General features: G+C 47.1%; 3 protein-coding genes across 3 annotated transcripts; 2 read left to right on the top strand and 1 right to left on the bottom strand.

Annotated features, from left to right (window-relative positions):
* The first annotated feature begins 36,304 nt into the window (after positions 1 to 36,304).
* Positions 36,305 to 60,993, top strand: LOC100679812. The gene is made up of 4 exons (XM_008217391.4): positions 36,305 to 36,868; positions 56,160 to 56,473; positions 57,537 to 57,797; positions 58,323 to 60,993. Exons 1-4 carry the CDS (start codon positions 36,814 to 36,816, stop codon positions 58,773 to 58,775), a joined length of 1,083 nt encoding a protein of 360 aa, XP_008215613.1. The 5' UTR covers positions 36,305 to 36,813; the 3' UTR covers positions 58,776 to 60,993.
* On the bottom strand, positions 50,029 to 50,928 carry LOC100114933. The gene is made up of 2 exons (XM_001608142.6): positions 50,582 to 50,928; positions 50,029 to 50,421 (listed from the first exon to the last, which is right to left on the bottom strand). The coding sequence occupies exons 1-2, from the start codon at positions 50,828 to 50,830 to the stop codon at positions 50,152 to 50,154; spliced, it is 519 nt and encodes a 172-aa protein (XP_001608192.1). The 5' UTR covers positions 50,831 to 50,928; the 3' UTR covers positions 50,029 to 50,151.
* Positions 60,994 to 66,772: 5,779 nt separating the features above from the next.
* Positions 66,773 to 71,309, top strand: LOC103317883. Its single transcript, XM_008217851.4, has 2 exons — positions 66,773 to 67,418; positions 69,778 to 71,309. The coding sequence occupies exons 1-2, from the start codon at positions 67,044 to 67,046 to the stop codon at positions 70,102 to 70,104; spliced, it is 702 nt and encodes a 233-aa protein (XP_008216073.1). The 5' UTR covers positions 66,773 to 67,043; the 3' UTR covers positions 70,105 to 71,309.
* Positions 71,310 to 72,089: the final 780 nt, after the last annotated feature.

Genomic DNA, 72,089 nt, shown 5'->3' with positions numbered 1-72,089 from the left:
AGCTGCGACGATCCTGTCCGTGTGATATATATATATATATATATATATATATATATATATAGCCGACCACCTCGCGAGTCGCGAAACGTCGATAGATTCGGCTCGCTCGACTTGCTTCTTTTATGCTGTTATTCTGCGGCTGCTTAATTTATCGGGGTGAGAAAGTTCACAATGCGATCCCGTGAGATATGCAACTATTATCGTTAATAAATTTCTATGCGATGTGCGAAATTAATGAATGGAGCTCGTTTGAACAAAAAGTCGTACACACCGATCGTATGATTCATCGCGAGCGCGTCACACGATACCCGAGCTGATATAATCTTGATGGTCTCGAGTTAGAAATGCAAATGAATCAAAAATTCGACGATCATGTCTCATGAATTTTCTTACGTTTCAGCTGAACATCAGCTTATTCGCGGCTAGTCAAAATAAAAATTGCATTGAATTTTCGCTGAGCTGCGAGTGCGCAGGCTCGTACTCAAAACAGGTGGTGGATGCTCTTATATAGAAAGGATGAATCAGCTCGATTTTTTTTTCTCCGATCCGAAAAAAGAACGATATGCAGTTTGCTTTTGAAATATAAACACGCACATCCCGAGCAGCGCGTTACGGAATCCGAGCTGGCTTCTCTCTGCGACAGCGATGATTACAATGATCGTCGAGCGCTAATTTCTGATATCGAAAAAAATCCATCGAGCGACGGATCTCTCTATCAATCTTCTTGTCTAATTAGTAGCGGATGGGCGTGAACTGCAGTGACAAGTTAATAAGCCCTCCTGCCGGCTTTCGTCCGGTTTATCGGTCAGATCTGAAGCCGTTTATCGATTACCTCATCGTTTGCCGCTCGGTATATGTAAAGTCGCGACGCTCGGCGAGTAATTTTTCAAAGTTCGGCCGAAAATTTCGATTAACCGCCAGGGCGAGATTCGGCGATAAAGCTCAAATTGCATCGCTCGTACGTGCGGTCGAATCGACGAGTAAAAAAAAATCGGAGAAACTTCAGCTCTCGGCGGAACTATAAAACTACGCGAAAACTCTCGGCGATGAAGAACCGCAGAGTGAAAGTCGCAAGAAAGAAAGCCCTCTACCACCTCGGCGTAATTACACAATGCGATCGGACAGCCATCATTTCCAGCGAACAGCTCTCTTTCCTCGTTACAGCGCTGATGTCGTCTCGTCGGCGAGCTTCCCCTAAGATCTAGCTCTCGCGCTGCTGCACGCTAGGCTGGCTTTACGCGCTTTCCGAGAATATGACTTATTTTTTGCTACACATCTCTATTTATGCTTTTTTGCGCTGCCTTTCTCATTTCGCCCGCCGCGCGCGACCCGCCTCCTCGATCCCGCGAGAGCAGTGTCTCTGCAGAGGGAGAGCGAGAGAATCGTGTCTCCTGGACCGCAAGAGCTTCCGGTCGCTCCACCTACCGCCGAGTGAGACACTTTTTAATGGCCGCACGCGGCCATTCGACGAATCTCTCTCTCTCTCTCTCTCTCTCTCTCTCTCTCTCTCTCGGCGAGAGAAGAGGGTATAATGAACTCGCCTGCAGTGTAGACAGATACATACGGATGCCGGGAGGGATTTCGGAAAGGTGCAGGCATCGGTTAATTGGCCGGCGATAAAAAGTGGCAAAAATGTCTTAATTTCGGCTGCGCGGCCTTTCTGAAACAAAGTATTCTGGCGAGTCTCTCCGACAAAGGTAAAAATCCGCTTCTCGAGAGCAGCTTCGCTCTTTCTGTTTGATCCCGATCGCGTATGCGCGAGCGCAGAAAGAAAACGTAATTTTCTTGCGCTTGTCGCTGGTGGTGCGGTGGCGATGAGCGCGCGATACACTCGGAGGAGGCGCGCGACCACCTGCATCGCGCGCGGGCACTGGTTCAGCGACTCGACGAGAGCTTCAGCTCGCTCCTCATCCTCTCGCTCTCTCGTTTCGAGGGCTCTGCCACCGATGTTTTGTTGGCTGCTGCTCCTTTTCTTCGCCGCCGCTGCTGCTGCTGCTCAATCACGATGCAAAGAGATAGCTGCCCGCCTGGAATTTCTAATCATCCGAAAGAGAGTTGCGCTGCAAAAAGACCGATAAGATGCAAGAATGCAAGAAGGAGCTTCAAAAATTACAGAAACGTTTATTTTCAAATCTTTTGTCAATTTCGATTCGTAACGGATACTTTGCGATGTCTTATTGCGATGTCTTATGTAGTATAGTGTGACCTAGCGAAGCTAGGTGGCGCAGTAGCACTTTACCGTATCCCTGGTAGCTTTTGTTTACGCCTAGTGTATATATATAGCAGTGCCTTACCTGTGCCAAAGCTGCTTCTTGTAAGCTTCCTTAAGAGCCACTCATGCTGTGAATTGCCTTACCGTTCTCAAATAACAATTTGATACTTCTTCTTTTGTCGTATGTCTGTTTTCGATCAGATGCAGATGCAAACATTCTAGCCGTATGGACCCGCTGATTGGTATTCACGTGGACTCACGCGCTCCTAAACAATCTCGCAGATTTATCGGTCGCAAAGTATTCGGGGTCCAGCTGGTCTCGGCCGTCGATAATCGAAAGTGATCGACGATCATCTCGAGAGTATACATACACACTTCTCTCCCCTTCTTCGTTTCCTCCCGAAAGCCCGCGCGGCTCGTCGTTAAGACAATAACGCGCCTTAATGATCCTCGCGACTGCGCTGCACTGGAGCAATTAGCCGAGTATCCACGGCGCGATGCAAAAAACGCAAAAGCTCGAGCGCGGAATCGAAAACTACAATAAGGGTTGTCCCCTTCTGAGAGCGATTTCGAATTCAGCGGCGAGTCGAACCGAGGATCCGAAAAAAGGGTGAAAGGGGGACAACAAACGCACACGCATACGCGCACACACACACGCGCGAGGAATGCAGGATGGGTGGAATTGTGTGCAGTCACGACTGAAAATGACGTCATGCCGCTTATGGTAGTAGCGTATCGTCGCGCGCTCGCGAGTGTGGGCAGACCAGTGGAGGTCTCTCTGTCTCTCTCTCTCTCTCTCTCTCTCTCTCTCTCTCTCTCTCTCTCTCTCTCGCTCTTACACGTGCACACATTCATGCACACACGCCGCACCGAGAGACGGAGAGAAGATAAAGAAAGAGCGGATACTTCCTTTTGCTCCTCTCCTTTCCCTCCACGCCGCGGCTTCGGCTAATGAGCGAAAAATCGATCGTCGCCCCGGTTTTTTGCGATTAGACCAGCCACGGCTCTCTGCACGCGTTATTACAAGTAACGTACGATACACGCGTACCTATATGACTTTCGCAAGCCTTTGTCCTTATAGCTGCGGGTCTGATGAATAAGCATTTCTCGCAATGGTTCGCGCGCGCGCGCGCGGGTATTTAGAATGGATAACTTACGAATTCTCGACGATTCTTCTCTTTTTATGCCATTCTTCCGTCCCGTCGATTGTGCGCATCCAGCGATGCACAATATACCCACGGCCGCTGCTCGCTTGAGGGCTTATTAATAACTCCAAGGAATTTCGCGTGTAACCCTTTCCGAATTTACCGGATTTTTCGCCGGCCCAGCCAACACCTCGCGTCTCGCGCATATAAATACAAGCGAAGATGCGTATCTGGCTGCATCAATCGTGACTCAGGCTCTCCTAGACCAACTCCTCGCATCCCTCATCCCCGCGCGCGAGCGCAAACGCCGGAATTCCTGCGTATACCAGTTCTTGGGCAAAAAGACCGGTGCATAAGTCACGTGCAGCTGCGCGGGGACGATCGGAAATTCCTCGCTCGGGACCATCAGTCATTACCGAAATCCCGCGGAATCCCGGCGAAAAAAGAGGCGGCGATATTGAGATGTTTGCGACTCAGTGGAGCTTTTGCTGCTGGAGGTAATTAGAGCTTTGGCCAGCCCCGTGGAATGCCGCGTTAGGAGATGCCTGGAATATAGAGTTAAACCTCGAAATGAGGAACTCGACTCGCCGAGCGACGATTCATCACTCGAAGCCAACGCGGAAACGGCGCGAAGCGTACTTTTCGAGTGAAACGTGAAAAGGGAAAAAATCACAGAGACAGCGGCGTCGAGAGAGACACTCGCGAGTGTATGGAGTATGTACACAACGAACTCTCGGCGGCTATAAGGTGTACCTTGGGAAACGAGCCACGAGGCGATTTTCTTACCTTCAAGTACAAGCATAGGATGAACGTGATCGCCGAGAGTTGACACTGATTGTGAAAGAGAGTCGCTTCGCTTTGTTCTATTTGTTCAAGAATTGTTTCATCGGCGTGGAAAAATCTTTCACCTTCCTCTCCTCGTGCAAACACGCGCGCGTTTGACATTTTTCTCCTCCTATACGTACGCGACGCTTTCTCGTTTGCCTTGCCTATAATTTATTTACGCTTCGTCCTCAGCCGCGCTGCGGCAACTACACGATCGAGGCGCTTGACGAAAGCGGCGTTCGAATTTCACGATTTCCAGCTAAGGCGAAACTATCAATGAACCTCTCTAATCTCCGCAGGAAGCTCAGCAGTTCTGCATCCGCCCGATAAAGTCTGCCCGTTCAAAACAATCTCGCTTCAGCGAGTGCATCCCTTCGCAGTCGTCAGCTCTCGAGGAGTATGAGAGCACACAAATCTCGCGTTCGCGTAGGCGGTGCGAGGCGCGCGATCGCCTTTCTCTTATTCCCCTCGCCGATAAAAGGGCATGCAAAGGAGGACGCGGTAAGCCGAGAGCCGCGAGAGATAAGGGGAACTACTACTACTGCTACGACTAACTACTGCTCGCAGGTGTCTCGATGCTTAGTCACGGAATCCGATGCTGCAGCGGCCAAGTTGCTGCTGCAGCAGCATCGATGACATAATCCTCGGCTCGAAAACTCGATCGCGGAGGCCTTGGTTCTCGTGCGCGGGGAATGTGTCTGCGAGTTGACGCGTTTGACAGTTTTAGTATTGGAAAATGCAAGCGTGCGCGCGCGCGCGCAAAATGGACATTGAGCTTAATTAGGATGGATGGGTGCGTAACGCGAGCTGGGATTGGTAATGTGTTGGAGTCTATTGGTAGTCTGATTATGCTCACTCTTACTTTTTTCCTCTCGATCTGAATTATCGACGATGCACGATAGCAGGGTGATTGAGTTATTTTGATTTATGAGAGATAAGCTGCTATTCCCTTAAGGGGATAACGAGGGGAGTGAGTCGTAGATGGTCGTGCGCGCGGCTATTTCTGATGCAGTTAGAGCTTCATTAGGCTTTTAGTTCGATTTTTTTTCATCCTCAGATTATTCTTCGATGACTAGTTTCTTTCGTCATACACAAGCAGTCCTCGGCTATTCACAGCTTCGTTTTTGAATAATAGTCTCCGCGCTTCGAAAATGGACAGAATCGAAATTACCGTATCTATTGAGTTCACACGGCCATCGAATTGGCATCGACCCGGGACTCGGGACAAATTGACGGCACTACCATGCAAAATTCAGCGTTTTTTCCTTCTCCCGGGACGTATTCAAGAGTCGGCGCGCGCCCGTTAATGATATTCCCCGCGGCCATTGGCATTGCAATTAATTTAGAAAGGCTGCAGCGGCGATCGCCTTTTTTGCGAGTCCCGCGACATTCCAGCGATTCAGGCCTTATCGCATTCGATGGAGTAACGCAGCACGAGCTGTACGAGAGACTGCTGTTATTTGTTTTCGTCGGGGAATCGATTATCAACGCCATTTAGGGAGAGTAGATCGCGAGATGCTATGAAGGAATGTTCTCCGTCGTGGACCAACAAAGCCGTACCTCTCGCGTATGCAAAAACGCGCCGCTTCTCAGCTGCTCTTCACTCCATTTCATATCTAAACGGCATCAACGCAGCCGCGCAGAGCAAACCGCCCTCAACAGTATCAGTGTCGGTGGTAGCACCCCGACGCAAAGCGAAATCCGAGTAGGTCCCCCAAAAAATCCTTGCGCCATTCGATTAAGATGTGGATCTCTCTCGGCGAGTTCCCCGCTGTTACACTTCCCTCGTCGCGCGCAGATCCTTAACGGACGCATCCTCTCCGCGTTTTGTATAATTTATGCGCGAAAAGCTCAGCGGGGCGTCCGCCGTTGGTTCTGCATAATCAGTTGCGCTAATTAATTGGCCGATTAGGATCGCGAGGGTAATCCGAGGCTTTTTCGGCGATGATAAAGTCGCTCTCGCTCCGGAGAAGGTCGTCTGCTCTCGCGTTTATTTCGAGCCGCCACAGTTTCCAGCAAACTCGTGCTACAACATAGTCTCGTAAGAATCATCCCTCGGAAGAGCCTGACCCACATCGCCGCACGCGTACCACTTTCTCTCGGAAGTGGCTCGATCAATTAACATTGACACCGCAGCTCGTATAACCCAAGAAAATCAAACAGCACCTCTGCACCAGATTCTCGGTAGCGGGTATCTCCAGCGCGCTGCCGAGAGGTGTCCGAAAATACACTTTCGCGGGAAGGAGGAACTACGGAAATAATGCGTTCGCGGCACTGCTCTCTGAGTCATCGAGACGTTTTCGCGCGCGAGCGGCCACTGACCAACACGCACTTTTTACGTCGTATAGCAAGTGAGTGTGATTCAGCTGGCGGTGATATTGTTTCGGGATCGAAGAGGATCGATAGGCACGAGCGGCGTCATTCGAAGACCGCGCGCATGGACCCCCTGCGGTGCTTCCAATTTTCGCTTGTCGCGGCTTAGGTCAGGCGCTAATTTTGTATCTGGCGCCGCGGAGCTTTTTTCTCAGAGCTTTTACGCACGTGCGCCGTTTCGCATGGAAATGGTCAGGTATGTATCGTCGTGGTCGAGCGATTTTCGATGAATTGTAAATGATTAAAAAAAAAAAAAATGTGAAACATTTCAACGCTGCATAAAGATTTTTATTAAGTAAGAAAAAACACGACAATTTTTTTCACTCTGAAATATTTCAATATTTACACGTGTATATCTGAAGTCAACATCTCGCGCGTTTACAAGGAGGGTAACAAATGGGTTCCGAGTCAGGAAAAGCATAAAATTTACAATTCACTCACTTCCGTCTTATTCGCATCCATATTAAATGCAGCCCGGATCGAATATTCTAATTAATCGGCGTAAAAACTCGTTTCCCCCGTATATCAGCGCTGAGAAGAAACCAGTTTTTCAGAGCGGACTGTATAAGTCACCGGTCACTAAATTTTTCACCAAACTAGATAAACGCCCAATACTGAGGACCAAAGCGCGCAATAAATATGCAACCGATTAAATAATTTCAAACTTTTTACACTTTGCATGACGTCACTCCTGTTATGCCTGATGTCCTCCTCTTAACAAATAAAACACAAGCACGACACAAATAAGCGTTTAATTTTAAACCGCATAGCCGAGCCATATGCAAACAAGAAAAAAGATCCGAACGTACAAGCGCATCTCGTATTTTTCCCCGTCATCAGCGTAACCGCGCGCGCGGTGTCCCCTATGCAGAAACGTCAGCTCGGATCTTCACTTCCTCGAAGCGTGAAGTCACCCGGGCGGTCCTCGTCGTCTTGTATCTATCAATATTCTACTTATAACTTACCATTTTCTTCTCGTCACGCGTCGCTCGCATCATATTTTCCCGAGGCGTATCGCGATCTATCGGGGGACCTAATGGACGCGCGATGTATGCGGCGATCAGCCGAGGCACGTATGGGACCGACGGCTGAGGCTCGAGGCGCTGTTTTTGTTTTTGAGGTGCTTCGATGGGTTAATAGCTTTGTGAAGTTTGGGGAGATTATTAGAAGAAATAATCGGCGATTCTCCAATCGAAATCTTCATGCACTCAAAAGTCTTCCAGTGACAACGTGCACTTACTTTTGCATACAATAAAAATTGCACCAATTGAAATATCAATACGGACACATGAGCACGGCCGTAAAACGAAGACAGCGCACATCCGGTACGGGATAAAGATTTAAAATTTCGCATATAATACCTACACACGCGGTACAAACTGCGCTTCGAGCAAAACGCCAATATCAATAACCGTACACTACTTTCAGCTCTTCGGCTCGCATTAATTTCAAGCGAAGGGATTCGCTCGCCTCTCTCGCGGCCGCGCAGCTTTGTAATTTAGCAAGTACCTACGTGACAGGTAGAGAGCATCGCTGGGCGGATTTTCATTCATAAGTCAACGTCACCCTTCCCGGCACGTATGCGTGCATGCGATATTGCACAATTGCGTGCGCGTCGTCTCTCGCTCTTCTCTTCTTTCGAAAGACGTCGTATTCCCGTAAACTTTGAACCTGATTCGAAAGAAAGTTTTCGCTCGAGCGAGATGTAAGTGTATCTGATTCGGCCGATCTTTTTCAGGACAGAACAATCACTTGGGTTTTTCAGGAGTGCCTCGCCGCTGTCTCCACCTCGTTCTCACATATATGCACTGCGCAGTTGTTTATTCAGTGTGCCGCGCGCGGTGCCTTTCTTTTCGTATCCTCGTCCTACCACCTTTTCGTCTTTTTAGCTTCTCATTGTTGCGCCGACTCAATTTTTCTGCCTGATTGTCTTCTTTTTGCGCTCGCATGCAAATATCGCAAGCTTGCATCAAACGCATCCGATTTAGGCGCGTATACATACGAATGATAATAATCGCAGATGGAAACTGCATCGAGCGAATCTCAAACGTACAAACTGCGCGCCGCGGCAGCAGCGTATAATTACGCGATGTACCAACAAAAAAATCGCCCTCCCCGCCGTCCTTGAGTAAACACGCAGAGGATCGCACGTCAAAATTCTTGACAAATTGCGCTTCGTTATTATAACATTACCTCTCTCGCGCCGCAACTCGCTCATTCAGAGAGACCCAGCGTGCTCTCAGGGCCTCAGCCGCACGAGGGCGTGGTGCTGAGAGACGGGAGGCTCGTTAAGGTTTTTCGCATCTGCGGCGAAAGCTTTATCGAGTTTGATTCGTCGGCGACGAATTTAGATTTTTTCGCTGCTACTTCAGCTCCTTCAAACTACAATAGGAGATGTTTACGCAGTAGTTTCAATTTTCGCGAGGAGTCTATTTTTCGCAGTCAAAATCGGCATTTAATGAGCGATGTAAACGCCGCGCTGGCAGCCTCTGACGTGTGCCTCCACTGACGTATTCGTACTTGCGTAACTATATCGTACACGTGTACGTATAGTCGATGCGTCTTGATTTAGGCTGAGACAGCGAGAGAGAGAGAGAGAGAGAGAGAGAGAGAGAGAGAGAGAGAGAGAGAGAGAGAGCTTTCACGCGTGCGCCTCGATCAAAACATGCGTGAGTCAGACGGATTTTCGATTGGCGCGTGTCGAAACGCCATCGCATGTATAGTCTCGAGACGATCGCCGAGATCATATGCCGGAGATTGTAAATTTTGGAGATATTGAAAATCGCGCTGCAGTCGCTCGCTCGAGGAAGGTTCATGGGAGGCCGTTGAGCTTGGCTTCGCTCGGCTTTTATTTTCTGGGTGTGTCAAGGGCCCAATGCGAATTTTTTTTTCTTATCACAATATCGATATTTATTTATGCCACGCGTGTGCGCTTTCGTTTCGTCACCCGAATTAATTATAGCGAAAGGTATCGCGCTATAAAACCCCGGCGTGAATAATGAGCCCGAAAAATATTAAATCAATTACACCTCACGAGTCGGCCACAAATTAATCAAGCCATACGGCGCGCGACGACCACCTCGAAGCCGCGCTGACATTGACGTCAGTCAAAAAAGGGCACCGATAAACAACGAGGAAGTGCAGACTCGCGGTGCCTTCCCGCTCATTTGTCGCTCGGAAGTGTTAATGGCCCGGAGTAAAAAGCCGAGCGTGTGCAGCGACACACAATGCGCTGCACACGAGTGGGCGCCGTCGCCGCCGGCGGAGATATGGGCCAGAGCAAGAGTAACCGGGATATAATATGCGCCCCCTTGTCGCATTGCGTGCGCGCGTGCAGCGTAGGCTCTGCGATATTTCGCCCAGGAAGTGAAGGGTTCCGTTGTGCCTGCAGACGAGGACGAGCGTTTCTATTATCGTTTTTCCGATACCGCGATCTTATGGAAAAATCGATTTTTTAAGTAGATGCAGGCTGGGATTGCTCAGACACACGCGGCCAAAATTTATAGGCCTTATGCATGATCTTGTAAAGTCGGTCGTAAATTCTCGCGCGAGAAAAACCCCGTGAAGAACCTCGATTAAGCGAAACAAAGTTGCAGCAACATTGTATCTCTCTCGGGGACGAGAGAATAAAAAAGGTATCAGCCTTTTTTACGAGCTTCTCGCCAAAAATGCATAAACGAGCTGCACAGCTTCTTCCGCGTGATCGATCTCCGCGTAACGCGTCTGTGTGTGTCTGTGTGTGTGTACGAGTTTCTCTTCCTCTCTCGACTCGCTCACTCTCACTTTCCGTCGCCTCTAACGTGCGTGTGCGAACCTTCGCGTCGGTCTTTTAAGGAGGGACTACACCCACGTCGTGCACGTATACGTCATACACACATACGCGCGCGAATTTTTCGTTATGCGTCCGCGCGAGACAGTTGTTAATAAAATTTTTGTGGAATTATTTTATCGAAGCGAGCGATAAAGAGGAAATATATAATCGGTATCGTGTCGATAATGCGCAGCTTGTAAAGTTCGAAAAATCATTACGTACGTTCGTCGTGCGCGATACTGCGGGGTTTTGTGATTGCGAGAGCAGTTGGCGGCTTCGTATTTTATATATTACGCCGCGACGACGGCCGGCAATCAGTGCGGCTAATTAGCCGAGCTGAAAAGTAAACAGTGTATAAGAGAAAGCCGCTGTCAGTAGCTCGTTTTGTGGGATTTTATATTATTAGGAAAAAGAAGTGCCTCGCTGATGAGGGCGATATAGTGCAGCTTCCTGATAATTACAATCCGCGTGCGAGGGTGATTAAGATTGCCGCGTCGATCGAAATAGTCGTCGTCATTTCGAAACGCTTCGTAAGTTTTGACTTTTACTTCGTGTACTTTGAGCGAAATTGCCTTTTCTCAAATTGCATATCCGCGGCACGTGTGCGCAGATCTCGATCTAATGATACTCATTTGGCTGAATTTTTGTCGATCCCCACACGGCTAATATCCTCGAGATAGCATCTGCGTAATGAATATGATCAACCCAACGCGTTTCCCAACTTCAAACGTTCAACAGACCAATAGATGCAGCACTGGTCGATGACACCTCGCGAGCCCTTGTCATCGATTTATAAATCAGTCGGGTAACGAGCAGTCGTGGGAGGGAGTACGTGTACGGCAGCCGATCGACATCTTCATGGCGTCCTTGAGGCGTCGCGACTCGCGCGAGGACACGTATGATGCATACGGCAACCAATAGAGCACGATCGAGGCGTGCGATTGGAAAAAGAATGGATTTAATGAAAATTTATGTCGCGAGAGATGCGGGAGGTGGAGCCTAGGCCGGTCTATCGGGAGGATACGAAGCTTGTTTACAGGGTTATTTGGGCGTTTTTGTCGTACAGGCTGCAGAGTGTGATGTGTGTAATGGCTGTATGGGATCGTTTCGTACAAATTTGTAAAAGTATCGCATCGAGTACTTTCTAGTTAAACTAGTTCTACGGCAAACTGGCAATCGTTGCGTGGCGTTTGGTAGTTTGCTGAAAGCTACGCCAATGGTGCGTTATTTGCATTTACAAAATATTCACTTACAGCTGCTACAAAGTCGTTCTTATTATTGGAAAACACTAAGATACAAGGATGATGTAAAGAAGCAGGAGAAAAACCGCAGCGATGTTTACCGTTTCGGCGTGTCTTTAGCTGGAAAAAGTCGTGTAAACGATGATGGAGTATATAAAATTAGAAGTAGTCGTGCGCGAGAGGAGCGTGAGAGTTCGTAAAACTGGAATCGCTCGCTTGGCCGCGATGAGTTTATGAGTGGGCAGTTATAACCAGTGAGAAAAGCTCATTAATTTCACCGCGGAAGTGACTCGCGATGACTCGATCCAGCAGAAAATGGAACGTTGCCTCTGCTCTCGCGCCTCCGATTTCGAATATTCGGTTTCGGAAGAACAAAGTGCGCATAATTTTTCACCGCCGCGTGTAAATGCGAGCGAGAGGAGCTAACGGTATACTTACACCGGAAAATTGTCCTCTCCTCGCTATAATGCGTTATTAACATTGAATGTCCCCTGCTTATACAGTCGATTTTTTTTTCAAAACGAGACGAAGCGTGCGTTGGTGCGTTTATTCATAGCACGTTTTGCGCAATTAAAACGAAGCAGGTTTTCGGTTGTCACGCGCGCACAAACGTAAAGTTAAATAAACGTCAGGATTCTGCTTTTATCATTATAAATGAGAGTAATTATCGACTGCTTTAACATCAACACTTAATGACAATAAATTTTTGAATCACACGGAAGTCGGAGAGTGGCTTTGCGGGGAAAAAATTAAATTAAATTATAAGGAAAGGCGCGAAGTTAATGAGCCTGCTGTAGGTTTTCAAGTGCTTCCAGGTGCGGAATATGAATTTATAAATCGCGTCGAGCTTTTTTTTTCAGTATGTATTGAAAACGAATTCGCGATCTACTATATATTTTTTCACAAATAATACACGAGAAGCCATGTCGCGCCATCGAAAGAAACGAAAAACTGTGTCAGTCCGGCAATAAGAAGCGAAATTTAATAAAACAATAACAAAAAGAAAAAAGCTCAGAACTCAGTCCGCTGCATCTCGCACAATTTATCAGCTCATTCGAGTCGACATCGCCTTGGTGGCCCAGTTCCGGCCGGCGAAAAAATCGCAAACTCCTCCTTCGATACACAATGCACATATAAGCGCGAGCACACGTCGTATTATAATCACCGCGTCGAGTTCGCATCAGAGCTGCAACGGTAAAAATTGCCAGAGACGACGTCGGCAGTGTCGCCCGAGTGTCTCGCGCCGAACGATCCGCGCGAACCGGCTGGCCTTCTCCGAGGAGAGAGAGAGAGAGAGAGAGAGAGAGAGAGAGAGAGAGAGAGAGAGAGAGAGAGAGAGAGAGAAAGAGGCTGCAGATGTGTGCGAACGGCTTTTGCATGAGTGCGATCGTAAAGGTGCGGACTGCTGCGGGTTATGGAACCAGACTATGGGCGACGGGTGAGTCGCGAGCTTGCTTTCTTGGAAGATTCCGAGAATACAGGCTTCCCGAATGCGAAGGTTTTGGTCGGCGGTAAACAATTACTATCATTTTCCATTATGATGCATTCTTGGCGATATTGAGCTAGAAAAAAAGACAATGAGCAATACATACGCTTTCGCATCAGTCGTCGCAATAATTACCCAAAGCTCAAAAATAACTCGTTGAGAAAACAATTTTCCGGTGACAGGACGACAACAGCCCGCAAAAACGAGCAAAGTGAGCCACTCCCTTCATTTGTCATTCCCCATATCTCTCGGGTTCGAAAATGACTAATTGAGTATCAATTGCGTCGGGGCAAAATAAAAACCAATGAAAATTCAATCGCGAGCGAAACAGAGACATTGGGAAAAACCGGACGAGCCTCGAGGAACCGAGAGCGATTAATAACGAGCTACGCAGGAGAGAAAGACTCGGCCGCGACGACGAGGATAGTCGTTTTAGAGCGATTAGCACACTCGTTTTATTCAAGTAGCCTCTAGTGCAAATTGGTCACGTACGAGCTTTTAATGGCGTCCGCTGGGACGCGGTATGCGATGACCGTACAGCGCACTTTCGCTTTTTTCATCAGATGCTCGCGTCGCGAAGCGTAGGTAAATTCGCAACACCGAGTGCCCAGATTTTGACTGTAAACTCGAAGAAAACTAACAGCCAGTCATAACGGTAAAGTTTAACGAACGTTCCGATACGCAAAAACGAAAAGCAGCATCGATCCTCTCGGCTCGAGCTCATCCCTAATCCTAATTGGTCCTGCGCGGGGATTTTAATAACGTCCGCGGGGACGCCGGAAAAATTCCGGAGCGCGCGAGCGACCGTCTTGGATTTTTCTCGGAAAGCGTAACTCTTCAGCGCGCGCTTCTCTTCGCTTTTTTCGCGAAGGCACGCGGAAATCCGAGCCTATTAGCGCAGTGTCTCGTCGTAGCTTTTCTTTTGGCTCGCCTTTGGTATCATGCGTGAGATCGTGCGCTTTTTTAATCGTGAACATTTTCCGCGTCTCACCAAATCCATCACGTCGGTCTCGCTCCACACTTAAATCAGAGCAAACACTGAGAGCAGGCTTTGTTACGCGAGCAATTAGTCAGCGCGGCAAACTCCCTCCAGCTCGTGTCACCACACGACAACACATCCAACCCTCTGCGCCAAAAATACGCAACTACAGCAGCAGCAGCAGCAGCAGCAAGACAAAGACGAAGAAGAAGCAGCGGCAGCAGTACCTGCAGCTCTCTCGGCGAAATTAAAAAGAAAAGCAGCCATAAAGATGAATTATGGTGATGACGTCCCTCTGCGGTGTGTCTGTGTGTGTGTGTGTGTGTGTGTGTGTGTGTGTCTGTGTGCGCAGGACCAGCGCAGGACAGAGAGCTGGGAGAGAAAAAAAGGAGAGCTAGAGACCGTGAGAGAGTGTCGCGCGCGTGGGCGGCTCGCTTCTCTTTTGTGCAGATGCGTCGAACGGTCCGGATCTCCGTCTTTTTTCTCTCTCTCTCTCTCTCTCTCTCTCTCTCTTCTGCAGCGCGAGCCGATTTCGTTATGTCGCGCTCGCTCGCGGTATTGTTTTGCAGGAAGAAAGGATCGTTAATTACGAAATCCCGCGAGGTTTATGTCCGTCCCTGGTTTACGATAGCCGTGTCTGACTAATTTCGACAAATTCGCGATCGAGTGACGCACGAGCGAAGAGGGTGTACGCGACCCTTTTTCTGTATATCCTTGTAAATTTCGGATGTGGACTTGCGCACGGCGATGATTCTGCAGTCTATACAAGACAAGCGCGTGTAGGCAGTGTCGCATAGCCCGAGCCTCTCGTCATCGACCCTTTCAGTGTCTCGCGCACTGGCGGTTTCTCTTTCTCTCGCGATTGTCCGTTCGATCGAAATATCTCTCGTTTTATTGTGCACACCACCGAATTTCGCTTTATTCGATGATGCATGGGAGGCGAAATTCGAAAAAGCTAACGGCGAGGGAGTCAACGAACCCGAAAAAAGATCCATCTTGCCGAAGAGCTGCACTGAATTTCTTTTTTCCTTTATTTTCGAGTCACCACATGCGGCGGCAGTAAATCCGCGACAAGAATGGTTTCGCGGGCGGGACGCTCACTGCGCAGGTACCGCGACTAATGGCACTGATTTCGCTGCAGACGGTCGTTCGCCCCCCTTTGTCAGGACGACACATCCCGATTTCCGGAAGTTTACGAAAATGGATGCGCGACTCGTTGTTTATTGCCGTGGATAGAAGGTACAGTTGCGGCTGTCGGCTTTTCGCGGATTACTGCTTTGTTTCGAAGAGAATTTTCTTTTTTTATAATTATTTTAAATGCATTAAAAATTTATAGAAATATTCCAATAAAAGTTAGGCAAGCAACGTCGTCGTGCCGTCGTCGAATCAAAACTTGGGATAAAACTCACATAAGTTACGTCAGCCCACACGGACGGTATAATAATTGTTCCAACGCATGCATATGCCTTTATACGTATACACTATACATTTACAGTAATGTATCTTTAAAGCCCGGCCAATTACGCCTATAAAATAATTAGCTCTCGCTAAAGCCTATTATACCGATCCGGCGCGTTTTCCGGCATGCCGCGGCACAGTATACGTCTCAACTGAATTATTATCGCACCGATGCCCAGGGCACAACGCGATTACGCGCCACCGCGTGTATACTTACACGTGGCGCGGACTAGACGCGGAGGGAGAACGAAAGCGAACTTATGTTTCTAGCTTCCTTTTGCTCTCGCTGTCTGCTCGTAATTTTGAGGCAATTTCTCGCATAATCTTATCGGCGAGTCGCATCGGATCTCGAGTTATGCTCGCGTCGGTGAAAGGAATGATGAATATTTGCTTTGTCATAAGGTATTATTTTATATTCAAGTTGCGTGTACGCGCCGTGAAACAACCGCTAGCACTTGGACTTGGACTTGCGACGGTAGGTGGCTCATAGGCATTTTTTCGTTTCCCTCGTCACAATCTGTGAACCGAATGCGTAAATACTGGTGTTTACTGATCAAGCAAAAACTTTAGTTTTTGGCCTCATGAGCCGTTCATGCTATGTCCGCAAGAAAAAATGCGTAAAGTGATTGTTTTTGCACGTTGAACGCAATTATATTCGCATAACTCTTCCCCTTCTAAATTCCTTAGAAAAAAAAATCGATCGTCACCTTTTACGGTATCTAATAATCACGAGATACTATATATACACAGGCTCCCTTGCAAGCCCGCACTTAAATCAATCGAGAGCGAAATTGTTATTACAGTATAACCAGAGCAATAATATGCACGCGCGGACGCCCATGCGGCGATAAAACTCGCGCAGTGTACTTTCTATATACATAGGATTACGCGCGTCTCTAATGAGTCTCTCCCGGGCTGACTAGGAAAGTGCTTTGTGCAGCGCGCGGATAATAATCCAATTTCTGCGAGTTCGATTCTTGCATTTTTACGTAATTTGCCCATCGGCGACGCTCTGCTCACCGAGAAAATTAGAAACGCTCGCTCGCGCACGCTCTTGGCTATTATTATGTTTACGCGCGCCGCTTTTAATGTGTATCATTCGAGGATTACGTCGTCGCTCGCCGACTATTACATATTGCAAACACGGCTGTACACACACACACATACACACTTTATCGTCCGCTTGGTAACAGGAGACAGACCCCCAAAAAAAAATTTTCCGTTCGCTGATTGTAGATACTATCTATCTATTCGCGCACATCTCCGTGAGACAATCCCACGAAAAAGCTTCCCCGTGGGCCGATTAAAAGTCTCGCGCAGATACACACAGACATACACACAGGTTGTGGAGTAGGCGACAATCAGATAGCCGGAATTTTCCAACGTCGATATCAATCCAGTTTTGGCCAGCGAGTCTGACGTCAGCTGATCCTACTGTAAGCTCGGAGCTCGCGTGATCGGCTCCCCGCGCTTGCGATCGCGTGGGAGAGCACTGAGCTTTTTCACCGCCGAAACACGTGATCAAGCCGTAGCTCTCTTGTGTGTGCTGTTCTCCCGACGGGGGTGAACGTACCTCTATAGCTGTACAGCAGTGATTATGAATTTTAATCAAAACTGGAGTCTGTCCTGAACAGACTGACTTTCGCGCTCGTATATGGATGTTTGCTCTAGCTTGTCAAATGAGATTTTTAAGCGTGCGATAAGCTTTCTCGGATGCTTCACTTTATTCAATTGTTTGTTCTAATTTTATCGCGACTTTTTTTTTACACGTGCGATATTACTTCATTTTTTCACTCGCTTTTCGTTGTTTGAAATAATTTCGAAAACTATGTGCTCGGCCTTGTACAGCTTTGGTGAACTTATGTACTTGCCCTTGATCGCGCGATAGTCCGGGTATCTTCCTCCGCGTAAACTCGCGACTTTATGCAGGTCTGACCTTGATTAGGATTTCCATCCCGAGGTCCGGCTGTATTCCTTAATCGCGATTAACGGGAGGTAAATAACGCCGTGAACGACTTTCGATAATGCTGGCGTTTTTGCAATGCTCGACCGGTAATCCAGCGGCTCTTCGTTGCAGCCACCCACGGGTTACACACGAAGGATCCCGTTTTTCTCGCTCTTCATGTCGCCGGTGTAGAGATGAGAAATCCGGTTCGAATGTCATTGTTCGACTATAACAATGTATGTTAAAATTGATATCATTCCATTATAGTCTCTTCATCATTTATTTTTAGACGATTCCGTTCTAGCTGTAACCGATGACAATGCGTACCGCTAGACCACTCGAAAAGCGTAGGAGTCTGCCCAAGAAAGTAAAATCCGAATCTGAAGGTCGCGAAGAAGAGAACTCAAGGATATATTACAATGCGATCCGTAATCCTCTTGACGTCACAGGCTCGCGCAGTATCGATTTTTGACCCCAAATTCACTCGGCGGCGAGTCACCCGCGTATAACTGTCCCAGTGCCTTTTTCGTCGAGATTCAAAACGTATAGTAATGATCTAGAAATACACGGGAGACACTGCTACCTGTGTGATTCATGAAGTCGTCGTCGCGATTAGGTATATATAATGCGCTTCTGGAGTCGTAGTCTATAATATGAATGGAGAGTGGCTCCAGTGGGTGGGTCCGAGCGTTTCGTTGCGCAATAGATAGTGCAAGAATCTTAATGCATATTAGTGTGGGACCGTTATACACGGAGATGAATAATAACGTTTGGTTTCTTCGGAGCTGATCTGCTTAGTGTTATAGTGCAGCTCATTGTCTGATACGAGATGCTAATGCCGTGAAACGCAATCAATCTCCCAACGCGTAATCCGACGTAAGAATGGGCTAAATTCGTATGGATAAGGCCGTGAACTCACAAAAATCAACGAATAAAATTCGAACGATCAATCACTTTTCAGTATTTTTTTAATAGATCGAATTTACCCCGTGCGGTTATACAGCTAGCTTACGCAACGGAACGTTGCATCCTGCAACGGAAGTCGGAGTACACAGCCCTCTAGCACGCGACAAACGATCTAGAGGAGCGATACTGCTCTCCATGCTCCCATTGTTCCGGTGCAGGGATTCGCGCGATGACGATCGCTTATAATACGGATGACGTTTCGCGTGCCACCTATCACGCGGGCCCATCGCGTAATAAAGCAAGCCGGAGACGTGATTAATTGCCCGCAAATGGATCGGCGCAGGAGAATTTAATTACGCGTAGACGAGTCAAGGATGTTATCGGCCAGCGGCTGCTTTTCCAGATTGCGCTGATTTTTTTCGCGTGGGCTGCAGCATCGGTTTCGAAACGTTACGCAAGACCTCGCGGGCGATAAAGCGACAAAGTGAGCACAGGCGTCAGTGATCTAGAAAGAGAGCAAGAGAGAGAATAAAACCCTTTGCTGCGCTGCGCAGGCCTACCGAAAATTGCCCGGCGAAATTCACAAAGCCTCGTTAGCAGATTCGCAGCGCGCGATAATCTTCCCTCGCGCCGTCTTCTTACACACACGCACACACACCTTCCTCTCAATTTCACCCGCGACGAAAAGAGATCCGCAGCCGCAAGGCATCTCTCTCTCTCTCTCTCTCTCTCTCTCTCTCTCTCTCTCTCTCCCTCTCTCTTGCCGCGCGGCTTTATTTAAATAAACCGCATTAATATTTAATACCGCGAGAGTGTTTAAGTGGGAGGTACGGGCGCGCTCTCTTTGGAGCCCCGCGAGCCCTATGTAATTACCGGCGACCCACACTTGCTGCTCTCGCCGTGTGTGGAAAGAGAGAGAGAGAGAGAGAGAGAGAGAGAGAGAGAGAGAGAGAGGGATACGAGATGTGCTTAAACGAGACTCGACACGAGACGAGATTTTTGTGCGAGTTGGCCCGAAATCCTGAAATTCCTGGGCTGCGCTGTGAATATTTTTCGGGGGCTAAGCGTATGAGTGTAGGCAGTGACGAGGCTGTACTTTATGCGTTAGATGGATCGTGTGATAGTCTTGTGTGTTTAAATTAGGTCTGTTCGATGCGCGTGGGTGCGTATCAGTGCGAGTGTAACAGTCGGGAAAATAATCAAAATTTTAGATTCGAATCTTCCATAAAAAAATAAAATCACAATCGACGTCGCGAGCGATCCCGCAGCAACGAGTGTACACGACGTATTACGCTCCGCGCTCTAGACACGGACGAATCACCCGGTCGTGTGCTCGAGACAGCGCGCGAGCTCGAGTAATTTTTCAGCGCTCTCACGCGCGATTTATCACGCTGCGGAGACTTGATTTCTCAGCCACCTCGATTTTCCACCGTTGAATGCCAATTCGACAACGAACAAGTAAGCTTTGTTTTTATTTGCAAATGAGGTATACGCAACTGTCCGAGCATCATTACGGGACAACACAACGCTCAACAGTTCCATCCGAAGTCGAATTTCTCATGCAAACAGCGCTGCATCGAATTCCAAACGAGTACGTGCGGCGGCATCACGCGAACTCGTCCACCCCGTGCAGAAATTGCGGCCGATACTTTGTATCCCCGAAATTGAGCTGGAAAGCGAGATATTAAGTGCGGGATTTCTCGGCGGCGCATTCGCCACGCGAGTCGCGAACGTCTATACATTTACGTATCGCTTCGCGCTGATGCATACTGCACCGGTGTACTACATGTATAGCCGTGCGCGTATGCCGATCTACCATCATATGTACCAGTAGAAGGCGAAAAAAAGGGAGAGAGCGGGAGAGAGAGAGAGAGAGAGAGAGAGAGAGAGAGAGAGAGAGAGAGAGAGAGACATACGAAGAAACTCGCTGCAGCGCCGTATAATTTAGCCCGGGGGTCCGCGCTCCGCGAGGCCCATCATGTATCATTTGCGCAAATTATAAATTCATTATTTCACAATTATCATAATGCATTTGCGAAAATGCCGATGACCCGGGCCGCCTATCGTGCCTCGTGTACGTCTGTGTCTGTGTGTGTGTCTCTGAGCTTCCCTCGTTTCTGCAACTGAAATTCCACGATTCTGGCTCGACCGGTTGAAGTGTGCGCTCGCGCGAACGCAAATGCTGGGGCTAGGATATGTATCTCTCTCTCTCTCTCTCTCTCTCTCTCTCTCTCTCTCTCTCTCTCTCTCTCTCTCTCTCTCTTTCTCTCTCTCCGCACGAGAGTGAAAGAGATCGCATTATGTGCCGCAATCGGAGAAACTCCCAGAGACAGAGAGAAACTGTATAATTTCGTGCATCACGAATGTGCCGGAATATTTAGCGCACTTGTTGCATATCTGGTATACTTGTACATTTTGCTGCCAGTTCCGAGTTATATCGCTGATTTTTCTTGCGCAAAAACACTAATACCTGAGCAAACGTTATTATGCGATTCGATAATTTTATCGCTCGCTGTAAAGCTCGAGTATACCGATGTATTACAATGTCTATTTTTACTCCAAAATGATCTCGTATGCGTTATCTATACTTCGAGCATTTGTACAAACTCGTGCGAAATCCGGGCTTGACAGGTTTTCGGCACGCGATGTTTCTCGTACAGCATATACGTGTGAAAAAAAATTCTCGCACACCATTTTTACTTCTCCAATAATGAATCATTATATAGATCCGAAACGTCACCCGCACCACAGCCTTAAACGGTCTCTTCCGCGCTCGTGAAAATCGACGCGTCGTCGCCATCGCGACCCGGATGTGCGAAGGCTGCAACGGCGACGGCGGCGGCAGCAGAAGTGTGAAACCGGCGTCAAAGCTAAGCTCGCTCGCGCTGACATAATTCGAAGCGACGAGTCATTTGCGAATTTGACGTGGGCGTCAGGCGACATGCTAATGCTGCGCACACGCGACCACGACGCCGCCGCCGCGACTTTTCGCGCTCTCTATTTATATACCTATCGCGCCGGACGCGGAAAAACACGCAGGAACTATCCATTGCGCAAAACCTGTCGAGAGAAGTTTACTGCCGTTCGGTGCGGACTACCATATTGTCAGTCGAGTGGAAACGGACGTCGGGTGTATATGTAAGCGAGAGATTAGCTATGTTTTTTCTTGCCCATGTATGAACAATGTACATCAGAAGCGAGATTTCGCCGACTCTTATATATAGGAGAAAAAACCCAAGATTAAAGCCGCGGCTATTTATGGAGAATAATTGATGAATGAAGTGGTGTCCGAATGACGCAACGCGCCCGATATTACACGAATTTCACGAAAAAAAATATTTATCTTGCCGTGATAAGGCTCGCGCTTGTATGTATGTGTATGCGGTAACAGTTGTACGCCCGTACATATATAGCGCGAATTCATGAATCGAGCGTGGGAACGACTGTTGTCATTGCTCTTATCTGCCAAATACTTCTTTTATACAGACTCTGCGCGTGTATTGACTTGGCTTATCGTCGATGAATAAATTAAAATTTTCGAAACTACACTGGACTCACTGCAGAATCTCAATGTCATTGCGAGCCGATGCTAAATTCAGTCTGGTCAAGACAGTAGTAACCCAAACACTGCAGTGACACAGACTCGCTCGCCAACGAGAGACAAGCCTTTATCTCTGCGGCAACAGTTTTACGAGCGTCTCCCACTTGCATATAAAATAAATTAGCGCCTCTGCTAACGAATTTCGGCCCCGCGTTTTACGAGGCCAATAAACGCGAGTAATTAATTCCCGCTAGTGTGCATGTCTCTATCTCTCCCGCTCCCGATTTCGACAAAAAAAGTGTCGCGTGGACCGTTCGATATTACGCCTCGGTAAACGCGTCGTTTGCTCCTTTTTCCATACGCGTACACGCCGGAATTGCCGTAATTTCTGAGTATTTGTTAAATTGACGTTTAGAAGTGCTAGTTAGTTTTGGAAAGTTTGTTTTTCTTGAGCCGAGAGTGCTATTAGGATGATTGCACGCTACGGCTGTGCAAATTAAATTTTTCAACGTTGCGGGGATATCGAAATAGAGATGTAATGACTCGGCGTCGAATTTTTTCTCTTTTTCATGTTTTTAAAATAAGAGATTCCACGGATTTCCGTAAGCCTTTTATAACTTCATAATGTGCGTTTTCGCGTATCAAGTGTCATTTCGAATACCCGTGAGTCCTTTTTAAGCTGATTTGAGTGCTTTAGTGTGGGATTAACTTTGTATCAAGTGTCGTCCGAGTTCAAGCGCCTCGCGATGAATTTTTTTTTCGTACACGAGAGAATAATTCATCAGCTATCGGATAACGCTTCAAACTACTGACCCATTAACTCCTTGACACGACGAAAAATCTCAAGCGGCCTCACCTTTTTCCCAAACATCCAGCAGTATAACTTCTCCTTTTGTTTGTTGGCCGGAAATATTGACCGAGAGAGACGACGTTCGTCGTGTAAGATCATCGGTCTCTCGCAAGTTGAAAAACAGGTGAGAGAATTCGTGGCTCGTGATGTCACACACCTGCGCGAAGCTTCATTCATAAAAGAAGACGTGCCGCGAAAGATAGCACAGGGTCGTTGACTGTGTATCTGCGTCGCTGCATTGAATGTCAAAGATCGTTAGAGAAAGCATAATACCAAATACGCATCCGTCTAGAAATTCCTCGAATATTACGTGTCCACTTGAATTTTTCTGGCTAAATTTAACAAGGAGATTCCGGTCCATCTCATTCCTCCGCCTATTTTCGTACGCGCACGCGTACAACGCGTCGTTTGGGCAAGATTTACAACCGTCGGATTAGAGTTGCGCAGTCGTAAAACCGTAATTCGCCTTATTAGTACATCATCCCGTATCGTTCCTCTCGTGCGGCCTATTAAGCGTTGTTGAAAGAAATCCGAGGATACACCCCGTGCGTAACGAAACATTGTTTCGTGTTCTGCGTCGGGCAGTCGTAAACCGCTCGAAACCTCGTCAGCTGTCGAGGAGATACCGATCAGTCGTTTATCATTGGACCGTCTGATACTTATTTCGATTCCCAGCCGACCTTCGTTAATTATCGAGGTTCGTTTGATGTGAATCCGCGCTTGGAGAAAAGAAGCCTGTGACTCACTGCGCTACGAGTGAGAACACGAAACGTGTCTATTAGGTGGGCTACTTGTTGGATTAGCATTTTTCGGCGAGATCGTGACGTCGGTGCGAGAAGCGGCAACAGGTGATTTCGCGCGAGATCGTTGTCCCGCAACTGACGAAAGTCGCGTAACTAATTCGGCTAATTTTGTACATCAGATTGCATCATAGTGGGCAACGATCGAAGGGCTGGCGGTTTTCAGCTTTATGCAGTTGTTTCATCGGCCAACATATCACTCGCCGACAAACCGAGAAACTCGCGCGTCGCACGTCGCACGTCGACTTTCACGCAACGCGTGCGCGAGTGTAATTTTTGCCAGCAGTCTCCATAACTCCACCCCATAACTTTCTCTAATGCAACTCCATTGCATAACTCGTTCGCGTACGCCTATATCGCCTCGCAAAGCTCTCGAGAACCGATTTCCACGATCGGCTGTATTCGCGCAAGCGATCCGATCCCTTTTCACGTTTTACGCGATCTCTGTCAGCCGTAGGTCGTATACCTTAACGCGCGTGCAGAGACGCGAAACGCTCCGGAAGAGAAAGTCCATGTGATCCGGTGACGTCGATGACATCATCGAGGAATATACCCGCGTCGGGGTCCACGGTCACGGTCCTGCTCGTCGAAAAATCGCGAGCGCAGTGAAAGTGGGCCGGTTCCTTGTTTTCCACGAGCGAACGCGTCAACGGCTAGGAATAGATCGCCGTACGACTTCCACCTACGATTGAAACAATGCCGATTCGATTGATCGTTCCGGTGCGACCATATTTGTCGGGCTCGATTAGAGTTACTGGCCACTGGTGTTTTATGAATCATTTACGGCGAGCGCCGTATAATCGCGCGATTTATCGTCGGAAAATGATGTAGTGGCTGGGAAATTCGATTGATTTTATTGAACTATCAAAGCGGCTTTTACGACGACAAGCCGCTCGGTTCACGCCGCTGTTCTTCTGGAAAATACTGCATTTTGAAATTCGACCCACTTAAGATGCAGAAAAATATCGAGACCCGGGAATATCGTATTTTTGCGCTCCTTTCTTCGAGCAGTCATCGCTTTATCCGGGGGAGCATTATAGCGCTCGATATAAGGCGGAAGTGTATCAGAAAGCGATATCCGCGAGCTGCATCATAAAAATACCTGCAGTCTGCGATGGAACGGCCCAGAATCCTCAAACAGGTTTTCGCGCGGCATACGGTACCGATCTCCCGATTTGAATCATCGATACCCTTGTCTTCTCTCTCGGTTTTTAAATCCTGTTATCTAAACACCTTCTCTCTCTCTTTCTTTCTTTCTTTTTGGCCGTTTTCGAGATACGTCCGACCTCATAACCGCGCGAGAATGGGTCAGACGAGAAGAAAGCAAAAATTACCGATACTCGATCAGACGCAGCCCGGTATCCACTCCTTCGCAATGTACCGATTCCCGCCGAATGACTCGGCGGCGTCTGCGAACAATGGGGCATCGGACCGTCTCGTATACGTATGTACATGCATATACAAGAGATACGAGAAGAGGCGAGACGCCACACGAGGGCGAGAGATGAATGCTGACGTCACGGATAGAGTCGAGCCTTAGATGGGTTCCGGAGGCGAGAGTTCAACCCGCCGGCGTGTACCACGTGCGAGCGCGCGCGCGCTTTCATTCATAAGCGCCAGCGCGCACTCATTCATTCCGCCGAGTGTTCATTGATTGAATTCTAGACAATTAAAATAGCTGCATCGAATTATCGATTGCGTCTCTTATAACGCGCGAAAAAAGAAAAGGAAATAACGACCGGTATCTCGAACGTCATTAATAAAAGGAAGCTTTGTATTCTCCGACTTGTGTGTGTGTGTGCGTGTAACACCCACTATTACGCAAAATTGCACACGTACTCATCGCTCGCGTCGCGAGTGCACTATACGACCGTGTTGTCCATTCCATCGAATTTTTTCTCTCCTCGCCGCGCGAGCGCAAGAAGCCGCTATAGACTGTTCCACTCATTAGGGAGCCTGAAAACCTGGGAGGTAATTGATACTTTCATAACCCGTGGCTGCGGCGGCGGCATTCCCACCTGTAGCGGCGCTTTTTGCTCGCGGCCTCGTTAGAGGTGACAATAAGTAGTTAGCCGTTTCCAGGTAGGTGAGCCTCGTTTATCTGAGCCGCTGCAGTTAGCCGCGAGGATATCTCGATTTCCCGCCGAGTTTAGACGCGACACGACCATTTTCATTTGTACGATCGCTTTACGTGAGGGAACTTAGCGCGAGGGAGAGAAAAAAGGAGGTTTTGATTGTTTCCGGATGGCTTTCTTTTTAGAAGCTTCGACGATAGAGGACGGGTGAGGCATTTGATGAAAGCTGCTGCTTATTTCATTTTAATTTTTTTTAGTTGTCGAAGCGTAATATATCTGTCCGGGAAAGTCTTTTGAACTCGCTTCTATAAAAATGTCCCATATTATATACCGTCGCGCAGTGTCACGTCAATTTCCTCTCGTATCAAACAGAAGGAAAAAGCTCGTCGTGCACCAAAATAAAAAAAAGAAGCTACACCTCCCCTCGTAATAATACACACATCAGCGACACGAATAATTAAGAATATTGTAATGAGCCCGCCTAAGGGATACACCCATAGGAACGATAATTATCTCAATCATCACACGTCACGCGCGCGCGCCGTCATTACACGCTATCAGTTCTCATACTCGTTTGCTATTTCAATTTACAGCCGACAAACGCGAATAAATAAACAAATACACATATATTATAGAGGCGCATGTAGGGGCAGGAGAGCTCCTTCCTTATTACTATATTATAGAGCTTCTCGTCCGCCACCGCCGCCGTCGCGCGAGAAAATGGAAAAACGAAGCTGTCGCGCAAAAATGAGATCTCATTATCGGAACAGTTGGCGCGTCGCGGCGGCAGTTTTACAAATCAGCCGGCCTGGCGTGCGCGCGCGTGTGCAGTGCGCTAATAATCACCGCCGATGATTGCAGGGAAGGCAGCGAGTGTCTATACGTGTGTACCAGTGTGTGTGTGTGTGTGTGTGTGTGTCTGTCTGTCGGAGCCGACGCGCGAGATAATATCCTCGTAATTGGTCCAGCCCCTGTCAACCTGTCCGCGAGAGAGGAGCGCGTGCGCCGTGTGTGTGTTATGTATACCTGCGGCGAAGACTGTCTTCTGTATGATGGGGATCTCTGCGTGCTACCGATATACGCCTTAACCGGTGCGAGGAGAATGTGCTTTGTATTTCTGCATTGTGCGCTCAACAAACTCGACTCCGTTTGTATACTTTTGCGATTTACATTTCCGCGAAGACGATTCAAATTTATTCTTCAGGCGCTGCAGCTGCTTCGAATACATTTTGAAGAGATAAGTAAGACGTATTGAATGTGTGTACGAGAAAGAAGTAAAGTGTAGGCCTCAAGTTCAAGGTTTCGTGACAGCGGTAAATGGCTGCCGAAATGAAAAAGTGCGCCTAAATGCCCACGAAGAAGTTCGAGGTTTGAGTTATCCAGGCATATAACGAAGACGCACATGCATCAAAGTGTATACCGACAGCACATAGTCCTTGATGAAGTTATACTCGTGAGAAAAATGCAAGCGTTGCAACGTCTGCGTAAAAACGTTCGTGATTACGTATATCGGAATAACATTACAAGAAACGGCATTTCCGATGTTACGTGCAAATTTCGCAAGATTTCTCCGATAAAGTCTCCCGCAGAGGCTGCAGTCATTACATCGAAATATTTAAATGCGACGAATGCAAGAAAATAAGATCTTTCTTCACGCGAACCCCGCTAAAAATTTTACAACTCGAAGAGAAAGAGAGAGAGAGAGAGAGAGAGAGAGAGGGAGAGAGAGAGAGAGAGAGAGAGGCATCGGTCAACCCCAAAAGCCTCGCAAAAAGAGCGCTATACAGCGAGCCATCCGCAAGGCGAAAAAGAGAGCGAGCGACTCGAAAACTGTCCGACTTCTTGCGGCAAATCGGAAGGCCTCCATTACGACAATCCCTCATTTTCTCGCGGCAACTGCGGCGGCGATCTCTCTACTCCATACCTCTGCGCGAATTCCCCGCAAAGAGAAAGACACGCGGCGCGATCGCGCTCTCATTATAGACTATCGCGCACCAGAAAACAGGGTGGATGTAGAGAGAGAGAGAGAGAGAGAGAGAGAGAGAGAGAGAGAGAGAGAGAGAGAGAGAGAGTGAGAGAGATACTTCAAAGCGAACGTGCGCTGCAAGAAGTTCTTCCTGGAAGAAGCTAAACAGAGAGACGGCGACTAGATACAGCAGCAGAAGCGTCTTCTTGATCCCCCTTTTCTTTGTGACGCGCGTCTTCGCCGAGAGACTTGACTTCATACAGATACAGCCGTGCGCGGATATATGTGTAGCCAGGTTGGCTCGTTCCCACGGGAGAAAGAGATCAAACGCGAAAATAGAGAGCTGCCGCGGTTCGCCAAGCTGACCTGGTCGCGGCTAGAGGGTCGGAAAAAAAGCAGGATAGTGCGAAGCGCGAGTGTTTGGTGTACCGATAAACGGAGCCTAATCGGTCGTTGGTTTTTTCGACCACTTATGGAACGCCACATGACATCGCACGTTGGTCGAGAGAGATAAGCCGAGTCTCTCGTTTACACGTCCCTTTAATTATTCAATTTTCCCTCGCAGCGTGACCTGTCGAAAATTTTCTCACCAGCAGCATCCGAGAAAAGACACAGAGAGGAGAAGAATGCCCGCCAGAGAGAAGAAAAAAAGACGAAGAAGCCTCTCTTCTCCTCACTGTCTGCTTCCTGCTTTTTGTTTTCGCCTCCTTTCCCTCGGCGACGCTCTCACACAGTCTCTCCCTCTCTCTCTCTTGCTCGCACGCGGCCCCAGAAACGAGAACTTTCCTCAAAAATATTAATAAGTTATAGCGGGCCGATAGTTTTTTCTGGGAACGAGCGCAAAGAGTCGAGCCGCTCGCGCAGAAGCAACAATAGCTCCTCGCGCCGCGGGAGGCCCGACCCGGCCAAGAGAGAGAGAGAGGGAGATTTGCTCCTGGGATAGAGCGAGTTTGACAACGCGAGATCGCGCACACCGCCGCCGCCGCGCGATCAGATAAGCCCCGTGTATGTATACGCGTCGCCGACGGATCCAACCCCTCAATAGGGCTATACGCATTTCCTTCTCCGACTGCTCCTTTTTTTCTTCTCTCTCTCTTCTTTGCGGTCTCGCTCTTTCTTTTTCGGACGCAACACGAGTATGTGCCCGCACGCGCGTGCACGGGGGTATATATGGACACGTCGTCGGGGTCGCAGAGTCGTTTTCGACTGCAGTTGCTGCGGACGATCCCGGTATGCGCGCGCGCGTGTGTGTGTGTGTGTGTATGTAAATTGCTGCAGCGCCGCGGTGTGGCTTTTTCGTTGCTGAGCTGCGGAGTGCGCAGAAGGAATTTCGAGGAGACGGTTTGCAGCTTTGATGTTTTTATGTGCGTAGATGGAGAACGAGAGAGGAGGAGCAGGTTGAACTGTTACGGCGGAAACGTTAGTTTAGAACAATTGAATTTATAGCAAAAGAAGAAATATAGTATATAATCGAAAAGAGCAACAGGTTGTAGTCACAAGTTTTGTAATCTTTTGTTTGAAGAAAGGAGTATAGTTCCGATGCGATAAGATTGGTGGTGCATAGGTCCTTTATTATCTCCCTCATTCGTATCATCAGATCGTTGAGCGCATATATAGCGCCGCCTCATCTACGCCAGAATAGTCTTGTTTTGGCTGCTTGGATCGCTCATGCTATTAATCTGCTTGATGAATCTTAAAATTGCCTGCGACAGTTGTGAAATATACTTCTATAAGTGAAAACTTGCTGACTTACCGGCTTTCAAACCCCACCTGCAAACAGATGCACTTCGAGAAGAACGTGGCTCATGATTTATTTCCCGCTCTCGGTATCCTCCTCTCAAAAAAGCAACGTCCAGAGCAAAAAAAAACCCCACGCAGCGAACAAACAGCGAATACCGTGCTCCAGTCGCTTCCGAGCAAAGGGTTGCAACGATCGACCTTCGCACAATATGCGCGGGGACCGGCAATAATCCTCCGGCCTGCCGCTTTCTCGCCGACGATCGGCAAGCGCCGATTCTCTTCCTCTTCTCTTTTTTACGCGCGAGCGGGGCATAATTTACGAAATTATTGTCTTTCACGTTCCCCCCTACGGCGCTTACTTTGGAGCTTCTTCTCTGCAGCAGTTGCTGGATAGTTATCGGCCGGAGATTGATATTCTCGACGCGTCGGAGCTGATTGGTGCGGTAATGATCGGTATGCGAGATTAAAGATCGGCAAGGAAAATTTCGTTTCGATTATTTTACTCTCCTAATCGCAGTTGGGTGATAATAATAACATTGACGCTGGTGCGTGTACGGCTATAAATAATAGTGCGAGTTATCGGTGTCCAACGCGAGAAATCGATAAAAGCGCGATTTTCGGAATAATTACGTGTCGCGCTTATCGCCTGATGGGAAACGGCTATCGCGTTACATAATTCCTCGCGCTAATATAAGCGTCACAGCCGAGATTGGTCACTTGCATTCGTGATACTGATAGTGTGTTTCCACGTTTCCTTCGATAACGGAGATTCCTCTCTCCGTGACTAATGCCGTTCGCGAAATCGTTATATACGAGCGATATACGTCAATTAGCAAGCGATAGCCTTAATTTAGACGCAGTCATCGGATTCCTCAATTACGAAACGCGAGGTATGCAAACAAAAAATTCGATGAAAAAAGCCGCGAAACGTTTAGCACAACCAATCTCGATAGTTGCGGCAATTACACATCCACTCAAACCGATCGCCGCGCAGATTTATGAAACATTGTCAGCACTTAATCTCGCTCGCTGACATATCAAAATTTGTATCGCGCATAAAAGACACTTAGGTGCAGCGCTCGAAAAATTTCCATACCCGTCGCTCCACATGCGCGCACACAACCCTGCAGCTGCCCTCCGCGCGGGAAGAGGAAAAAATCGGTAACTCGGCCAGCTCCTGACGTCTGCGATATTTATATTATTACGAATCCATGCGATATTTGCAAAAGGCGCCGTTTATCTGGGGCTGCGAGTACGCGAAACGGCCAGTATCTCGGTATTTTTATAGACAACATTCTCACTCTCTCTCTCTCTCTCTCTCTCTCTCTCTCTCTCTCTCTCTCTCTCTCTAGGACACCGGTGAGTGACTAATGCGGTGGCGCCTGGCGAGAAAAAGCACGGCGCCGCTCGACGAATCTATAAACTCTCTCTCTAAACGCCGATCGATTCTCTGTCGATCGTATTGTGTGTGTGTGTGTGTGTGTGTGTGTGTGTGTACGACGTCACGCAACGCGGCTTATAATATAGATCCTCGACAGCACACGTGAATCATCGGAGATTAGATCAATAGGTAAATAGAGAAATAAAGCGAGAGACACGCGATCGGTATCCCGGCGATGCAGCGATCTGGATTTGCGTCACGAAGATAAGGGCATTTTTGAGAAGCCTCTTTTCGTGACGCCGTCGCGAGGGATTATCGCGATGACGATCGATGAGAAAATAATTTGCGGAATCTGGGAGGAGGTAAAGTTCTGCGTTGTTTGTTCGAAGCGCGATAACGCTCCGTTAGAAAATGAAAGCCTTTTCGTGTTATAATATCCGAGGGAGCAAAAGAGAGGGGACGATAAACTAATGCAACGCGTGCGTAGAAAATCAAATTAAGCCTCATAATCCGAACCTAATCCTTTGTCTAGACGAGCAGTTAAATCTTGCGATTTCAGCTACGCGATATAACTCACTTTCCTGTGCATAATAGTAGGACGAAAAAGCAGCCACAACGACAACAGCGGCGGCGGCGCGCAACAATAGACTTCAACGCAAGTACAGAGCACGCTCACTTTTGCTCCTTTTGCGTCCACCTCTGCTGCCGCTGGGAGAGAAGTGAGGAAATTCAGTGGCTGCGGGGATTCATAAAGCATATTGTCATTGTCTCGCTAGCGCGCGAAAAATATCAATCATTAGGTGGATACCTACGACGCGCGCAAGTTCAGAGATTTCTATTAATAGAAACTGACGATTAGAGAGAGAGAGAGAGAGACGCCCGCGCGATTTTCGTGAATGAGAGGGCTGAGTAATCCGTGCGGATATTTAAAATTTTTAAATGAAATTTTTTTTATTTAAAAAATTAAAAACATAGTGTTTTTGCGATCCTGAAAAAATCCTCCATCACTGGAACCTCAGGAAGTAACAGCCATCCGCTTACCCCACCTCTCTCCGCACAGCGTCAGCGGCAGTCTGGCAGCGCACTCGTGTGCAGCGACGCGTGCGATCAGCGCAACGAACAACTCTACTACTCTGCTCTCACATACACGCGGGCGCGCGTACACACGAGACACTCACTTCTGAACATTACATGTCAAGCTCTCTGCATCGGCGGCGATTGGCCGGGGTGGGCTGCCGGCTGAGGACGCCCACAAGCCGCACGTTTATATAGTATATACGTCGCCGCAGCGCCGTTCCTTCCTTCTATTCGCTTCATTCATAGTTGGCTTCTCTCTCTCTCTCTCTCTCATTCATTAAAACGCACGAGAGCGAGAGCGAGCGAGAGAGAGAGAGAGAGAGAGAGAGAGAGAGAGAGAGAGAGAGAGAGAGAGAGAGAGAGAGAGTGAGAGAGGCTCCCTTGCGTCAGATCGTATTCAGCCTCGCGACTTTTTTCCGGAGTCCGTTGCCGCCGCCGCCGCTGATGTCGGTGGGTGTTTGAGTGAGTAGTGACAAGTGTACAGCGAGGCGCCGGACATCTCTCTTTCACTCGGAGGACACATCGCGAAAGAAGAATGCGAATCGGTGAGTCAGGACGCAAGGATTTTTTTTCGGCGCTAGTTCTTTACTTTTACTTCGTCGCTCGACGAACTAGTGCGCGCGCGGGTTAGTCACTTTTTTTCTCCCTCTCCAGCCGCGAATTCGAGTATTTATGTAATTTCTATGAATATTATATAGCCGCGCTGATAAGATAACGCGCTGTACTGTACTGACTCTTTATTTATTTCTGGCCAGTGATTTATACCCGCACTCCCGTATCGCGCGCTACACGTGTTTCGTATACAGCGACACGCGATAAACGTAATTTTCAGCGTTATTTATTCACCTGCCAAACGACACTGTGATTTTCAATCGACGCGTGCGCAATAATATAGAGACGTCTCCTCTGTGTATAATAGCCGCACGTGCGTCAGATCCGTCACGGCAATTATTGCAGCCAGTTTATTTTCGTGCGCGCCCACTCGACGAGAGAGTACAGGGCGTTTTTTCCCTTCCTATACACATTGAGAGAAGCTCTCGTAGATTCACTGGCGGCGAGAAAAGCTTTTCACCCAGCGGTCAGTCATATTATGCGCCACCCAGAGATCGAATAGAGAATAGCGCGCGACAGAACAAGCAACGTCCTCCGCTTGTTTTCAAAGGACCACGAGAGGAGAGTGTCAGGAGGATCAAGGGTCCTTTGTCACACGGTAGTCGCCACAAGGATACCTCGAGTCAGCCGCTTCGGCTCGTTTTGTTCTCCTTTAATTCCGTTTCCATTTCTCCCGGAGGAAAAACGGATGAATGGAAGATGGGAGGGCGAAGAATTCACTATTCTCAGGTGATTAGTCGCAGCTACGAGTGGACCTCGAGTTATACTCTCGATTTTTTCAAGAAGCGCGCGGCTGAGCGCAGTTTGTATACGACACCAGTAACGAAATAATTTGCGCGCAATGTTGACACCGCAGCAAAAAATCCCGGCGATAATCCCACGGGGCTCATCCCTTATCTGATCGTTGCCACCTTCGCGCGTGTCCACGCGCACGCACGAGTCGTATACGAGCCAAAGAGTCGGCCGAAAAATCGCCCCGTCTCTCGAGTACCTAAACTCAACGGGCGGTCGTTCTGGGGGCCCCGAACCAATCGATTTCACGCGGGGTAGGGCCCTCGCACGCAGGCGCGCGCTGACGCTTTGCGGATTTTCGGACGTGACGCGAGCGCCACGACGCCCCGTGAGCAGCGCAATTTCTCTTTCTCACCTTGAACTGTACGACGTTTTCCCGGGGACTATGTAGAACACAATAGACCTGTCTGTGTCTTTCCCACTCTCTCTTCGAATTCCGGGCGCGATGATTTAAAATTATGCCGTGAGGGGCTGCGGAGTGCAGAAACGAAGTGGGAACTCTGTTGGGTCTTTGAGGGCAGTTTTGAGGTTTTCGGGGGAAAGCTTGACGTTTCAATCGGAAATGTATTTTGTGACTTGATGTTTTTTTAAATAATGTCGCTGTTTTAAACTCGGCCAGTAGCCGAGACGCGAAGTGAGATGCCAGCGAGGCTAGCAATTTGAATCCTCTGCGCGCGGAGGGCATGTTTGATAAAAGTGCGCGATAGAGCGATGGAAGATAGAGAAACGCGGCGGGAGTCACGCGTGAGAAAAAAGGCGCAACTCTTCGCGCTTTTTTCTTCGCCTTTGTCTTCGATGAAATCCCGATTATTCGCCGTAAATCAATCGTTCGATTTGCCTCGCTGAGCTCTAGAACTCGGTGTATGCGTTTCCTCCGCGGCGCAATAAAATTGGAACGGCCGCATGTGTATAATTCCAATAACAATTATTTAGTTTTATTTCGCTGCGAAGTAAGCACCTGCGCTCGTTGCAATTTTGCATGATTGTATGCAAATGCAACCGACTACACACAAGGCATAACTACACTTGCATACCGATTCACGAGTGCGGGAAAGATAAAACAGAGATAATCGTTTTTCAAAATCGCCTTACACTTGGAGAAACGCGTCTATTTAAAGAATCGCCGACGCTAAGAATATTTCGTTATGTGTAAGTTAATAAAATGCAACAAGTAGCCTCGCACTATATCCTCGCAGATAAGATAACGCACGGAGTGGCGTTGGCATTCTAAAAAAACTTTTTCCAAACAATACCTTCGAGATCACGGTGTCTATTTTTAACATCCCATACCTCGACATCCTTTATTATTCAAAAAAATCAAAGTGATTTCGAGTCGATCAGATAAACCACTCTAAATATCAACAAAACAACAATGACAAGCATTACGACTCGAGTTCAAGCGCACCACCCATAGCCGCGCACAAAAACAACCTAATCCATCCAATTCCAGCTCGTTCTTTTCACGCGCGCATCCCCTCGTCAAAATATGTGGAAAAAAAGGAACGTTCATCGCGCCCTATCAAATTTCCCCGGACATTAACATATTACGAGCGCCTCTGAGAGAGAGTGAGCGAGCCGAAACTCTACACCTCGCAGCTCCTCACGCACACGATGGTCCCCTTATCAAACTCGGTGTATTGTGAGTCAGCCGCCGCCGCCGTCGCGCGACTTCGCAGCTCCGGCGCTTATGTGCGTGAAATGCATCGGTGGTCGAGGATTAGCCGCGCCGAATAAGCCGATAACATTCCGATCGTCGTGCACTTCCGATCGCTTGAGAGCCGGATGCGCTGGAGTGGACGATAAAATGTTTTGCAGGTGTCACCTGTTTGGCTGGCGATCGAAGTATTTGGAAGTATTCGGGGATTTTGTTAGCGCGTTGTAGCTTTTTATTATAAAAGGAATATTGAAGTACGAAAATGTACTCCGTGTACGAAAATCATTAATCGTTATTTTGCCGACATTATATTCACGTGCAGTAATCCTCAATTAAAAGTTCCGAGTACTGTTCCTGATAAGCTATCGGCGAAACAATTTCGATAAGTAAACAAATAAACCGTCCGAATAACAATACGCTAAAGCAGAATACATCGAAACCTCCGGAAAACTGATAAAACGAACTTCCTATAAAGAAGTAGATTACCGTGCCAACGCATTAGCACATCCGAATTTTTCGGGAGTTCATCACCTCTTATCGGCTTCGTCACCCGGAACATCGACGCCTCGGACAATTATAACCGGCTGCACGTGTGGCCGAAAATTCGGCAATCTGTATTACGCCTCAAGTGACATCATTGCCAATGATAAATCGTGGCGCAGCGGCAGCTTATCTCGAGAACTCGCGTCTTATCGCATATACGTGGCTCGTGACGCGATCTCTCTCTCTCCTTATTCCTCGCGTTCCCTCCTTTTAATATCGTTATACGCTCATATGTGTGAGTGTAAACTGCTCTGTAGGTGCAGGCTGAATTCGAGCCCGCGGACCTGTTTAATGTTTGGCGCGAGCCCGAGTCTGGCGATGATAGCTTTTGACTTTCACCGACGCTTTGATCGGCTTCTTTATGTCCTTATCTTTGCTTACAATTTTCGCGCCAAGGAGGCGGTTAGCAACAAAGGCGGATTATTAGAAAACGAGGCGGGTCGGTCCGAGCCTGCGGAGACTAAACATCTTGCGGATCGTTTCTAAGATTACGCTTCATTCGATCGACGCTAACGATGATTATTTGAAATAGCGATTTTCGTCACCCCCTTGCCAAGTATCGTCCAATCTCGCATCCACCACGCCGATGAAAATCGTCGGGATGTCCCGGGGTGGTAGGTACCCGTCGGTCCCCACGCTGCCGGTCATCTCTCGCTTGCGAGGGTGTAACCGGCAAGACGGCGCTGAGCGATCTATGCGTCTCGGCGTAGGGGAGGGGGACCGAGACCCAAGCGTGCAGCAAAGAAAGAGAGAGAGAGAGAGAGAGAGAGAGAGAGAGAGAGAGAGAGAGAGAGAGAGAGAGAGAAGCTGGTGCTTGGGGAAGGGATCGCCGGAGGAGAGTAGGTGGGACCGCCGCCGCCGCCGCGCGCGCGGACTCTCCCGCTCCTCGAGACTTCTGAGTGAGTAACTGTGCGAGTCGCAGCCTCGGATCCTCAGTCACCACGAGATCGGCAAGCCGAATGGTCAAGCTCTCTCTTCTATCGTGCACACACGATACCTGTCTTGAGGCTTGTTGTGATTTTACCATCAGTGACTTTTAACCCCTCGAGTTCTCGTGCGAGATCGTCATTACAATTATTAACTATCGATCGATCGGAAAGTATAAAGTGATTTCCGTTTTCCCGACGAGTCGAGAGTGTGCGGACGTTAACGATGCGGAGGCGCTTTCCGTCGAGTCGTCGTCGTCTGCCCGACGGCGCGCGATATTATCGAACCGAACTGCAGCAGTGAGAGGAATCGCCAAAAAATCTCGCGGACAGGACAGAGAGACCCGATCGATCCCAAGTGCCGAAGGAGAGAGAGATAGAGAGAGAGAAGAGGGTTGTTCGAGCGACATCGGCAAGGAGCTCTCCGCTGCTGCCTGGAGCACGTCGGAGGGAGCTGGTGCGGCGAGAGCGAGAGATGATCTTCGGGCTGCTGGTGGCCGGAGCTTTTGCCCTCGCCACACTAAGGCGGTGTGTGTACATTATTGAATACATCTTATGCTTTTTTTTTGCTTTGCGCGGGCGCTAGAGGGAAGCCGCTTATATTTCGATTCCTCGTTTTTGTATACAGTCCGGTGCAACGATGCTGAGCGTATGCGTCATCCGGCAGATTACGATCGGCTTCGTTATCAGCTGTCGACCTGCCGTAACGCGTCTAAACTTACGAGGTTTTGATTGAATGACGCGTTGCTATTGACTCATTAGATCGATCGGCTATCAAAACAAATATTAAAAATTTGCGCTTTTTCCGCTGGCCTGCGGTCTATTGTTCTACACTGGTGATCGATGGGATGTTTTTTTATCAAAAATTTTTCGCTCCGGAATTATGCAACTTTTCGGTGACAACCCATCGATCATATGCTTCCCTCCCGCGCGCGCGCGCGTGCGGACACAGTCGAAACACGCCCAAACAAGTTTTGCTACACAGCGAGATCGTTTATTCGAAAGTTTATTGATGTCGAATAAATTAGCATCTAGTCGCGGGATGAAAAAACGCTTTCCAGCCTATATTTAGACGAATTACGGACGATCGTAATTAGAGCTAATGATCGGCATGGATATTCAGATTTTGCGCCTGTTTCGATACTTTGTGCGTATAATTCGTATATAAATAGCGAGGCGGCGGCATTGTTGGGAAAATCGCGTTGTTTATGTCGCTGCTTTGAATAAACCGACGATGATTTGAGAGACGCGAAATATCTAGTGTGCAGCGTAATCTCATTATGCGAGAATCATTCACGTTCTTTTGCCTCGTCAGACTCGAGAGATTTTCCAACGATGCCAAGTGCCGCATCAATTACGGTTTGGTAATTTCATGCAAACTAATTAATCGATTGTTCGATTTACGCTAATTTTATTCCATGAAAATACAATCATGTTTATTTGCATCGCGTGAACTAATATTACACGCGAATTAATCGTAATTGCTCGTTTGATAATAATTTCTCGGCGATAAGCGATGTTGTGATAACGTGCAGTGATTACACAAGCTGATGTTATAGTGGCACTTTGTCATGCACTCATTCCTATCCTAAAATACGAACGTTCAATTCGTTCGTAAATATACAACCTGCAATGACACTGTGTCTTACATACACCTATCGCTGACGTAGCCACGCGCGAGAAATAGACTCGCGCGTAATCCCGACCGGTTGATCTCAGCCGTGATTAGCGAGTACGTCGACGACTCCATAATCGCGGATTTTCCTAAACAAAATTACTCGGTATCATCCTCTTCGCGTGACTTCGATATCACAAGAATCCACCGCACTTCTAGCTAACGCAACAAGGAAAGATCGTTCGAGACAACATTGTTGCCAGATTATTTTCACAATATAGTTGCAAAAAAATGACGCTCGGCGTGAAAAACAAGAAATCCCAATTTGTCAGGAGTCGCGATGAAAAATCATCCCGGCATACCGCAGGGCATACGAAAATCCCGAAAACCGCCTCTAACAAATGAGCCGAGCGCTTATTTGGCGGACTTGACAAATTTCGATCGAGTTCATACTCGCGCGCGCGCCGGGATGATTCATTTCGATTATCTCGTGTACAATCGGTCATTCCGCGTATATATATGCGCCGGAGCGCGCGATTGCGCCATTAATTCCCAGTTTCGCAACCGCGCGCGCGAGAGAGGCCGATTTTTACGGGATCCTCTTTGTTTTAAGAAATTTCTAATTCCGACGGTAACGAGCAGTGTCAATGTTTGAGTCGGGGCGTATTCAATATTTGCCGAAGAAATTTCTATTCTGCAGGTGTTATCGGCACATACAATAAAAAAGATCGGCGCTTCTCGTTTCCTGTCGAAAAAAGAGTCGGAATCTCGCTGGAAAATAACGAGCGATAAGGGGATTAAGGATTGTCGCGAGGAATTAACATCTCTCGCACCCCCGGTCGTCTCGATCTTACGTTACACTCGTGGCCTTGGAGAGCTCGTGTATTATAATACGACGCGCACACCCCGTGTCGGTGTAATTCACGCGTAATATTAGCCTCGAAGCTTTGGCGCACGCGCCTCAAAACAGATTTTACGAGAAACTCGAGCGCGCGTGTTATATGCGTGTACAGTGTGCATGCGCAGAGTGAGCTGCTCCTCGAAAAAAGAAGTCGATTTAAGCCGGCGTTATCAGCTCGCGCGAGGCCGAAAAAATCTCAAATTTCAATTAAACAAACGCGCGACTCGTCTCGAACTCGATACTCGTCGCCCAAAAGTGAAACTAAAACACACATATCCTCCTCTCTCACTGGGGTATCCTTTGTGCGCCTCAGGACCGAAGCCAAATAAACACCTAAACTGTCGCCGTGCGCTTAGTCACGCGATCTCGGTCTCACGTTTTTTTCTCTCTCACTCTTTATTCTACGCCACAAATAAGAAAAATTGTAATGCAACAATATTAATCCACCACGACTCCAAACACATCGGGCCCTTTAAAGCACTCGGCAGGCCCGCGCGTATCATCTCCGAAAACACACACACACGCTGCACTCGAGGCTATTTGCCCTTGTCCTCTCGCGCGCAGTGAAAACGCGCGACGACTGCAGAAAAGTCGCCTCTCTTGGCGCGTGTTTGATAAACTGGTTAAGCCGCGCCGCTTTGGATCTCCATCTCGTCGCATATTTGCCGTAGCTTTGTACGAGCGCCGCGAGAGTCCGTGCGCGGGGAAAAATGGTCCAAGACACGAGAGACAGAGCAAACAGGCCGCGTTGTGTGCTCGAGACCAACAGCTCGACGTGCGCCGCGGAGAGGGAGAAAAACACAGTTTTGTGCTGCAGGACTTTATCGCCGCCGCCGCGAAAATCGGACGGGTAATTGCTTGGGCAAAGCCCCGAGAGGTGTCGTAGTTCCGTTGAAAGTATATTTCTCCCGATATGCGGAAGAGAAATAACGCGTGTAACAGGTTGTGCGACGCGGAAATGTCGTGTGCAGGAAAAAAGGAGGATTTTCGTCGTAAGCCTTGTTATTCTCAGAGTCGACTACTATAGTCATCCCGGACCACCGGCGAGTCCTGTACGCGAACCCCTTCCCTTCCCCAAAGCTAATGACAAGAGCGCCTTGCGAATCGACAGGTGTCACTGTCGCCGTCGGCAGTACAACTCTCCCCCTCCAGGGGTGTATAACGCACCTGCGACGGTTAGCGGTAGGTACTGCAGGTATATAAACGCTGCCGGGGGAATCCCAGGGGCAATACAGTTCGGGCCAATGAAAGGAAAAGCCGGGCCGCCAGGGAATCTTAAAGTCGGAACGACTCTTCCTTTATATTATATTCCCTGCACGCGCTGTCTCGCACTGATGTCGCGACAACGCGACGCCCATTTTCGGGGACGACACTTGTTGCACTTAGTGAGCGGATCCAAAAGAAAATTCCCCGATGACGGCGTTTTGATATTAAATCATTCAAATAAACGCGTACGAATGATTCACGCGAAAAAATACATAAACCAGCGGTTCTCTCATGGGGCTGGAGAGAAAGAGAGAGGGAAAAAGGAGCCCCAAAAATAAAAAGCAAACTTGCTTGCACCTCTCGAAACACTGTACACACACCGCATATAAAAATTAATTTCATCGTTTCGCGCTCGCGCCTCTTTCGCTCATCGCGCGCGCCTCGTTTATTATTCTCCTCTCCTCCAGCTCTCATCTTAAATTTCTCCCTCCTTCCGAAGCATACACAGCAGCAGCAGCAGCTCGGGGAGAGAGAAGATAAAAAGTCTCTCTCTCTCTCTCTCTCTCTCTCTCTCTCTCTCTCTGCGGTCTCATGTTCTTCGGGGATACTAGCGAGGCATTACGGGGACACGCGGGCGTCAAATGAAAATATTACGCAGCCGATCGCCGCAGCTCGACGACCGTAAAAAATCTGTTATTCCTCTTAGGCCCTTTATGGTGGGCAGTTATCGGCTGAAAAATGAAAATTCGAATTGCGAGCCGGATCGTTTTTCTCCCGGGGATGTACGCGCGAGATTTAGGGTTATCGCGTTTTACTTCGCGCGAATGCGCTTTGATCGACTGCTGCTTTTATATTACAACGTCGTTTTTACGCCTCTTAATATTTTAGCGTCGAACAAAGAGACGCGCGCGATTCCTCCTGCTTTCTAAAATGACGCATTAGCTGCGCCAGAAAATTAGACACCGCAACACCCGATACTCCAGAATCCATAGGACACACATCCGCGTAAGACAATCAACTGCCCGGAAACCAGACAAAGTCACCTCAAAGTGTATCCGTGGCCCGAATCAATCATCGGATCCCATACGCACTCGACACCGTATTTCTACGCCGCATTACACGCGTGTAAATCGTATCGGAACACCATAAATATCGAATACCGAGCCGAGCGTATTATCAACGTCGTCGAGCCATGGAGAGAATCGATTATATCGGCTTTCCTCGACGCGTGGGCGTCTCGGCGGCGACCGCGTGTAACTCGTTCGATTGTTCTTGGGTTACTTTACGATATCTTCCAGGCTTTTATTACCGCGCCGGGGAAAATTTTCGCGATTGCGTCAGATCAAGTTCAATAATGTTCCTAATCGAGAGCTGAACTTAACCTTTGGTATAGATATACCTATAAACGATACGAGATAAGCTAGCGGAGGACTGTTACGAAAACTACATAACACTTTTAAGAAACGTGTCGGCTGGATCGTTTCCCATTCATCAGACTATGAGTAGCTCTCTGCAGTCCATTAAACGAGGTGAACAACCGATAGGCCGACTATTTTCTTCATAAAAACTGGTAAAAATCGCTGAACCGTAAAGCACGCGCCCGACGCGAGATCTATCCGCAAAAAAGCAAAACAAACACACACTACGCGCAGAGACAGTCCCGAGACATAATAAATCTTCGACGATCAGAGCTGCACAAGGTGAAAATTCCACTCCCACTTATACACAGCGCTACGGATCAGCGACAATCGCGTTGTTCACGCTCGACGAGCCGATCGCGCGCTTTATATTCAATAATTGCGTTCGATATGCTCGTCACAGGTGCAGTTCTCGCTAGCGCTATATATACCCTCTCGAGACTTATCAATTTATTCGGAAGACTGGAGGCGAGTGGGAGAGGCACGGGATGCTTGTGCCTGATGATTTATGTGAGGCAAGTACGGATTTTATATACTTTTTTCGAAAAATCGGCACGCGAAAAGATTAGCAAGAGTCACGCTGAACAAGCCGATATCGGCTTGTTATGTCAGACGTGTACTCTCTCATAGCTCGTGCGGTGATTGATTCCTCTTGAAGACGCAACGGTAATATCGTTGCACAACACCTACCGATCGATCATAAATCGATGCACACATTGTTCGTGTACATCGACGATCGGCAACTCCACGACAACAGTTCCGAGCTAAACTTGACACGATTCCTCCGCAGGTCGTCGCGCGTAAAACATCAAAGTATCGCAGCAGCACAAAGCGTTTAGAGAAGGAGTTGCTCAATGTCCGGTCATCCTCGTGCACACACGAGCTCCAGCGCGAATTCAGGCTCTCGCGTCGCGCTAAAGCCACGGTAACGATCCTCTAATTGCCCGGATTTACGAGCGCATTAAGGCATCTCGCGCCGTTTCCTCGGCCGCGGAGAGGAGAGAAAAAAAATTGAAAGAACGCGAGATCGCTTTTCTCAAGGAGACCCTTCCGCTACAGTTTTTCAGCCGACGCGTGTGCGAGCAATGTTTAGAACGAATTCTTGAGGGGCTCTGTCATCGAGTTTGCAACAAAGAGAAGAGGAACGACGATGCGTGCGTTGTTCTTAACGACTTTTTTTTTGGCTCAGGGTTGCTCCGGTTTCTTTGTTGCCGATCGTATGCAGATTTTATGAGCGCGCAAACTTCTTTGCTCACGCGACTGGTAACGTAAAATTGAAGTTCTGTCGAATGAGCTCTTGACGTGTAATCGATCGACGATATTCGAAGTTTTGCGTGACAACTAGTCAAATGCACTCGTGATGTATCGATCGCGAAATCCGGACTTTCACTCGCGGAAAATCGAAGTGACACCATGGAAATCGTCTTGACAAGCGTGAGCAGCAAACGATCGGCTGATGCCAGTCGACTGGAAAGCTATGAGTTAACGCTGCGGAAATTGTCTCGATGAGCGTATAAATCTTTGGAACCGAATCGCGTACCGACAGCTCGCGTTTATATGGCTTCCATACGCACTGCGAGATGTTATCTCGATACCAATATCGCTGAAGATAAGGATAATTGAATTAATTGGAGATTAATTAAATTCACGCGATTGTGCAATAACTCGTTGCGTGATCTCGATCAAGGTGTAATTTTAAATTTAATAATCGGTGACCTGTGACCTCAGTCGAATTAAAAAATGATTCCCGCTTTTCGGGTTTCGGAATGACACAGAAGAGGTGTCCTAAAAAAACGATCTCAGTCCTCGAATTTTTTCGAGGAAATGGCAAACGGATGCGAGCGGTTCTCTAGTTGTTATTTAGAAAGCAATTTTCTGATTCTCTCTCTCTCTCTCTCTCTCTCTCTCTCTCTCTCTCTCTCTCTCTCTCTGGCCAATTGCGAGAAATTTCGCCGCAATAAAATTGAATTTTGCAGTCAGCATAGAGGCCAGCTGATATTAAAATTCGCGCCACACTTCGACTTCAGTGAAAGTCGGATTGCTAAACTTTGTATAATCGCTTTGAATTAGACTCTAAACTCGGGTTTTTTCCTCAACGATTAAATAAGTAATAAGTATACACGCGCACAGGTGCGACAAAAGTCCGATTAAAAAGTCCGCAGAGATTTAGAGAGTGTGCAGTGTGTCTGGCTCGCTCTGCGCGGCCAATTTGAAATATTACGCGGCCACGCGCACGCGCTAATGTAATAACGCACATAAATCTGCATAATGACCGACGTTTTAATACACGCCCCAAGAGACTGGCGGAATTTATGTCTATATGTATATCAACTCCAATGAGCCGAGAAGAGAAAGAAAAAGAGATACAACGTACGCATGACTGGTAGCCGCGTTTGCATCGGCCGCGACGAGGAGATATTCTAACGAGGCTCTCGCTCGATTAAAAGCTCTCTCTCTCTCTCTCTCTCTCTCTCTCTCTCTCTCTCTCTCGTGAAAATGATAAAGTCCCTATATCGAAATGAGCTTAGCTAAATGGGTCACGGAAACGCGTTTTATATTATAATATGCGCGAGCAGCCTTTGTCGACGATTCATAATACAGAGCCTTTAGCAAAAGCTCTTACTCCTTTATCTCGCGTGGCGGAAGAAAGGACGATTTTTATGGCTATGGGTGGGGTGCGTGAAAAATCGTTGCCATTAACCGAGAGACTTACGCACTGATCTAATATGAGACGACGATTGCGATTTGATACATTTCGATGTCCGAACGCTCTGATAATAGATTAACTGTGCTTTTACGACGCTTACGTGCGCTGTACCGATACGATTCACGAACGGTAAATCCTCGTTCCAGAAGAACTGCAAGAAGCAAATGGATTTCGAGAATCTAACGTCAGGAAAATGAAGCATGAGGAGCAAAACCTTCCCACCAGCGGTAATTGAGATGCTAATAAACCAATATTTAACATCCCCCGACAAATAAACCGTTACCGAGCTAATAATCACCCTTCGGCTGGCAAACAGACGAAGAAAACTCGTCACGCAATTCGCTTTCCTATACGTGTATACCTATATGCGTTAGCGCGAGCGCGAGGCGTGTCCGTCCATACGCATACGCAGTCGTCGTCTCAGAGCCGCGCATGAATGAACGCATCATTCATCTCGCCCGAGGATCCGGCGCAAGGATAGATGGCGTCAGGTGAAATCTTTCTTCCCTCTCCTGCACCATGGCTTCGATCGCGGCTGTAATAAAAAGTCATACGCGCGTTATATCGACTAAATGACGTCACGTTGCAAATTTAATAATCACGCCGGGGATAATTTACGACGGCTCTCGATCGTTATATTAGTGTTTTGAAATTTATTGGCCATTGTGTCTCTGCTTGTTCATTAATCGATACGGGGGACATCGACGGACTGTGGAAGGCCGCGCTTTCGTTGAGAAAAATCCCGAGCTCCGAAGTGAAATCAAAAGCTCGGCAGCTTATCGGCGACTTTTCGCGCAGCAGCCGTCGCTCAGAGTCGCCGGCGTGTCAGTCCGCGTATACGTATGCCCGAAGATAAGAAGCCGAGCAGCTCGCAATTCTAATCCGGCCGTGTTGCCCGTCATCCGAGAGTCGAAGGCACTGTACCCCGCCAGACAATGGCCTCACCTACACGCGCGTAGGTGCGCGAGGCTCGCGTATACGCTAATGACCCGGTGACATAATGGAAATCGCGCGCGCGACTATCGGCTAGACTGGCCGCGAGAGGTGTCGCTTATTATATACCTACTTTGAAACGTCTCACAATCTCCGGATTCGGATTTGCGATTTTAGAAACCTTTCAACGCGCTAACAAGTCATTCACGATTTTATTTCGCTTCTCACGTGATCGGTATGCGTGTATAACGTTGTCGGTTATTCTCCGGACTTATGAGAAATAGCCTCCGTCTGCCTGGCTCGTGTAGCTACAGCGAAAGAGTAGGTTGTCACAGAGTTGTGTGCCGATTTATCAATGAATCGACAATGGGATTATTCGCCGAGAGCGAAATCTTGAGAGAGACAATGGGAGCGATCATGTTACGAGATACACGCGCGCAGACTAATTTCCGATAAGAAACCGTAATCGCTCTCTCGATGCACTGCTAACATATCCCCGGTTCGAAAAAACCGGCACGCATTGCTAATATTCGATTTCAGCTCGTGTCTGCAATACACACACCGAGAGAGTGATAAATATCCTCGTATTCAACTTGACACTTGCTTGAAAAACGAAAATCGCCGGGGCGAAATCTCGGCTCCGATCGATCATTATAAAACCTCCCGCATTCTCGTCCGTCACCTCTGGGATACGCGCTCTCACAACACTTTACGTAAAGTCATTTTTCTGTCGGAGAACCCGGTTCTTTTTTACCCCTTCGCAGATCGTGGCGAGCTTGTCCAGACATAGAAAGTCAATTATTAGATCGATCGTTCGCGCGGCTCGATAAACACACACGACGCGGGCAGGAGAGAGAAAACGGCTCTCGTAAAACGGCCAGATTAGCGCAGCGACTTACACGTGTAGATCTCTTTATCTTCGGACTCGCCAGTCCATTGTGAATTCGCCTTTAATATTATACGGCCTCTAACTTCTCTTCGAGCGTGTAAATCGCAAATGCGCGAGCGCACACGAGAGAGAGAGAGAGAGAGAGAGAGAGAGAGAGAGAGAGAGAGAGAGTCTCTTTTATTATATAGGGATATACGTGCATGCATATAGCGAGTGTACATTACGAGAAGCGAGTCGTGCGGTGATGCGGAGACGAGAATATTATCGTATAATACGCGGAGGCATTGTTGCCACGTTTCGCGAGTCGGCATTGTTTTGGGAGGTGTGATACGGGCTGCCTCGCTCCGAGTGCACACAATGTGATATACCAGTGACTTTTATCCGTTGGATATAAATTGAACGGCGGAGAATCTAGAAATAAAGCTCGGCGTTTTATTGCCTCGTACTCGTTATTGCGGCACTTTGTTACGCTGCTACCGCCTATTACTTACACGTGCGATTGCTTATATATTGTGTCGCTGCCGAGACGCGGACAATGTATGCGGCGTTATTGCAGCCGATAATTCAGCGCATTCCGTGTGTGAGCCCGAGAAATAAGCGTCGGGACTACTAAAACCCGCGCGCAATCATCCGAGTCAAAACGTCGTGTCTCGTGTGTGTATATTTTCGAGTGGATGAATTATTCCGCTTCCTTCCTGCAAATGATTCAATCGCGGTTATACACGAAAAAGTAGCCGGTAAAGTGATTAACGACGCGGCGATATACAATCGGATCAATGAGTCGTCTCATAAATCAGACCTCATCGTGCGCACCTGTATAACAAAGCAATTTTCCCGGCGAAAAGCCAAGTGCGCGTTTTCCCTCCAATTAACGAATTCGGCGGTGATTGTTTGATAAACGAGCCAACTAACGAGCGGTGATCGATGATCGACAAATCGCCCCCGATTAATCACCCGCGCTCGCGCGCGCCAACGTCCACCTTGTCAGTCTCCCGTGTGCTAGCGAGTTTCCCCAGAAATGGGCCAGTCGGACGCAAACCTGTTTGCTGCTGCTGATCGTTTCTCCGTCTCTCTGAGTTATATAGCTGTGCGTAAAGTGTATCGCCCTCGACGAATGAAAGTGAGCATAAGGCTCGGTCCGTGTGGTGGATATCGTCGAGGAGAACGACTGTGTTGGTGTACGCGAGAGAGCCGGTGGGTGGACTGGTGCGGAGGTGGGAAGAAAGAGTCGCGTGTGCCTGACCACGGCCAACGATTTAGATTCGATGATGATGCTTGATGGAGATTTCGGTTAGCAGTGCGGTGCTTTTTTCTAATTTCCTTTCTTGCACTGAACGTCTGTAAAACTGTTGAATGGGAACCTTGTCTCGAGATCGTTCTGATACTAAAAACACCTCGAACAGGCAACGACGAGTTCAAAGTTTAGAACTTATCACGAAAACCCATAAGCCAAGAAATATCCGTGACGAAACCGATAAAAATATCGCAGGTTCTCAAGGCAGCGCCAAGGCGTAACCAAACAGATCCTCCAATTTTCCGAGAATGAAGCTATAAACGAGAGCGCGAGTTAGCTCATTTGCATAATACCTCCGACAACCGCCGTCTCATTATGTACCTCCGACGTCAAAACTCGGCGCTCATCGGCGAGAAAAAAGCGTCGCGAGAAAGCCTGTGTGTACGTATACCCATACTCTCGCAGTAAGAGAGACAGAAAATCGTATGTGCTGACAGGCGTCGCTTTACGACCCGTAATAAGTCGCGGCGGCCCGTTATCGGTCGGAGGGCGCGACAATGGGAAGAAAATCGTTAAAGCGGCCGCTTTAATATAAAGGAGGCTTTATCTACTCTTTCTCTTCTCCGAGTGACGAAATTGACGCTTAAGCGTAAGCTCCTTCTCTCGAAATCTTTGGCTGTGGTTTTTCTCTTTTGCGTATTTATAATGCGTATGCCTGAGCGCGTAGGCTTCGTAGAAGTGTTATGAGCTTTCTAGAGAGTCTGGGGAAAAATCGGCACTATAGGCTGTTTGAAATTATAATGCTGACAGAGAAATGAGGAATTCGGCTCGATTTCGTACTGGCGCATTCTTCTGATAAATCTCTCAGTGCAACCGCGCTCGCAACCAGTTTATGAATGAACGGCTGATTTATCATCGGCTGAATAATTATTGCTTGTTCCCTTGATAATGGAAACAAGTTCTCGAGCGAATTCCGATCTTTCGTTATCAATTCGTATAACCGACAATCACAAAAACCAAATCCAAATCGTCCGCAGTATAGTTTCCAACGATAAAAGCTTCTCTCGGCTTGTTTTTCTCTTTTCTCGTCTCCTCGTCGGCAGCAGTCGGATTAACATCAATCATCGCGCGGCGCGTAATCGCTAAATGAATCGCGCGCGGAGAGCCGATGTCGGCGCTGGCCGAGACGCTCGTTAATAAATTTATGTGGGTGGCGCTGCAGCGGCAGAAGCCACAGAGCGGAATGCGCGCCGGCGGTATGTCGCCGAGAGGTGAGTTCCATTTAATATGAGCGAGGACGTGACGGATGACGCGCGGGGCAGGAAGGAGTCCTCGCGAGGATGGATGATGCCGCGGACTGCGTCCTCGTATAATTTGTAGGATTCTGATATAATTGATTAGGCTCTTTTTTTCAATTTCTGTATAAACAATAAATCGAGTGTAGAGAAAAAAAGATCTCGCTCGCGGTGAGAAGCAGTCCGCAACGAAGTGTGTGTGTAAAGAGAGAAAAAGGAGTAGGCGGTGATTTATTTAACGATCTTTAAAAAATGCACGATCGCTCTTTCCTCTATAATATAGTCCCCCGGCGAACGCGCAGCTCGGTGACATGGATGAGAGCACTGCGCGCATCTCCGTGAGAGCTCTCTCTCTCTCTCTCTCTCTCTCTCTCTCTCTAGCGCGCGGCTTCCAAAAGGAAACCGTCCCGTGGGCCGTTAAAAGGATTAATAAAAGTCAATTTTCTAGGCTCGATTTTTAAAGATCCAATAAATAATTTATGATTTGTTTACGGGTCTCGAGCTCCTTCTTTCTCTCTCTTGCTCGAGGATATATCGGGGAATAGAGACTCGTAAATTTTCGGGATGGCGAAATAGAAGAACGCGACGAGTTTTTTCTTTAAACGCAAAGCCCGATCCCGTGTATAGTGTAAGTATGGCAAAAAAGGTTATCGGTCGTCGATATTTCCATGAAATAAATCGAAAAGTTCGCACCCAGAGAACGGAAGTGTCTCCGATTTTTGTTTTCGTCGCGTCATTAACTTTACTGCGGCTCGTAAAATCCGAATACACTTATCTCCGCCTTGCGCGCGCGCGAGCTTCGAATTATTATATTCAGCTCCGGTCAGAGACAGCGAGGGAAAAAATGGTAGTAATATTTCTCGTGGCCACGCGGGATTATACGTGTATCTCGTGAAAGGTGGACTGGATGTCGAACGCTGCTGAGCAATGGGACATAATACCTCGATCGCGTTTTTATTTCTCCGCGGGCGTTATTTTATACCGCGTCAATTAATGAATAAATAAAAAAATATGCAAATCGTTAAAATCCGTCAGAAAACAAACACAGAAATCGGCGAAACTCTACACCCTCTCGCAGAGGGATTCTCTCCCTCGAGGTTAACTCGAAGGCCTCGAGCGATTTTTCCAAAAATCCGATACGACCGGCAGATTATCACGCTTGTCTAGCTATGCGGCAGCGTCGGCAGCTGCAGCTTTTGCCAAGCGTATCGGCTTACGCGCGCGAGTTTTTCGCGAGCCGGACGGATAACCAGACGGAGTATTATACATGAACATCCGCGCCGAGTCTGGTATACACGGTGTGACGAGAGTTATCGCGCGCTCGCGGCATAACGAGCCGATTCCCTCGAGATATCGTTAATTGGGAGCGAAACGCGCGATTATAAAATTACCGGAGGTGATTCGGTTTTCTCTTATATCACGTCTGTCTTCTCGTAACCCGCTATTGTCAATCAAAATCTCGAGTCGGTATGTAATCGGTAAGATAGAGTAATCTCGTTGTGAACTCTGTTTATTAATGCGAAAACTATTAGACAGTGGATGAATATGGATCTTGATTGCGAAAAAACGAGGTAAAAGTCGTGGTTGAGAGAACGTATAGCTGTAATGAGAAAAGTCAGAAGTCTTCGATCTCTTCCTTCAGTACTTCCTTCATCTCCTTAATCTGTGTCTCCAATATTTTAATGTATCTCATGTACTCTCCCATGGTCCGGCCACTTCTTTTGATTTTGTCGTTTATCCAATCGCGTGCGGCCTTGAATTTTTCCTCGATCTTCATTTCTCCATGCTTCATTTCATCGAGTTCTTTCGTGTATTTCACCACAAGTCCGTTTAATAGCAGCTTTTTATCGTCCCCTTGGTGCGCGGGGTCTTCTAACTGCTTAGTCTGTGTTCCAAAAAAATTTGAAATAAGGGTTAGCCATTTCCACAGACACGTCGGATGCACAGCAAGTTCCAGTTATCTAAATACTATGACACACTGCACATACACATTCCTGATACTTCTAAGCACAAAACAAAGCTTGAAAAATCGGTTCACCGCTTACCACTTCCAGCAATTTCTGTTGGTGTCGCTCGATATTCTGCGTCACGATAGCCAAAGCTTTGTCCTGTTTCTGTAGCCTCCTAATGAATCTCTCTGTGTAAGCGTCCATTTTTTTCAAAAGCTCGTCCGCTTGCTTTCTTTGATCGGCCAGGGTTTTACGCATCATGTTCAAGGTGTTCACTCTCGTATTGTACACGTCGTTCTTTAGTATGGAAATCGCATCTTCTTTTCTGCTGCCAGTGCCGGCCATTCTTACTTAACAGCAGGGAGTCGTTTATAATGAACATATGCGAAGTAAACACTAGCGTCGTCGGAATCATACTGTGGCTCGTCTCGCGGTAAACATAGTTTGAAGTCCTTAAGTTTCGACAGTCTCGTTACTACTCTACATAATCCCCTCCTTGCCGATTTTCCCAATGTTGCGGAAAATTCGGGCACCGACACAATAAACAAACCGGATCTGTACTAGACGGCTTTAGCCACGCCTTTATCACTGATAACGATCGTCGCGACGAGTAAATAACGCAAATCAGATTCGGATATTTCGATCATAGAGCTGTTGCCAGCTGCAGTCGATCTCATAATTAAACGTAATATCAGCGGAAAGACATCCGTCCATCCGCGTTCTTATATCACCGGCGTCTTATCCGCTGGTCGGATCTGAGAACGAAAAAAACCGATCCATTGAAAAGTCCCGGCGGAAAATCCTGCGATCCCACCCAGTATAGAGCATGTATCAGCGGCTCAACTCCCGCAGACATGACGTCGCCCATGCGTGCATTCCTACGGCTCTCTCGGTGTACACTCGGCAGAGTATGAAACGTCGCGCCCGATCATGCGCTTGCGCTCTATACCTGTGCAGCTATGCTCGTCGTCGTCTGGTACAACGGCGCGATGCCGACGGTAGACTGTCACGTCTGGATATAAACGACGAATGACGTCAGTCGCGGCGTATGCCATCAGTGATCCATATCTCGCGGTAATACCCGCTCGCGAGAGAGGGATCTGAGGTTACGGTCATTATACGCGCCTGTGTATAGGCAGTTGTCTAGTTGTTGTTGTAATGGCTCTCCGTGTAGTCGAGAGATCGGTTATACCTATACGCGACACTGATGAGCTCTTCTCGGTGCGTTAACGTTAACGATCGGCGGTTTACGCGCTGGTCCTCCTTTATGGGCCGCGTGTACTCGTGTTTCTAGTAACCGGATGTCGACCCCCGAACGACTTTATCATTGTAACTGTTCGGAATTTTTAAATTTTACACGGAACTTTTCGTGCTCTTGCAAGAAATCAGGCAAGATGTAATAAGTCGAGAGAGAGATAAAAAAGCTCAGACGTGATAATGCAGCGGCCTCTCTCGACAATTTTCAAATTACCGACTAATAACCGGCTAATTCGCGTGCATTCCCCCGCGTCCTCCGATTTAAAATTCAGCGCGTGTCCTTCTCGAAAAATGTGGGTCGGTAATAAAAAACAGTGTAAACTAGAGGTGCGTATAAGTAAATCGATAAAAAAAGAAAGGGAGGCATAATAAGAAGCCGCGCGCGGCTGATAATAACGACGAACGAGCCAAAAGAGAGAGAGAGAGAGAGAGAGAGAGAGAGAGAGAGAGAGAGGGGCAGAGAGAGGCAGGGCGCAGGGAAAAAAGAGCAAGAGCGCTAGAGAGAGGCGGCAGAAGCAGAAAGGGAAAAAAAGAGACGTGGGAGCACACACGAGTCCACTTAACGCGCGCGCTTCGGCAAAACTAAGCCCCCCTCGAGAGCGAGGGCCTCGAGGATATGGTTTTACTTTGCGCTAAACACTCTCACTTCTTCTGGAGTGCGCTCGCGAGTGTCTTCGTCGTTGACGTTCGCGAAGTTGTCTCTGTTGAGTCTTCGGAACCGAAAGTATTCGCTAGCCCCGCAACTGTGTAGCCATACACGTGTTCGCGTTCTCCATACACGAGATCCTCGCGTGAGCCTAATCGCGTGGAATCCGGCGCGCAACCGAGTGCCTCCGAAGAATGTCGAAAAAGGAGCAACACGCACACGCGGAGACTCGTTTCCTATACGCGATCCGATAGGACGCTGCTGTACCTATATCTCGTGTATACCTGTGCGCAGGACCACATGCAAATCGAGCGCTAATCTGTCTGGCGCATCCGTGACGTCAGGCGCGCTGAGTCTCTCGTACCCTCAGAATTCCAGGCTGCGCGACTGTGATATAACCTGTCGATAATCCGTCGTCGATCCTTATTCGTGTAGGTGGGGGAACAATAGCCTGGGACTTTTCGCAGGGCGGATGTATCGATTCGCGCGCATTGTGCCTGCGCTAAAATTCCTCTCGGGCGTCGTTTGATTAATAGGTTTCGCAAATTGAATTACTGAATGGGGGACGCGCGGAAAAAAATTGCTCGTCGTATCAATGGACAATCGGGTTGTTTCCTTATTCAATTTTGTGATACACGTTGGTAATTATTAACGCGTCGGACTGCAGTTTTTTCATAATAAGCGTGCAGTGAATCCGAGACGGGAATATCATCGCGAGAAACCAGCGGTGAAAGCTGCCCGATGTGTGTAGTGCGACGCCTCTGCACGATGCATGAATATACGCCCATAACGCGGCGAATGTGTCCCGCCGGCGCGAATATCACGTGCTACTCGCCCTCGCGCCGTGTTTTCTCTCTCTCTCTCTCTCTCTCTCTCTCTCCGTGAGATGATACTCACTTATGGCTCTCGACAAATCGTGCGCTCGATCATGCGGGACGCGAGAGCGCATTATGTAAGGGTGTCGTGCGCTCATTACATGCAGATGCGCTGCCGGTGCTGTTATATTCTCGAGTCTCTTTTCCGATATAGTATAAATTCGATCAAGCTTCGAACTACCGAATTCGTCGCGTCGCGAAAAACGAATCGAAGTCAGTGTGTATAAACACGTACAACTGTGCAGGTCCCTCCTTCCGAGAAAGTGCACCTTAGCACTTGGTCGCGTAGCCTCTGGGCGCCGGCAAAACCAACAATCTTCCTCTCTCTCTCTCTCTCTCTCTCTCTCTCTCTCTCTTCGTCCCGTCCCAATCCGCGCATAAAGACCCACAGAAGAAACGTGCAAACATTCCTGCATCCTCAAGCCCGCCCTTTGCCGCGTCGGTATCTCCTTTTCATTCTTCTTCTCTCCTCTCCGCGAGCTTCATAAGCCTTTTCTCTGCCTCGGTGATATGCACATAATGCGAATTCTGTTTTTAAAACGTATACGCATACACGTGTATGCACATAGTGCGCGCAGCTGTTATTACAGTCGCAGGATGTGAGCGATTTCGTTTTCTCGAAAATTACGAATAATTTTCCCGGAATCGGGAAAGAAACAATGAGGTGTCCCTGCGATTACTATACCGTGTACTTACCGCCTTTCTTCTGTCCGGTACGTAATCGGTAGCTCAGCTCTCGGGGGTAAAAAAGAAACTCACGCACAGAAGCTCGAGCGAGACTCCTGCGCGCCGATAACAATAAAATTTTAATAACAATAATTTCATCGAGAATCGAGAATCTCCTTGAAATCCGCGGGAATTTCGCTCAATTTTCTGCAGAAATTTCCTTCGCCTCTCTCTCTCTCTACTCCAGCATACGGAGCTGCAGCTTAATTACAACAGTTGCGCATTAATCTCGAAATGAATGTTTCCTGCCGCGAGCGAGCTATAAGTTCGGAAAAGCAAATCGAGCGTAGTACGCACAGGCGCAAGCATACACACACACACACAACGCCGCCCACGCGCTTCTCTCTCGCTCGCGGAGGGCATACGAAATTATTCCACAATTTCCCTGTCATAAATAACCGCGCCGACAAAATCGCACGCAAGCGCGATGGATTTTTCGACTCGGCGATGCACCTCGGGCTCTCTCACGCTCTCTCGAGGAGCCTCATACATCGGCCTGGAGTTATTAGATCGATGTGTTTATATCGAGCGGATAAAGTCGTTGAAACCTTGATTACACGGTTCTGTGCAATCTGCTCAGATTTATACCCCGTTTCTTCAAATACGGTTTAGGAATCCTCGATGTCCGAGGCGCAAAAGCTCACGCCGAACGCATGTACATAGTCGGGGGCGTGAGAGGACGTCGGCCGGATAAGGAGCTCGCGCTTGCGGCCGGCTAATCGAATCGTGATTTAGAGCCGCCGCGGCGGAACAATGACGCTCCTCTCGATCATATCCCGGCGCGTCGCAGACTATCCGCCGAAGAAGCGACGACAGTCGCGTGGGCTGCTTCGCGTATTATGTACACGCGGGGACTTGACGCTCCGGCTCTGAAAGTTTTATCCTAGACTTTTCGGTCTTTTTCGCGCACGGAGAGCCTTGAAGCTCACTGCATCCGCACGTCCAAGCCGTCGCGAGGAATCATCGTTCCATCCGCGACGTGTTCGACGATTCAATCGATTATTCGAGAAGTCTTCCGCTCGGGCAGATCGATCCTGCGACCGATAGCCCGTACGCGGCAAGGACACCGAAGAGTCGATGTACACACGCTTGGCCGCTCGTTACCACGCGTACCTACGCTCAATTAGCGCCGCGAGAACTAATCGATGATTCCGGATTTATACTCGCGACTCGGAGCTTTTTGTTCTTCTCGCGCCGCGCGCTCGTCCGGCTGAATTGATACAGCTCGGCGATCGTGTGGTAATAGCGCTGGATATAGGGCCATAAAGCGAGTACAATACAGCGCCGCGTGCATCTTTGAATTGCGCGATAAATCCTGATATTCTCCGATTCGCGAGCCGCTCCGCGAGTGCGGGGGTGGATCGAGCGTGGGCGTTATATACGTGCGCCTACTCTCGTCTAATGTGCGTTTGGGCTGCGCCCGGGTGTGAAAGTAGGAAGAGCGTCTTCGTAATATCGAACGAGCGGTTTTTTGGCTCATTCGGACGTGTGGATTCCGAGTGTTTTGGATCGTACGGGAGGCAGTATAGTAGTGGATATTGTGTGAATGGATTTCGTAACGCGTAATGGGGATTCATTGAGTCGACTCGCGCGGAATTAGGTAACGCCGAGCGGTTTATTATATTACCTGATATAATATTGGGATAATAAAGATAGCGATCGGCTCTATTACCAGCGTTTATATATCGCCATAAAGCTTAATAAAATACGCATTATACCCGCGCCGCTCGTATATTATGCACGTACGCGTGTTTCCAGACGATCTCGGGCAGATAAATTTTGAATTCGCTCTAAAAACAGGCTGCAAAAAATAAAATGCACCGATTTCCATCGAATGCCAACGCGAAAAAATCACGTAATTCGCAGTTTCTCTTATACGCACGCGCAAGATTACGGAGTCATTGATAAAATAATTGAATTATCCCTCTTGCAAATACGCTAATGCCGCAGTTGTAAAAATCGAGAAGTAGCACGAGATCGCAATCGAGCATAATGGAAAATCATACACGAGCGAGAGAGCGAACAATGCCTCCTTAGCCGATAAACAGGTTTTAATAACTGCGTTTACAAACGTTTAATTATCTCCCACGGATATCGCTCTAAGATAACGTACATTCTCGTACGACGTATCTCGCAAAGACTAATTTTCCCCATCTCCATCTGCTTGCAGATTCGGTGGCCCAGACGGCTACCCTGACGAGCCTCGCGTTCTTCCTCAGCTCGGGTCTGGGCGGCTCGATCAGCTGCTGCTCGGCGACACCGGTCTATGGCAGCATGCGCGCCACCTACAGCGAAGCCAGTAGCTCGTACTTCAACATGGAACCCTGGCTCCAGCCCTGCGGCACACCCGTCGCCGCCTCCCTCAGGAAGTTGCCTCAGAGGCACAGCGTCCACAGGGCGCTTAAGAGGGTCAAGACGCAGCTCAGGGTCGCGCAGAACCACTTTCGCAAGGATCTCAAGGACATTCACGAAATTTACTCTAAGGTGAGATTATACGATCGTTATGATTTATCATTATACGCGGAGTGATCATAACCGGATCGGCAACCACGCATTCCTCGTCTGTTTACAAGATCGCGAGTACCGTTTTGACGCAGTGAAAAAGCCCTGATCAAGATTGATCACGCAGGAAGAATTCGATCGAGATACGCGAAAATAGTTGAAAAAATGATACTCTTTACATAAACGGTGCGCGAGCGACCAGTTCGTTATCGTCGTCGAAATGCGCGGCTCTAAATTTATCATCGAGTCAGAAAGAAGTCAGCTGCCTGTAAGCCAAGCTGCGCAGATCGTAAACGTCGCACCGTAAAAATACTCTCGTCTCGCGAGTTATCAGGACCGCACAGGGCTCGAGAGAGCCTCCCACGCGAGAGAGACGAGCGACCACCGACTCATCCAGACGAAAACAATCGTATCAGCTGACATCCATAGTTTCTTTTTCCCTCTCTCTCTCTCTCTCTCTGTCTCTCTCTCTCTCTCTCTCTCTCTCTCTCTCTCGCTTACTCCGGGGGCACATGTGCATCTCACACGCGGTGTTTTCCTTTTCTTCATACAGCTTATCTTTCAAACTGGCGCACGTCCGACACTTTAGATTCGCTGATGCTCGCATGGGAACGACTGTCCTGCGGAGTGGGCTCGCATCGTCGGGTAATTATGTCATCGCTTTCTATACGTCCGCGACGCTGGAAAAGAGAAAGAGACTTTTCCGGTCTAGACTTTTATCGGGACTGCGCATACGGGCTTTATTGCTCTCTGTGGATTTATGCGAGGATAACCACATTTCTGCCACTGCACCGTTATTAGAAGCAAACGCGTCGCGATGGATGTATAGCGCGAAACAACTATACTCGCCCGCGGATGATTCATACTTTCTCTCACCCAACGCTACATCATAATATCCTCTTGAAATTCAGCGAAAGCCAGCTACACACGCGGAAGAACGTGACCGCGGGGGTGGCGTCTCACTTTTCCTCGGGAGCATCGTCGCGGAAAAAAAAGTCGCGTAAGCCAAGTCAAGTGTAAACCAAGTCTCCTCTTCTCTGCGCAGGTGTATAAAGTGCTGAAGGAGCAGTACCGCATGAGCTGGCTGCCGGAGAAGCAGCTCGAGTGGTACCACCGCGAGGTCTGGTGTCTGGAGAAGGGCAAGAAAGCCGAGCGAGCTTTGCCGCGGCTTCACGATGCTCTCCAGAGGTTCGCCATCACTTTCCATCACCTGCGCGCCTTCAGGCTCAAGTCCAACATCAACGCCGACATGACAATGATTAGGCGGAACGAGATCATCGACGGAATGAACAACGAGATTCTCAGGGTGAGTTTGCCAATGGATTGTACAGCTCCCACGCGAACGATCAACCGGCGGAAATTAATTTGGCGCTGATGTCCTGGTTTCCGACAGGAAGCAGCCGGAGCCAGCAGCTCTGCGTTCGAAAATTGAGTATTGTTTTGAGAGAGGCAATACCATTCATCGGTAGACGGAGAGAAAACACAATGGTATTGTTTGTAAAACGCTGCGCTCGCGCGCGCACGGACTGTGCAATAACGCGCAGTTGTAAAAGTTTAGTGCTTCTCTGATAGAAAACGTTAAGTTGCGAACAGAAATGCTTTTACATAAATACTTCAATAAATAAACAGTGATGAGGCAGTATCGTGCGAGCGCGCTGATGCATAATGCAGTGGCTATAGCCGTTTAACAATGTTGAAGGAGCTTGCAAAAAGATTCGCAATTACATATAGGATGTAGAACGCGTTGAGCTGTTGCGCAGACGAATGTTAACGTTACTGCTCTGCAAAAGCACCGAGACCATCCAATCTAATTTTTCGTATTTTTCAACAGATGCTCTGCGAGGTGGAAACGGCGATCCTGAATCTGGGTCTCCAACTCCCGGTCACCCACAAGTCCGTCATCGTGACCGAGTCCTCAAACTGGGCTCGGGAGGGCGACCTCACCCTCATGCTGATCCAGGACTCTGGTGTGCTTCGTCTCTACCAAGCATTTCTCAACGACTGGATCCGGGCGCTGCGCAACGCTACAGCCACTGGTCCCGGAACCTGCGACCCGGCGATGCTGAGACCGCTCACGAGCTACTTCAAGCCCAAGAAGCAGCAACAGCCCGGCGCCAAAAAGGTGAACAAGCAAAACCCGAAGCGTCCCAAGGCTCACAAGATGTCCGAGGCCAGAAAACACCAGCAGGCCGGAAAAGACCAGCAGGAACGTCAGCTCGCCCAGACGTCCAGGAGGATGGCAAGGAAGAAGGTCATGAGAAAGAAGCAGAGGAAGAGCTTCTGAAGGCGTTAGAGACTTTGTCGATTAGGAACACCGGTATTTGTATTATTGCTGAGGCAAACTCACTGCGTTCTGAGAGTAATTAAATTACTATAAGGATATACCGAATTAGGATTTGAAAAATTATGCGCGATCGAACTATGTATTATTATTATTGTCAAGAGTCTTTTCTACTCCATTCTGGAGTAATGAAGTAGAAAAGCGAATAAGGAGATGAAAAATTCAGCGTGTACCGGTGTAACGAGACGGATCATATTGCATGATTTCGGTATAGGCATTCGATTATATTTATTGTAATACTTCGCGTTATCGACACTACGAGACGTAAGTTTTTATATTGAACTTCGAGTTGTTAATATTTATAAGATTTGCTATCCGATTATTTTCGACTATATTATAGGGTCTAGCGTGTCACTGTGCAAATTTGATGTAAACGACAGAACCATTCCGTAGACTTTGATATATATAGACAGTATTAAGAGATCTACTTCAGTGCGATCAAGCAGTATTATGTGTAACACGTCGAGTAATTATAATTTAATTATATAAAGGTACTCTACCTTTGCGCGACTTGCAGATTAAATTATCGTCGTCGCTAGACTGCTGAATACAGACTCGATCGACGGTTTCATCGATTTTTGACTACGCCGTTTCGTATTTTAACGTCATGTGTAATTTATGAACGAAAAATAATGAAATTAACACTTGTATTGTACCAAAAATGTATGCCAATTGATTATTAACGAGTTGAGCAATGTGTAATTTGCACTGTTATGAAATTACGATTAACGAGAGAAAATTGATTTTTGGAGTGAAAATCCGTGAAACCTTCAGCCGTCAGTACTTACAAACGACATTCGAAATTGCGAAAATTTAAAGAATTCTTAACCTCGAATGACTTATTGTAAATTTTATCCAAAATAAAAGATCATATCGTACTTAAAATTAAGATTGTATTTTGAAGTATCGGCTCGAAAGATGAATCGAAGATTAATTCTCTACTTTTTCGATTTGAGAATGTTGTCTTGTTGGTTGCAGAATCGTATACGACGTAATCGCTTCCGGTTTAAGAAGAACACTCCATCATCGTCCATTTGCGTTTGGCGCGAAATGGAGTGCATATCCATAGAGAACTTAAAAACTGAGAAAAACTTTATTTATTGTAGCTTTAACGTGGCCCGCGACACGGCGAAAGCTTCCAATTGTAGCTGTGATATAAAAAAAAACAAACGTACGTGGACGTTGCTGAGTTCCTACGTTTTCTTTGTATGTCTTTTTTTTCGTAATTACTATGTACTATAATCCTAGAATGTATGACCTAGTGTAATGACAATTTTTTTCTTACCCTATATGCGCTGTTATTGTACAGAAAAATATATGCAGATACTGTGCGTCACTGACCACTTGTATGCACTACTTGAAAAATTTGTTACAGACAGTTTACCGGCGCTTAAGCTCTATAACTTCTAGATACGTAAAATTATTTTAAATAATGTACTTAGATTTAATGAAGAGGTACAAGTAAATTCTTTGTAACATGTTTTTCTCCTATTTCAACACCGGCGCACGAGAAAATTTGAATCTCGCCCGAGTACCTTCATAACATTCCTCTACGCAGGGTCGAAATAATACTTTGAACAAAATCTGAAGATTCTGGAATCCAATAATCTATAATTAAATTTAAGAGTAGCGAATTTTGCGCACGAGGGCAACGTGTTGTATTAGAAAAGAGACTTGGTCAATATTTGTTGTGCGAAAACGAAAATTGATTTCCATTAATATTTTAATATAGTAATGCGAGCGTTAAAAATCCAGTATATCATTATCCTTGCAGCGTTTCTGTAGCTCTTAAGTTCTCTGTAATTTCTTTTTCATTGATTTAATCTCTTATCAACTATATCATTATTGCATACATGTAGTATATATATTTATTGGGCATACACACACGCATTATTTACATAGCGTTTTACGATTTATTATTTATTATATCACGTTACCATCGACTATATGTTATTGCATACAAATATATTACTTGTTATTATTTCCTTTTTTCTTTTTCTACTTCTATACGTAAAATTTACTGCTCCGTCTAACATTTAAACGAAAAACTTAGTTTCCCGGTGCTCAAAGTGCCGCCTTTTTTGTACATGTTTTTTGTAAAAATACAATAAATTATTTCTGCATAATAGGAAAATAAATAAACCTGCATTCTAAATCACAACTTGCGTCCGTCGATTCAAATTCCCCGATGCCAACGTTTTGAAATATAAGCTTTCTACTCCTAATGGTTCGAGTTTTTGCAAATATTTACTAATCCATAGACGTACAAAGTATCGACACTTAATTACGATGCAAGCTTTCAAAGTCGCGGTCGAACATAAAAGACAAATCCGTCCGCTAGTTCTTTGCGAAGATATGATCCTGCCTCCAGAAATAGCTCCCGCAGTTCTGACTGGACCTGCAGGTGGTATATTTACTAACTCTGTTTGCTTTTCTGGCTTGCACTGCGCGCACAGGCAACGGACCGCGAGATCGTTTTATATTTAAACTGTCCTCAGCTTTTTAAGGATAATCGTTTTTTTTTTTTCATCAAAAAAGGTAATAATTACTGTAATAAAAACTGATAAATTCAATGAAATCACACGCAAGACTTCCAACTCCGCAATCCCAGTCAAACATAAAGCACATCTCAAGCGCTTGGCTCTCGAGACACTATTATAATCCAGCGAGCACACAATACCCGTAGCAGCCCCTCATCGGCACACTCGATAATCCAATAATATCAAGCATCGTCGACTCTGTGCAAATATTAATCGCGCGCTCGTGCTCGCGGCTATCAGTAAACAGGCTCGGCGTTCGATTACGAATACCAGGCTGTCATGAGGCGCTGCTGCATAAACGCGTCCATCTCCCTTTTCAGCCGGAACCTTATCGATAATGCGACGAGCATGCGCGCGCGATCCGATAAAGCCCGACCCTCTGTCTGTCTGCTCTTTTTCCTTTTTATTCTACGCCGAGATAAGGTCGTTCGCTTGTCAAATTTCCGCTTCTGTTTATGAAAAGATGACGGAGGGAGAAATGAAATTTTGATTCGCTACGCTGCACAGCTCGCATACATGCATCATTGTAGTAGGTTTGATATTTCGGGCGATACGAGAAGAAGGACTGATAGGAGTAGAGTCTATGTAAGCGATAATTTGGAGGCGCCGGTGTTCATTACACTGCGGAGGTGCAGCTCGGGCCCTTATCGACTCGAAGGTCTCGCAGACGGCCTCGCGAGGTATTAGGCGAGTACGAGTGAGCCGAAGTAAGCCAGCTACAGGTGTGCTGCAGCGCGTCCTTGCGATCGATTTACAACCCCCCGGACTATTCGACCCCCACCACCCGAGAGCCATGTACAGCCCTGGATGCCCGGTTTTTGCTTTCTCTCTGTGTGCAGCGTTTGTTGCGTACGTGTAGCTGCAGCTCAATCTGACGCTGGCTGATGATTCACTGATAGCTAATAAAAACTCGCAAAGTTTTGCATAAAGCTTTTCAACAAATTTGAGAGGAACTTGCAAATTGGTATTTTCTCCGGGATGTGGGCTGCTGAGGGATAGGTGGGGGGTTAGGCTTAAGGGATTTTTTTCGCGGGGAATTAATTCATTTCTGGATTTTTTGTGTAAACGCCTTTTTGCGTAATTTTGCGATAACAATGACGATGTAACTTTAACAAAATTATTCATTATGATTTTATCAGGGAAGAATGTTACGGAAAAGCTCGATGAAAGTTAGCGTTACCTCGTACAGGTGCGAGCGTTCGTTGTTAACTTGGGTATAAAATTACAATTAATTAAATTACAAACCCACAATTATTCAATTAATTTTTCATATAAGTATTATAATTACAAGTTTCTACAATGATGTTTGAAAGTGTTAAGTCTCAATTATCGTATTAACCTGCAAGACAGAGATATCTTCTGTTCGATCTGTCCGCTAATTATAGCATCACCATATTCGGCGCGCCTCGCTGTCTAGTAGATATATACACGTAGTTCATAGCTGTTTTATACAGAGTAATGATCATTCAATCAGAGTAGGATTCAAGAATAGACAATATTTTTAATTGAACCTAATAAATATATATTTATTATTTATTCCAATCAATCGAATCTGCGATGACATTTTTCTGATGTATCTCAAAATCTAATTAAAGTTTGACTGTCATGATAATCTCTCATTATCTTATTGGTGATGTATTACATATAGCTGTTGTATACTCTGCTTATTAAATAATTGCGGTTACCAAGGGCTCAGCTCCATTTGATGGACAATCAAGTGGTCTGCGGGACAAGACAAAAATTTGAAGTCGGCCACTTTATACAGATTATCAGCGTGATATCGCGTTTTGAACTTTCGGCTGGATGATGGAATCACTTTGATTTCGAATATCTTGCTTCTTACGAGTTTCGACAGCTATTGTCCTCAGCTTTTGACGTCATACAAAAATTACTCGAGCATATTCGCAGAATGAGATGACAATTTTTCGACCCCCTTATGTACTTTCCTTTGTCAATGTGCAAATCTTGTAACTTTTTATCCGGATTTTTGTTTCCGTTCCGATTTTGAAGTGCGCATCGCACGTCATCGCTTGATACTTGTATACTGATTCGCAGGCAAAATTTGATGTAACGATTACTCTACATTAATCGAGTTTACAGTTAAAGAATACTCGAGGATTCGTGCATAGCAACGAAGTCAATGTAGCTTCCAATAAAAATAATCATAGTATCAAAGAATTTAATAATAGTACCTAGCTCCCTCGCTTCTGCTTAAAATAGTCACCGCAACGAACGGGTTTTCCAAACCGAAACTACTAAAATTCGACAATATTTGACCGTACTTTGAAGTACTCATCGGTTGTTTAGATATCCAAACTTAGTAATATCGCACTTATGACAGCACCCCACATTTACACGACAATCGCGTAAAAAATTCCTGCAATCAGTATTTCCTAGATTCGCCGGAAGTCCGGACGCTGCTGATATGAAAAAAATCAAAGATTAATCGTCCCGCATCGGAATAGCCGTAGAGATAAGCATTGGCGTCGGCTCGTACATAGAGAGGCGACATGTGCGCTTCGACGTCACACTCATCGGTCCGCTCCGGTGTAATCGAACGCAGTCAGCGCGTACGTCCGACGGCTTTCCCGCATTTGAATCACAAAGTCAACAGCGGCGATTTACGTCTGCCACTGGCCATTTCTGCATAGCGCACATGCTCAGCTGCCGTATCAGCGTGTCTGCAGTCTGGAGCAGTTAGCTTGACTCTTGTGTGGGCTTCGAGTGCCCTCTCTATTTGGGCTGATCGAGCTGATACGCGGAATCGCTCGCATGAACGACATTCTTTTTTCAATAAAATTACTAGGCCCGGTCGTGGCATCGAATCTTTGCTCGCAGTAGAAGCAGTCCGACGTGGTCAGACAGCGCTTCTTCTATCAACTCTGAGCTTAATCCCATCTGCGAATACGGAAGCCTGACTAATCCTCCACCAACAGACCCATTAAATTCAAATCTCTCTTTGACGTAATCCTGATCGGCATCTCAACGACAGCCATCGACATACCAATGATCCAATGTGCAAACACACACCAGCCAAAATCGAACGATGACAGGTCCAACTCGGCTCCTCTTCGACGAAAATCTTCACGAGCGTGCATTCCTCTCTCCTGAGCATCCCAATTTCAGACAACATACGTGACTCCCCAGACCTGCCGAGCAGAAATCCTGGAATCTAACACTCGGAGCTTTTACGATCGAGTGTAAGTATAACGGCAAAGTAGCGCCGAGTCACTGCGATGAATCCGGAGACCTACGTATGCACTCGCTAATTGTGCGGCTCGTAATACCGATTTTTTTCTCGCGCGGCTTCGCGACACAGCAAAAAGACGGGTGGCTACAGACGCGTCGTATCTACGTCGAAAGAAACGTGCGAATTCACGGGAAAGCGAAGAGGAACGACTCGAGAGGCTATTTTATCCTGTGATGAGACTGCTTTGCGGAGGCGAGAAATCCCAAATGTTTTGGGATTATGCAACAGTCGTTGCCGTATATGGCAATGATTGGAGTTGCTTATACCGTCGCTATACGTTTATCGTTTTATTACGTGCGAATTTCGACTCGTTAGCGTTGGATATGTGACACGGCGTTTTTGTATGCTAATGCGATAATCCGTCTCGCCCAATGTTTAATTTACAGGCACTAGCGTTACGGATTCATCGATTAGTTTTATCGGATGGAAACTACAGAGGATGATGAATAGTTCAGTAAACAAAATGCACTATGAAGTCATAAATATACACTTCTTTGAAACTTGTACCCGACACTTCGTATAATTTCTGGATAAAGCCATAAAGTGATTTCCTCAAAAATTTCCCCATTCGATCCCGCAACATTGTAACAATATTTTTATCTATGATCGCACTGGAATAATAACTCCTACCTACGCATGTGCATCGCACTAATACTTTGTAAGTTGACTGTGCAAAGGTAATAAAAAAAGTCCCACCGACTACTCGTACGTCACATTTCTCATAATTCCCGTAATCCAGCAAATGCGACGACGCAGGGGGACCGCATACAGACAGCAAAGCCAACTATTGGTGACGCGCGAGTAGGCGCCGGCTGTGGGTGAGCGCATATGGGAAACTAACTCTCTGGCTTGATCCTCGGCTGGAATTTTTTTTCCAGAGGGTCGCGTTATCGTTGGTAATGTGTGCTTACAGGCATGCGCTGCGTCTGACGTAAATCGCATCGACGTAAAGTGCACTTTTTCGCCGGCTATGCAGTTCTTTCGTTCCGACAGAAGGGGTTCGCCGAGTTTGCTTTGCGGATTCCTTCGATGGGACTGTCACTCGTATTTGTGGGGATGTTGGCATGAGCTTTCGCTTGAAATTTGTCGTAAAGATGAGTGATTTGTTTGAGGATAGAAATTTTAAAAGTGTGCAGATTACTTGGTTTTTATTAGCTAAAATCTAAACGTACGATTTGATTTTCCTTATAGATATCGCGCATTATCTAACACCGGTAGCGATAAGGTTCTAAAAATAAAAGTCCGTGTCCAAAGGTTCTCGATGCCTAATTAGCAAACAAAAATAATTCGTCAGTTGCACCAATCGTGGGAAAAATCGCTAATTACTATTTCAATGTCATAAGAAGTTGACCAACTTGCCAATCGCACAGTGACCCACTTTGATAAATCGACCACAAGCAGACCGATTTCAACTGATAAACCGATCTATCGATATCAATAATTTATATAAGGATAACGTTTTGCAGTAAAGATCAGCCCATCGTAACTTCCCCCACACGAAAGCGGTCGCAACGGAATATTCGTGAACCGGCGCAAATATTCCCACCAGGCGATCGAAATTAGCCGTATAAAGATCGCAATCGATAATTCGATCAACCGGTTTCGATAGACTCGCCGATAAGCCGTCCGTATGTGACTCCCTCACACAAGCAAAAGAGGCCGTCGAACCACACTCGCAGATCTCTTCAATCGATCATCAGATCATCGTATCATCTCACCTTTATCGTTATTTACGTCCCATTGTCCAATAAACCGATCGATCATTCGCGGCCCGGTGACAAAATGGTCAGACCTCTAATTAAAACTATAAATATCGATTCTTTAGCTACTCCCCTGCATTGCGACCCGCGTAAATTCCAGACGTGAATGGAATTCGCTCTGGTGCACACACTCGCTCACCTGTTCATTCAAGAATCCGCGCGGGCTATTATCACCGGCAACGACGGCCGCCACGTGCTGACCACCGCGCGAGATAACAGAGCTCCAACCGACGCGTGTCGGCCGCGGATGAGGTGGGAGTAGCAGAATCCACGAAACGGAGGGAGAAAGAGAGAGAGAGAGAGATACGCGAGCGCGTACTACTCACACCGGCGCTCGCCGACGATTGTTTACACTATCGCATATATAAAGGGGCTGCCTCGGGGTTTGACAATCTCAGTTCTCTCGAGCTCGCGGCTAAGCGCTTACACACTCGGCGAGCTGTACTGCACTACTGTGATACCGATTTTTTTCGGAGACATCACAAGCCTGCCGCTCGGAACTGAAAAGCCGTAGACGAAGTCTGAGAAACTAGTTCTTGGAATTATCTGAAGACACTGGGTTGGTGATCCTTTGGAACAAGTCTGAAGGTACCAATCGAGAACTTGACCTAGGAGAAGGAATCGAGTGCAAGTGAACGAAGAGTTCAGGCTCGCCAACATCATGCATCACCGAACGTGTTTTGTTGTTTCTGTTATTGTCGTGGTTGTGTTGTCGTGCACATCGGCTGCCCCCACGCTGACCGCCTTCACCAAACCTGAAAAGTCTCGGGTACCTTTCTGGCATATGCCATGCGGAGGTGACAACGAGGTGGAGATCCTGGACCCCAAGAATCTGGACGAGGAGATCACGGCGAATCTAAAGAAACTGAGGATTCAGCATGGTCTCATGATGAACGATTATCTCAGCAGAGATTACGAATTTCTCTACGAGAGAGTCAGGATCGGAGTTCACGAGCACCAGTACATCCCGAACTGGTTGCCCGGCAAGAAGGACGTGCACACCGTCAGAAGGCTCAAGCACGCGTCTCCTCAACTGGTTAGTAATAATCATGTTTAATTTCTTCTCATATCGGATTCGGTTAGGGACGGTTAAGGGTGTCGATGAAAATATTCAATTTAAATAATCAACAGCTCTGACGTATCGTGACAATGACTACGATTCTTTTTTCGCGAATCCACGAGATCTGTTGTTGCAGAAGGTGGCACACTTGACGTAAAATGCCCCCGCGTCGGTTGTTTGCTTTCATTTCGCGAAGAGAGTAGCCGATGACTCGGCCCACGGCTGCATAGCCCGTTTCGGACGTGCGGGCTATATAGACTCTTACTAATGAACTCGCGGCTCGTTGGTACTGCGAGTCAAGCCCACTCGGGGATGCGCTTATTTTTAGACGATTGTCTAACTTTCTTTGTAGTTTTTTTCGAAGTCGATTCTTTTAGATTGTCGATAAACTGTTTTGATGATTCACTCGCGTGAAAGTGGTGCTTACGAATCTGTGTACAGGATACCTTATTAGCCGGGTTCGCGATCCTGTCAGAACCTGACATCATTACGCTGCGTTTTTCGCAATACTTATCTAGTGCACTTGACTCAGTTTTTATTACATCAAATTCATAACTTGTCATCGAAGCGTCTTCAAATACATCATAACTCTTAGCATTGCATCACGGTGTTACTGTACTCGCCGCAAAAAAAAAAAAATGATCAATCGGCTATGATTCAATCGCCTCGTGCTCATCACCGAAAATTTATCGCTCCTCGCAATCTGATAGATAAGTAATGTCTCACCTGTCGAAACTGACATCGCCCCTTCGGCACTTGGTCTCTAATTAGTTTTTCAATATCGATGCATCGCTCACCTCCAAAGGCCATTTCTCGTATAGCCATTATTGAAGTAATTCCCCGTCTCTGACGCAGCGCGATTATCAGCTGCACGATCCGCAACAGATATGGCCAAACGATAAGCCCGTCTTCGCATATACATTTCATCTTCGAATGCAATAGGCCGTAGATTTCGCAACAGAAGTGTAACACCTTCGAGACATTCCATTACGCTTCGTCGTAGCGGAGGATCAATTCCACGATGATAATGGAAAATTCTAGGAGACGCCTTGCTCCCTGCAGCGATTTGATTCATCGACAGTTATAAGCTCGACGATTTTTTTTCAAATTATCGACAGGTTGTTGTTCGCGAACTGGCTTAGAAATCGGCCGATGATGTGATCGTTATATTTCTAACGCTGTCATAATCGAGTAGTTACTTGACGAATATCGTCTCACGCGGATTTGTTTGTTATTATCGAAAAATCGATGTGCGGGATTACGCCACTGACGTCCATCAGCGAAACTAATTAAATTTTTGTTTTGATTTATCAAGCCCCTCTTATGCAGGGCAAAGATAACACCGTAGATGAGCTTGATATTACGATTCTTATCGAGCTTTCTAATATTATTTCATTTAGTGCAGTAGCCTTCATTAAAGGCAAATAGAGCTTCTGTACATTACACAAAGTAGAATTTCTTCCACTTTCGAGACATTGAACTTGCATCCCAATGCTTTTTCGTAGCAAACCGCGACGCTGAGTCAATTTCCCGAAATCGTATCTCTCCGAATTCCTTGCAAAAAGAAACCGACGCCTCCCAGCAAACAAGCTTGGCACCGCAAGCGCGCGCAGTGCATTCGCACGTTAAAAGCTCTCGCTCTCTCCCGGCCTTCACCTTAAGCCTCTCCTCCGCGCACTACCGCAACTCAATTAGCCTCTTTCCCCCGTTCATTAATATTCACCGTCGGCTTCCATTGTCTCGCTCTATCTCTTCGGCTTTCGTCCTGCAGCTCGTCGCAGCTTTATGAAGCTCGTCGCATTGCGGGGTGGCCTCTGTTTTTGCGAGAAGCGCGCCCCCCGCGCGCCAATTGATTAACGTTAAATAACAAATTTTAATGAGACGGTAATTATTATAAAGTACCAGGCGAGCAGGAGCGAGGTGGCCGGTGTGTGCGCGCGCCGCGAGGAGGAGGAGGTGGAAGAGCGAGAGAGTGTGATGCGCCGCTACAGCACACAGTGTACACTTGTGCTCATGCTAGCCGGGTCGCACGGCTGCGTAATCGAAGAGACGAGCATGCACGAGTGTGATAAAGAATCGCGCTGATAGGAGATGAGTTTTTTGCAACGGACGAGGTGCGGGATGATCCGCGCTTTTTGTACGGTGCCTCGTTGCGCTTGCATGGATGTACGGATGAAATTAGTTCGAGGAAAGTTGGGGGAGCAGCCGAGCTTTAAATCGAGTTTGCCAAGTTTCCTGGGTTGTAGGGATGATTTAAGCGCGAGCAATTAAAACTTAATCCGAAAGAGCTTTCTCGGCAACGACGACTCATGTTTCGCTACTCTTTGGGTTACAGATCGCCAACCACCTGCCAAAGCTCCACTCGGACTTGCAGAAGTTCGCTGTCGCCATCGAGGAGATGGTCGAGGACGAGACGTTCACCCCGAAGATTCAGGAAGCTCTCAGCGCAACCCAGTCCTACCTGAAAATGATGCTATGCGAGGTTGAGAGCAGTATCCTCTCGCTGCCAGTGCTGCATCTGCCCTCTCGACTCGAGCGCGATATCATGATCGAGATCGAGCGCGAGCCGGTCGATGACACGAGGAGGCTCGTCAGGGACTGGGGCGTACTCCTGAAGTACAAGGACTACCTGCACGCGTGGAGACACGTGTTCGACTATTAAGGACATCAGTGAAGTAGGAGAGCATACGAGGTGAAGTGATTGCTGGGGGGTTTTCGTCGTAGGCGGAGAGGAAAGTTTTAAAGAAGTAGGCTAGCTTAGATACCGCGAATTTTATCGGATTCGCGGGGAGTCACTTTTACCTCCTGCAATCACTTTGCGATGTTAGAACCAAATGGAAGTTTGTACATACGATAGTATTTTTATAGACGATTTTCATGGGAATTTCGAGGATGAAGTTAGGCTGCATATCCGAATACTATTTTCTGCATTAACACAACAGCTACAATCACAGCGATGCTCCATTCAACCATCTGATCAACAGTCGATGACAGCTTCGAAGCACTAATCTAATTTCAAAAGGTCTCTCTATTATATTCAGCCAAACGCCATAATCCCATTCTTAGCCAAAGTGAAGTGAAATCGCGCATTAATTAGGAACGTCGTCGCGAGCGCGATAATGCAACTTTGAGAAGTCGTAGGATTACGCGACTTAGATAGGTGCAAATTGTTTTTACACACAAAGAGCGCTGACGTACCGAGTGTGTGCATTGCGGATTATAATTTTAACTGCATCGCGGGGAAAACCCTTTACTATCGTCGTTGCAGCTTTAGAAAAAATGTTTGTCTTGCCGCGCGGTAATAAAAACGTGTATGATTTATTTATTTATTGCCCGACACGCATGTCGGGCGTACTTTTGTGATGAACGAATGTCCTCTGTGGTCTTTTTTATTATTATTGTTTATGACGAGTAAATTATTTATTTATGACGATGGAAGAAACTTAGGCACGTAGTATTTATTGTATAAGATGCATATTTTTGTAAAGCTTGTTTAGGGTTAGTATTTATTATTGTTTTGTAAGTGAATGTCTGAAATGAATTTTCTCGAATAATGAATAACAGTCGGCTGATACCAGTTGACATTTTTTTTATTGTATGAGTTGTATTTTATTTTTTTAGCAAGTTGTTTGCTTTGCCGAAAAATTGTAATACTGATGTATGACAGCTCCACTGTTATTCGCGTATATTTGACAGTCAAGTCATGTACATAATTGCGTTGCTTAATTTGTGACGCGCAGTATTATACACGACTATGTATTTGTTCCTGTCTACTTAATTATAACGTATTTATTTGAAACTAGGATTAAGCGATTTGTTAAATTTTATACAACGTTTCTAAAATATAAGAAAATTTTACTACAAACATTAATTTACTTTCTTTAATTCTCCCTGTCTACCTCATTCTACGTTTAACGTTTGTATTTTTCAAATTCTCATTTTTTAATTGAAAATTTTTTATATTTCTGATTGTTATCTGTTTTCCGCCATTATTCTGGGGGTTTCAAAAAGTTTAAAAAAAAAACTTTTGTACGTTTAGAACAAATAAAAGTGAGCCAGGGACAACATTATAGAAGCAGTTTTTTTTCGACTTCCCTTACAGATTAAACTCTCAGAGTTTCTGGCCAGGAAAAATAGATGGTGCAATAGCGTATTTCTACTTCCCTCATTACTATTTGCGAGCCAAAGAAATATATAGGGGTACGTACCTATATCAAAACTGCATACTCAGTCGTTCATGCTATAACTGCCTATTGTTTATTTCGGAGTCGCGAATGCTTAGGATTTCTTATGGTTTAAGTTGTTTTGATACAAATTTAAACCTTTTTTGTAAATTTTGGATACATTTTCCAGAGTTAAGACCCCTCTCCACACTCGATATAGATATACTAATATATATACACGTTGCTCTATTAAATGTCGCTGTGAAAATGATATTTTGACCTCAAAAAATTACCAATGATAGATTCTGATTAGTAGATACCGTGGATACGAGCTCTGGCTGCAATTCTTTAACGATAATCCAGGAAAAATCTTTAAAACTTGCATCTTCATCTACTAATCAGAATCTATCATTGGTCATTTTTTGAGCTCGAAATATAATTTCTTTCGTTTTCTATATATATATATATATATATATATATATAT

This window comes from Nasonia vitripennis, chromosome 1 (genome assembly GCF_009193385.2).
Source record: "Nasonia vitripennis strain AsymCx chromosome 1, Nvit_psr_1.1, whole genome shotgun sequence".
Lineage (NCBI taxonomy): Eukaryota > Metazoa > Arthropoda > Insecta > Hymenoptera > Pteromalidae > Nasonia > Nasonia vitripennis.
This window is presented reverse-complemented; position numbering and strand designations above follow the sequence as displayed.

Excerpts from the sequence above, each read along its gene's own strand:
- LOC100679812 (XM_008217391.4), top strand. The coding sequence starts at position 36,814 with ATGATCTTCGGGCTGCTGGTGGCCGGAGCTTTTGCCCTCGCCACACTA. Across the intron at positions 56,474-57,536 it reads TTCACGAAATTTACTCTAAG|GTGTATAAAGTGCTGAAGGA; the intron begins GTGAGATTATAC and ends TTCTCTGCGCAG. Across the intron at positions 57,798-58,322 it reads TGAACAACGAGATTCTCAGG|ATGCTCTGCGAGGTGGAAAC; the intron begins GTGAGTTTGCCA and ends ATTTTTCAACAG.
- LOC100114933 (XM_001608142.6), bottom strand. The coding sequence starts at position 50,830 with ATGGCCGGCACTGGCAGCAGAAAAGAAGATGCGATTTCCATACTAAAG. Across the intron at positions 50,422-50,581 it reads AACAGAAATTGCTGGAAGTG|ACTAAGCAGTTAGAAGACCC; the intron begins GTAAGCGGTGAA and ends TTTGGAACACAG.
- LOC103317883 (XM_008217851.4), top strand. The coding sequence starts at position 67,044 with ATGCATCACCGAACGTGTTTTGTTGTTTCTGTTATTGTCGTGGTTGTG. Across the intron at positions 67,419-69,777 it reads AGCACGCGTCTCCTCAACTG|ATCGCCAACCACCTGCCAAA; the intron begins GTTAGTAATAAT and ends TTTGGGTTACAG.